Raw genomic sequence first — 72,089 nt, forward strand, 5'->3', positions numbered from 1 at the left:
CTTGTATTATTTGATGATTAGAATGTAGATCCAAATACAAGATTCACACACAACACACACTCTTTTCTCTCTCTCTCTAGGCCGTACACTCTTTTTCTGTTCATCAATCTACTCCTCACCCCTTACACCTATATTTATACATGAGAAACATGGGCTTGGTGAACATAGGCCGTGAATGGGTTTATGTCCGTAAACCTGTTTACGGCCATAAACACAACCGTAAACACGTATACGACAATAAACATCAAGCTGTTTACGGTCCAAGACACAAAAATACATTTTCTTAGAAAAGCAAAGTATAAACCATATTTTTGACCCAACATGTGTTCAATTAAGCTCTATGTCAAACAAATCGGAAATCGGGAAACAAACTCTTGGACAATAAGTAAGACATTGTTCCATGTATTTGTCCGATTGATATCTAGAACAGAGGATTATATGATCACTTATCTTAAATGACGTATCATCATCATCTTAGTTCCGCAAGACCTTGAAAGAGCTACGATTGCAGATCAGTTCCTGAAGTCATTCTTGCAGTTAGAGTTATTAGACTTATCCAAGTGGGAGACTATTGGATTAGGTGTCTAAGTTCATAACTATTTCTGAAATGTACTTGACCCGGTTAGCATGGTCCATTTGGGTTGCATGGCATTACAAAATATGGATAGACTAAATGAGAGAAAGGACACTTAAGGATTATTAATATATTATAAGTTCTAATACATTAATAATATTATTTAATTAGTATTGCTCAAAGAATTAATTTGGAATTAATTAAGTGATCAAAAAGAGACTAATTAAATATATAGGATTGATTGTGTAAATCATCTATTCTTGTATAGTGGGCTAATGATCCATGGTTTGTATGGATTGGGTTAAAACCCATAAGGTGCTCCATGGATAGTCCATGGAGGTTACAAACCCATGGATCATGGAATATGGAAAGCCATGGCAATTAGGGTTTACATGGTGTAACCCTACTTGTACCACAACTATATAAAGACCCCTAGTCTAGCAAAAATCAGCATTTATACAAGCAAGAAAGAGGGCTAGCCGATTTTGAGGTGTTAGTGAACTTCTCTCAAGGTTATTCCAAGTGTTGTGGTGTTGTGTGAGATATTTGAGGCATCACACTTGAGGTGCTAGGCTCACAAGGTTCTCAAGGAATCCAAACAACAAAAAGGTATGTCTTCTTCTAGCATTTATGTTTAATAGTTCCCCATGCTATGCTAGATAGGTTAAGAACCTTGGAAAACAATTTTGCATGTATCTTAGTAAAACATACATCCAAGGTTTCTAGGGTTGCATGTACACCTTAGGAGTGTTAGAATGCTCAAAACCCTTCACATACTCCATCAAGCCATATTATCCTCTTATCAGAATCCATACTAGCATGCAATTCTAAAGCTCATACAATCAGGAATAACCTAAACATGTCATCCTACCACTGACTAATCACTACTAGCATGCAGTTCAATAAGCACATACAATAGGCATCCTTCCTAGATCATGCATTTCACATATTCTCACTTTATATCATAATATAACATGTATGTGTATCTTGGGGAAAACTTACTTGAGCCCGGCCGATTGCACGCATCACACTCCTTGTTCTTTATAAAAAAAACCCTTAATTTTAAATTTTAGAAAAAAATATGTTTTTCTTGTAAAAACCTCTCAAACCCTCGATTTAAGTCAAAACACCCCTGAAAGTGTGTCTGAATCCCTCAAACCAAGGCTCTGATACCAACTTGTAACATCCCAAAATTTTGAGCCAAAAATTTCATTTTTGAATAAGTAATTATAAAAACCACAAGTATGAAACATCAATAGTATCAACTCATTTCATAATCAAAAACCAGTATTTCAAATAACCCAAAACATGTCAGAAAAAATGATATAGAGTACAACTCCCAAAAATCTCATAATGCGGAAAACATAGTGTGATACGTTGCGATCATGCCAACTCCTTTCCTTTTGAAGAGGAAGTACCTTAAATCAAAACTAAAAACCATAAGCATGAAGCTTAGTGAGTTCCTCCATCATACCACATACCATACAATAAACATATTGCCTAGCATATCCGGGTCCTGGCCTACACCTTCGGTCTCTTTCAACCGGTACTACCTAGCATATCAGGGTGTTGGCCTACCCTTTCAGTCTCGTTAAAACCAGTAACCTCCTAGCATATCAGGGTGTTGTCATACCCCTTCGGTCTCTATCAACCGGTAACTGCCTAGCATATTTAGGTGCTGGCCTACCCCTTTGGTCTCTTTCAACCGGTTACGGGGTCTATTCACCCCTATCACTACCACATAATATCCTAGCATATAAGCACATAAATCACCTACTGTCTAGCATATTTAGTTGTTGGCCTACCCATTCGGTCTCTTTCGACCGGTTATGGGGTCTAGTTCACCCCCTACCACTACCACGTAATAGCATAGCATACAAGCACATAAATCTCAACAGATAGTGGCAAACCAGAAAATTATCACAAAGACAATAATATCTTTTGTTAACAACTACTAATAGGTCGGAATTGGTGCATTCGACCCACTTATACCGGGAAGGTAACTCACCTACACTGCTAGAGTTCACTGTAATAAATCCTTAGTTGTTCCCTGGCAACTCCTCAAACCAAAATATCACCCAATTAGCAATTGGGTCCCAAAACATGATCCATAATCCATACTTGGGGTAAAATGGCCATTTTACCCTTGGCCCAACAAGATTCATAACTAATGCCCAAGCCTAAAACCAAACAAGTCTAAAACTCCAAAATCCATATAAGCCCATTCCAAAATCCAAAACGGGCCCAACTCCTCAAATGGGCCTTCCCTTTTAGTCCAACATATTCTTAGCCCAAAATATCTTATTTCTGATGGCCCAAAAAGGCCCAAAGTAGAGAAGTCCAATGAATGGCCCAAACTGAGTCCTACTTGTGCGAAACCCACTCTGACTGAGTACGCGGGGCATACTCAGTTGTACGCAGCGCGTACTAGGTTCGTGACATGTACACTGCGCGTACCAGCTTGTATGCCCAACGTACTCCTCTATTAAGTCCTTTTTGCTATTAAGCACTTAATGCTTTAAACCAAGGTCCAAATCACATATTTCAGCTCTACTTAACGTCTAAACCCATAAAGTCACTGACTTGGTGACTTTTCATGCCCCAAATAAACCCAAAATCCAAAAATGGCATTCTACTTCCATGAAAATGGTCTTATCTCATGCATGAACACATCAAGACCTTCGAGATGGCAATTTTATGTCTTAGGGACTCAAAGAGCACCAAGGATGGCAACCTTAAGCCGAGGAAACATATATGAACCATAAAGCTTCATCCTTTGGACCAAAAAGGTCCAAAAACCCATCACAAGAGATCTAAGGAAATAACCACCAAGTTTAAGACTTTATACCTCAAATGAGAGTCAAAAGCTAATAAGGTTCTGGATCTAAGAGCTCTATCTTCTTCAATGAGTCTTCAAGTGTGAACACCTTCTCCAAAAGCACCAAAATACTCTTCTAACTGCCTTCCAAGCTCCAAGAACACACAGGGAGGGATTAGGGTTTTGTGAAAGCTGTATAAGGGTGAGAAGGTGATTGATCTTTAAGGCATAATGTTCCTTATATAGTGCCAAACCTTAAAATCTAGGGTTTTTGGTCTGAAGGGAGTACGCCCCGCGTATGTCTTACTACGCTCGACATTCTCACAAACCACCCGTGACCAAATGACCTTATACGTTGGGCGTAACCCAGCTTACATTGGTCATTACCATCCACGGACGTGCATTCATCCTTGCATGCATAAGACTAATCTGCCAAACATCCCCATTAGAGGCAAATTCTGCCAAAACCTTCAAAGTGCCATAACTTTCCCATCCAACGTCCGTTTCCGACGAACCTTATATCCACAAAAAGGTGGCAAGAATCCTTATGCTCCTAATAACTAACCCAAGCCTTAAAACCTTCCAAACAAAACCCAAGACCCATAAAAGACTGAATCATCAGGTTACGGTTATACCTTTGACCTCCGAAGACCCAATTGTATGCTCAGATCACTCATGTCATGACTCCCACTTCTGAACTGGGACAAATCCTTCTTTTTACAAGGCCCTAAACCCTATGACAATGATAATTGGGTCGTGACCCCGAGCAACGAAACACTTTCCAAACCGGGTGTTACACAACGCTTCCGTTTCCTCCAACAACTCCTTCTCGCTCTTAAACATTTGTGCGAGGATCATGTTCGATGGTTCCAATTTCAATGATTGGATCCAGAACATTCGAATGCCCTTGAATTACGAGGACAAAGAATATATGCTCGACAAACTGTTGAATGAGATTGATGAGTCCAAAGCTACTCCCGAAGAAATAGTTGAGTATGGGGCTCACTACAAGGATGCTACTAAGGTGTCCTGTATTACGGTAGCCACCATGACTCCTGAGCTACAACAGTTCTATGAGGACTATTGGCCTTACGAGATGTGACAGGATTTGATGGAAAAGTACCATCAAAGAGCGTGTCAAGAGAGGTATGAAATAGTCACCTTGTTCATCACCACGAAGATGAGGGGTGGAGAGTCGATCATGACCCACCTGTAACATATGCAGAGATATGTGGCTAGTCTCTTGAAGGTAAATGTGAGCTTTGATGAAGAGTTGGCTATTGACATAGTCCTACACTCTTTGCTTACTTGTTATGATTAGTTCAAGATGACTTATCGTATGAGCAATGAGGAAGTCATATTGAGCACGCTTCAAGGCCTGCTAAGAGCTGTTGAAAGTGGATTAAAAGGGAAAAGTGTCGAATCCACTCCCACTCCTGTTGCTTCCCAAGTCCTAGCTATTGGACATGGAAAGGGGAAAAATAGGAAAGCTCCCTCGAAGAACTAGAAGGGAAAGTCTCATGATGGATCTTCTTCTAGTGGATCCAAAGCTAAAATCGGTTTTGCCCCTCCCTCCTCCAATCCTAAAGAAACAACGTGCTTCTACTGCCATGATAAGGGGCATTGCAAGAGAAGTTACCCGAAATACTTGCAGCACATCAAGGATGGGAAGATAAAGCCAACCTTCGTAGGTATTTATATTATTCTGTCTAATAACTCATCACATGCTCGTTCTTGGGTCCTTGATACAAGAAGTGGTTTTCACATTTGTTATGATTTGCAGGGACTAAGAAGAAATAGGGATGTTGAGCATGGGAAGATGAACCTGATAATGGACAATAGGAAGTCGTCTCCTATTACCAATATTAGAGTTTACTCTTTAGTGCTTAGTAGTGGGTTACGTTTAGATTTTAATGATTGTTGCTACTCTTCAGAGATGACGAGGAATATTATTTCTTTTCATTGTTTGTACAGACAAGGATTTAGATATTCATTTAATAATGAAAGTGGTTTTATAAATGCTACCTTTTATTTTGAAGCATTTCCTTGTAATGGTGTATATGAAATTGTGATGGTTGTAGATAACTTAGGAAATAATGTGTTGCATATTGATTTGTCTAATGGTATAGACAAGGCATGCTTGTGGCATTGTCGTCTTCAACATGTCAACAAGAAGTGCATTGTCCAACTCCAAAAAGGATGGAGTGTTGGAGTCATTTGACCTTAGGTCAGATGACACGTGCGAGTCTTGTTTTCTTGGAAAGATGACTAAATCACATTTCACTGGTACTTGTGAAAGAGGTGAGGGATTATTCGATCTCATCCACACATATGTGTGTGGGCCCTTCAGATCCACCACAAGGGATTCAAACTGCTTCTATGTGACTTTTACTGATGATTATAGCAGATATGGATATATCTACTTAATCAAGCATAAGTCATAAACTTTTGAAAAGTTCAAAGAGTTTAAGCAAGAAGTGGAGAATTAATTGGGCAAGAAGATAAAGATGCTCAGATCTGATAGAGGTGGTGAGTATCTTAGTATCGAGTTCCACAACTATCTTAAGGAATGTGGAATTGTTTCACAATTAATGTCTCCTAGGACACCAAAACTTAATGGTGTGGATGAAAGGCATAATCGAACCTTGTTGGACATGATTCGTTCCATGATGAGTCGAGCTTCACTACCAATCTCATTTTGGGGGTATGCCTTAGAGACTGCCGTCCATATCCTTAATCTAGTCCCAACTAAGAAGGTTGCCAAAACACAGTTGAGTTTTGAGCATTCTAACACTCCTAAATGTACATGCAACCCTAAATACCTTGGATATATGTTTTCTCTATTATACATGCAAATATGAACTTTCCAAGGTATTCATCCTAACTAGCATAATAACATTGATTCATATGAATATCTCAAGTTAGAATTACATACCTCTTTGATGTAGAATGTCTTCATGAAGCTTAAGTGCCTAGTGCCCCAAGTGTGACACCTCAAATGGTTCACACAACACCAAATACACTTGGAATAACTTGAGAGAATATACACACTTCATGAAAATCGGCTAGCCCTTTCACACATACTCTAGTGACCGATTTTGTCAACAATAAGATGCTTATATAGTTAGTGACAATTAGGGTGAACCCTAATTGTCATGGCTTTCCATTTCCTTGGATCCATGGGTTCAAATATACCATGAAGCATCCATGGAGCATCTTATGGGCTTTAGCCCAACATGACAATCCATGAAGCATTAGCCCACTATAAAAGTATGGATGATTTACACAATCAACCCATATATTTAATTAGTCTTCTTTTGATCACTTAATTAATCATAGATTATTTCTTGATCAATACTAATTAAATAATCTTATTAATATATTAGAACTTATAATATATTAACCAACCTTAAGTGTTATCTCTCTCATTTTAGTCCATCCAAATGCATGATACCATGCAACCCAAATGGACCATGCCGGGTCGGGTCAAGTCTTACCAATTATAGTTATGGACTTAGACATTAATCCAACAAACACCTCATGAAATATGGACATGGAAGGTTCCCTCATTGGCACATATCAAGGTTTAGGGTTGTGAAGCTTTCATAAGACGAGTGACTCACGACAAGCTTGAACCTCGAAGTGAGCGATGTATTTTCATCAGCTACCCATAGAAATCCTTTGGATATCTCTTCTACAGACCTAGTGATAACGTGGTCTTTGTGGCAAGGAGATGAGTTTTCTGCGAGAGGGAACTCATATGCCAAGATGACAGTGGGAGGAAAACTGATCTTGAAGAGATTCAAGAATCAAGCGGTGAATGAACCTCTAAAACTAGCGCTCAACCTGAGGAAGAGATTCCTGTTGAACCAATTGATGAGTCCTTACCTCTTAGACGTCCACTCGAGTTAGAATGGCACCAAAGTTTTATGGTTTTCATATTACTACGGATGGTGATACGTTTATCAGTGATAGTACACTGGTAAATTTGGATGAGCCTTCTAGCTACAAGGAAGCCATGGTGAGCCCTGAGTCTGCAAAATGGAAAGAGGCAATGGACAGCAAAATCCCATCCATGTATGACAATCAAGTTTGGAACTTGGTTGACAATGTACCAAGTCTTAAGACAGTTGAGTGCAAATGGATCTTCAAGAAGAAGACCGACATGGATGGAAAGGTGCACACATTCAAGGCACGACTGGTTGCGAAGGGCTTTACTCAAACCCCGAGGGTTAACTATGATGAAACCTTCTCATCAATGGCCAAGATCAAGTCTATTAGGGTTATGTTAGCCATCGCTGCGTTTCATGTTTATGAAATCTGGCAGATGGATGTCAAAACCGCTTTCCTTAGTGGGAAGCTGCATGAAGATGTTTACATGTGTCAGCCAGTAGGTTTTGTGGATGGTTGAATGCTAAATACCCCAATATAGTGTGCAAGCTTGAGAAATCTATTTACGGATTGAAACAAGCGTCTCGCAGATGGAATCTTTGTTTCAATGAGAAAGTCAAAGAATTCGGTTTCTCTAGAAGTGAGGATGAGTCTTGTGTATATGTCAAAGCTAGTGGGAGTATAGTTAGCTTTCTAGTATTGTATGTTGATGACATACTACTCATAGGAAACGACGTTCCAACCTTGCAGGAGGTTAAGTCCTGGCTTGGGAAATGTTTCGCTATGAAGGATCTATGGGAAGCTGCTTATATTCTGGGGATAAGGATCCAATAAATAGGAGTAAAAGACTAATTGGACTTAGTTGAAGTACATACTTGGACAAGGTGCTAAAACGTTTTAGCATGGATAATTCCAAGAAAGAGAGTTACCTATCCAGAGAAATACCAAAATGAGTAAGACTTAGATTCTGAGTGTCGATGCAGAGATTGCGGAAATGAGTCAAGTACCATAGGCTTCCGCCGTTGGCTCGATCATGTATGCTATGACATGTACTCGCCCTGATGTGTCTTTTGCGTTGAGCATGGTAAGCCGATATCAACGGAACCCGGGTAGAGTTCACTGGACAGCAATTAAGAACATTCTTACATATCTGCGAAGGACTAAGGACCGGATCCTTGTACTTGGTGGTAGTGAAGACTTGAGAGTGACATGGTATAGTGATACCAGCTTTCAGACTGACAGAGATAACTTCTGCTCTCAGTCAGGCTGGGTGTTTACCCTAAATGGAGGAGCAGTGACTTAGAAGAGTTCCAAGCAGGAGACCGTGGTTGATTCAACGTGTGAATTAGAGTACATAGTTGCGAGCGAAGTGTCAAAGGAGGCTATATGGTTGAAGAAATTCATTGGAGACCTCGGAGTTGTACCAGCCATAAAGGAGCCCATGGAGATTTTCTACGATAATGAAGGAGTGGTTGTCTTAACAAAGGAACCAAGGGATCATGGAAGATCCATACATTTAGACAGAAAATACCACTTCATCAGACATCGGGTAGAAGAGGGACTCCTCGTCGTTAAGAGGGTAACTTCGGAAGAAAATCCTACAGATCCTCTCACAAAGGGTCTGAGTAGGATTAAGCACATTCAACATGCGAGGAGCATTGGTCTGAAGGACGATATTAGTTTTAGTGATTAGGTAGATATTTTAGAAACTTGTAACAGATAAATGTAATTGACATTTGATGATTAAGTAATGGATATTTATTTATGAGTAATGTTTACTGTCTTGTGTCAATTGTTTACTATTGTTTCACTTTTGCATGTTTTACTTCCAGAATAATTGGATTGTTCAAATTATCCACAGTTAAACATACATACTTTGGAAGTAAGTAATGAATGAAGACTATCATGAATTGGTTTGTAGATTGTCTAAGTGCTTAGACATAGCAAAGGTTTGTTGAAACGTTCATGAGTACTCCTGAAATACGATTTGAGTATTGGATTAAACCCACGCTCATTTGAATTACTTTATGGAATTTATCATGAGTAATTGTGAGACGATAATATCGTATAATCTTTAAACCGATATGAGTTTTTGTTTACGAGTTGGTTATGCATTGATAATGTGTAAACGCATCAGTAACTTGATGTTATAAAACGTATTGTTGTGTACGATTTGATGAGTAAATAGTACAAACATATAAGTCAAGGTTTATATGTTCCTTTTTTCCCAAGGGGTAAAAGCGATATCTTGGGCCTCTCGATGATTTTGTGTTGACTTATGTGTCGGGCCCGGTCAGGACTGAATTGATGTGCTCAATTAAGTTCGTTATCAAACAAATCTGAAATTGGGAAACAAATTGTTAGACATTGATAATGATTATGTTCCATGTATTTGTCCACATGATATCTTGCATAACGGAGGATTATATGATCACTTATCTAAAGGACACGTCATTGACTAGGTTAGAGTTCGACAACGGCTTTTGAAAGCTACGATTGCTAATCAGATTCGGAAGTCATACTTGCAATTTTAGTTATTAGACTTATCCAAGTGGGAGATTGTTGGATTAGGTGTCTAAGCCCATAAATATAATTGGTATGTACTTGATTTGATGGTAGCATGGTCCTTTTGTGTTGCCTTTACCATAGCAACTTGACAGGATGACTTTTGGAGAAAGAGGTTAATAAATGATTTATTAATATATCATAAGAATAATATATTAATTAGAATTCATATTATTTAATTAGTATTTAATCAGAAATTAATTTGGTATTAATTTTAGGATTAAAGGAACTGATTGAAAGTACGGGGACTGGTTTTGCAAATTAATGATAGCTGCAGAGTTGGGCTGATGGACTCCTTTAGAAGGGAGTGGACGAAATCTATAGGAGGCCCTATAGAATTTCATCCACGGCTTCTAGGAAGGAGGTCCATGGACTGCTTAAGGCCTAAGCAATCAGATTAGGGTTTCCACCTGAAAACCCAAGCAGCCTCAGCTATATAAAGACCCCATTGGCATGTGATTTTCGGGCTATGCATTTTAAGAGAAACCCTAGCCGATTTTCATAGCGTTCTACGCTCTCTCTCACTCATCCTTTACTATTAGTGTTTGTGACTCCATTAGAGGTGCAACACTTAAGCCACTAAATCTTTTAAGAGTCAAGATCATACGTGGAATTCTTGTTATTACGAGATAACAAGCAAGGTGGTTTTCTAACCCTAGCTTTCATATAGATCTCGAAAATTGTATGCTAGTATTAGATTTGTTGCTTTGGAATTTCTATTTGCATGTATAACTAGAGAAAAAATTAGATCCAAAGCAATTATGGTTGCATGATCACATAGGAATGTTGTTATGCTCAAAACCCATCATAAGGTTTGAAGGATTCCTAATCCATCTTATTGCTGACAACCTGTGCTTAACCATGCTAATGCTCCAATACAAGCCAAACCCAAAAACTGCACAACCCCTTGAAGACCATATGAGCACTCCTTGAAATCCCAACATATCTATATTGATGATTGCACCCAAAACTTTAGCAATAGACCATTTCCCTTGGCACTACCAGTGACCAATCAAGCATAAAAGATAATACCATGGAACCTTAACAATATCGAAGAACTAACCCGCTGAGCCTGACCAAGACCTTTTACATAGATGCCGACTAAGAACCAGAATAACAATCAAACATACTGAAACCCCTTCAACAAGATGCAACCCCTTCTAACCCACTAATGATTCACGACATGAGAATGACATACAACAATTCTTGAAGATATAACCCAAACATAAACAGAGAATTAAACCAAAGATAACGCGTACACAAACCGATGCAAGATTCCAAACAACATAAATACTGATAATAACCGAAAAGAATGCAAAAGATAACATACCCATAATATTGCCTACTGGAGTCCTGGCCTCCCATGTCTAACATTGCGATTCCCGACTCCTCTATATTGGGGCTCCATCCCTACCCTCACGTCCATCAGTAATCCTCAAAGTAGCCGAAGCAGGTGCACTCACTGCTCATTCCCTCAACATTGGACAGTCGGCCTTGTTGTGGCCCACCTAGTTGCAGTGAAAACATAACGGGCTTACCCCTGAGGGCAATCCCTGCTGACATGACCAGCCATGCCACAGTTGTAGCAGCCCAAACCCCTGGAACGACAAACCCCATCTTGCAGTTTCCCACATGTGATGCACTGACTCCGACACTACTAGCCTCTCAATCGCTGATCTGAAGTCTTGGGTCTCTTCTCGGGACCCTCCACTACCTGCACCTGATACTAGTGTCTTCCCTCAAACCCTAATTCATTCTGAAGGCCATAACTTCCTCGATACAACTTTGATTCCGACCATCCTTATATCCATGAAAAGGTATCGAAAAGCTCAACACCACTGCCAACTCATACTTGACTTAAAGTTCCCCGAACACAAAATCCAATTTCCATAAAAGCCCGATGCCAATTTACCAAAATGCCCCTTGGCACCAAAACCAATTCTGAATGCCCGAACCATCTACATTTCATGATCCACGCCTAAATAGGCAACGATCCGAAACAGGGCATTACAACAAATCTCCACACTTTATTGTGTTGTAATGCCCTTCAGTTAGTAACAAAGTAAGATTTTGTATGTATGCTTCATGCCCATTTTTTTAAATAATGTAAATATTATATACCCTTTTAAATTTTATATAAAATTAATTTCTCTTAACAGGATACCCAAAAAGGATTTTGTTAGATTAGATCAAGATATATTGTCACCACTTGATGGAAAGAAGCAATTATACACTTATGAAACAATCGGTTTTTGGGAACATAATAACTACACCATCTTTTTTGGTATAATGGAATCAATGAAGGAATGGAGCTGATCGTTCCGTTTCCAGATGGACTGCAATAGACCATTCCATTCTTCCAATGTTCATTAGAAAAGTCACAAGCAAAATACATTGCTATTATGTAACTTTTTAATGTTTTTTATATTGTCAAATCTGTAAAAAAAAAACATCATTATCTATTTCAAATGTTACAAAAACGATTTGTCTCCTTTATCTTACATCATTCAATCGAAAAAAACCTTGACAAAAGCCATCCAAAGCAGTGCCAACGACGCGATGAACCTTCCTCTAGTTTAGATTTAAATATTAAAATGGATGTCACCACTCCTCTGATATCGGTAAAGATAACAAACTTTGGTGTGGATCATTGCTAGCAGGAGAAAATAGATGACAAAAAAGGTGTCATGCCCTTCAACCTAAAATGTGACATCTTTTTTTTTTACTTATATATAACTACATAGCTCGTTAAAAAATTTGGGCCTTTTAGGGTGGACGAAGTTGAGATGGTGACAGGGTAGATGGTCGGCAGTACCACCATGGAAATGAATTTGGCAAAGCATGCTACCGTTAGTTGAAGACAAATGCGGGCTATCTAACCCTATAATTTTCCCTCTATATTCTCTCATTGCTTTGGTTAGTTGTATTCTATGCATAAAAAGTCGTACTAAAACGTGTTTGTATGTTTGTAATTAATTGATGAATTAATTTTGTATGTTTTTAATATTTTGTGAAATAGTTTTGTATGTTTTTAGTTAATTTGTATTTGTTTTAAAATAAAATATTAAATAGGTCAGAAGGGATGAAAAATATGAGTTTCCGTATGTTTTGTGATGGGAGAGGTGGAAGCTAGAGCATAGATAAAAAGTTAATATAAAATAGGGATGCGAAAAATGGATACAAACTACCCTTAAAAATATGGCTCTGGACAATCATCCTCGCTAGAGATGCACTTTAAAATCATTTTTTAACCGTAGAAAAAAAACAAATCGGTTTTTCCAAAATCGGTTAGATTAAAAACATGTTGTCTGTTAGAAATAAGTTTTAATAAAAATGGTAACCAGTTTTATTCCCGTTTTTTTTTACCGAACTGGTTTTAACCGAAAATAACCATTCTTTTACCTCACTTCCACTTCAAAAAAACCCGACAAAAACTAGTTAGATTTTAACTAAATTGAAAATGAAAAAAAATAGAACCAATTTTAATCGGCTTTTGTGCATCTTTTTCGCCCACCGTCAAAACCAACCAAACCTGGTAGTTGTACAAAAATAAACATTTCGGTTACCATAGTCATTATTTGTAAGATCATTTTTGTGAGTAACGTGTTTTTAACCCAGTTAAGGCCATGTTTGATTTCTTATTCTTACTGACCTAACCTGAACATACCTTTTTGGCTGACTCAGTTCGGTCAGTGCGTTTGATACCTCTATATTATGCATCTTACTTGGTTCTTGAACGTCTTACCCGGTCATCTCAACAAAACTCGCTGACTGAAACTGATGAGAATCGTTCCCTTTTTTGCCCTTTTTCCTTCTCATGCGTTTCTTCACCTTGCCCAACTCCGACGTCTGCAAAGGCAAACAGATATCAAAAAATGACATTTTCCAATATGCCTCTCCATAACATGTCTTCAACCTCTACTTCACTCTTCCTCCCGCCGCCTACGCTCATCGCCTCCGGCTCAAGCAGCGCCGCCGACCTCCGCCCCAAGCCAGCCATTCAGGCAATTGTTGTGATATTTTATGAAGAGACCTAATATTTGGAACCAATTTTCTGGACCGTCGATATTGTTGCTCTTCATCGTGGATGAATATATTTTGAAATGGATTTTCTAGTTTAGGTGAATCGATGGTGTTGATATTTTGAAGATGTCGAATCAAAATTGAAAACTTCCTTAAGTATTTAGAATTGATTTTTGAATTTTTTTTGATGACCTAGAATTTGATTTTGAAGGTGGATCGAAATTTTGTTTTTATGAAAATTTTGTAGTATAATTTCATTAGATTTCCCCGAAAACAGATTGAGTTATTTGGGTGTTTGAGCTGAATAATTCAAATGGAATGCTGATTTGGTGTTTTTTGGATGCTACAACCCAAATGATTTATCCAATGATTGCTTAAATGCATCCGTGAAATGCAATAATAATGGTAAGGATGTTATGGATTATGGGTGGTGTGAGGGTAACACTTCTACAGCCATCGTTGAAATAAAGATAAAGACTTTGGATTCTCAAACATACACTCTAAAAGTAGACAACCATGTAAACACTATTTTCTTGCCTTGTTTGTGTTTCAAAGTTGCTACATTGTTGGATGCTACAACCGAAAGGATTTATCCAAGGATTTATCCAATGATTACTTCAATGCATCTGTGAAGTGCAATAATGATGGTTAAGGATGTTATGGATTATGGGTGCTGTGAAGGTAACACTTCTACAACCACCGTTGAAATAAAGATAAAGACTTTGGATTCACAAACATACACTCTTAAAGTAGACAACCGTGTAAACATTATTTTCTTGTCTTGTTTGTATATATTTCCTATGTCGAGTAGAATTTAGTTCTTATGAAAATGTGAACATTTGGTGTATTTTCTTTTTATTATACTAGAAGAAAAATGGAAGCATGATTATTATGGTTGACAATGAAAATGGGTTCTTAGGGAGGAGGGAGTCATTCCCTCCCAACTCACTCAACTCACTACAACATCATTTTTTCTCTTTCGTTTTTCTTCATCTTTCTCAACCCACAACACACGATACTCTATCTTTTTTAACTCATTCCATTAAAAAAATACAAAACAATCAAGGTAAAATCTTAATTAGCAATAGAGTTACTGTCGGTACCACTCCCTTTTCAGCGGGTTATTTAATTGGTTTCACTAACCCCCTTCATCCTCTCTCTCTCTCTACTTTCTCTCTTATTTTCTCTTGTATCATGTGTTTTAAGACTTGTACCTTAATTGTTTTATATGTTTTTTAATTGAATGGGTTGAGAAAGATAGGATTTTCGTATGTTGTTAGTTGAGAAAGATGAAGAAAAAAGAGAGACAAAAACGAATGTGACGGTGGGTTCAGTGGGTTGGGAGAGAATAACTCCTTCCTCCCTTATGAAAATGTTGGGTGAGGATAATGTAGTCATTTTGCATGGTAAGCAAAATCAAACGACAATGTTCAAATTCTGGCACTACTCAGCTCTTGTGGCCATGGAGGTTCACCTGCAGTAACTCCAGGGCATGAAGCAAAGTCTCATGTTTGCAGCGGGGGATTAGTCGGTGCGCGTAAGCTGGCCTGGAAACCCTCGTTAGGGAAGTTCCCTTTCCAAAGAAAAAAAATCAAACGACAATGAAATATGAACATGATTAAGAAAAAAAAAAGATAATTATGTTTTCCAACCTAATATTCTTTATGAAAGTATCAAATGAAATCGCTCACATTACTTTATTAAACCCCCGCCTGGTCAAGCACAATGAAGTATGAACATGATTTAAAAAAAAAAAAAAAAAAAAAAAAAAAAAAAAAAAAAAAAAAAGATGAATTATGAATTTATGATTGTCTTTGTGATAAAAGTAAAACGTCCACAAATGTCTAAAATTTCCATAAATGTATAGTTAATTCAAATTGGGTTTCATCATCCCTTAAAAAATAAACCCCCACGAAGCTCCCACTCTTCTGCACATCATGCACCAAACGCTATAGACACATGTCAATTTGATGCTCATGGTCATGGTGGCCAGATTCAGATTTTCAATTCAGACAGGGTGGAACCATTTGACTTTTGGTGTCGCTGCCTACTACGTTCAACTGCTCTAATTCTTCGATACATCACAGGAACATAGAAACAACTCGGAAAAACCCTACACCGATCATCAACATCTCTGATTTCTTCAAAAGTTGACATTTTATTTCTGCTGTATTGGCATTATGCCGATCAAATCCAGGATTTAGGGTTCTTTATTAAACCCCCGATAATCAAGCAATGGGTTGGAAAAATCCATTTAAAGATGTGGCGAACTCAAAGCCATTGTTCTTGACGGTTTATGGTACTGTATTGATCGGAATCGTCTTCTCTGCTATTTATGTCTTCTCCGCCGTTTACTCTCCTGAGTCCGCCTTCTCATGGAGCCTATCACAACGTACATCTCTTCCTTTCTCTCTGTGAATACACTTCTACTGATCTATGTCTGTATTATATCGATGACATGAGAACTATGCATTTCTTTAACTCTTTAAATGCTCCTTTACTTGAAATTCATCTGTCTTCCAAATTGGGATTAAAGTCAACTACCTTGGGTTGATTTCTAGCCTTCCCTTAGCATGTATGACCACCAAAATCTTTTTGAATTAGGCATTCAAGACCAAGTATTTAGCTTTTCTGCTATGGTTTTCTTGTGAATGTTGCCTGTTAATCGGTGCTTTAGAACTGCAATTGAAGATCATTCACTTCAAATCTTGAACTAATTTCAATCCAATTCTACTTCCATAGTTCCATGCCAGTAAATTGTTAAAAAAACAATATACCATTTTAACATGTCTTCTCGTTTTATGTGTCATGATAGATGTGGCACCTTCTTCCCCAAATCAAACATTTGATTCATCTTCTTCACTGAGAGTGGGTGGTGGTGTAATGGCACCGATGCCTCAGCCTCAAAACGGGAAACTAAACCCTATTTGGAAACCTCCCCCATCGGATTCAAAGATGCCCCCATTGGAGACATTTCGTTTAACAAAAGAATTGGTTCAAGAAAGAGTGAAAGATAACGTTATAATAGCAACATTTGGTAACTATGCCTTCATGGATTTCATCCTCACATGGGTTAAACACTTGACAGATTTGGGCGTTGAGAATCTTCTTGTTGGTAAGTTTTTTTCTTTCAAATACATCTACAAACCAATGAAAAATTACTAAAACCCATTTTCCAAATTGAATTTATTTTCAAGGTGCAATGGACACAAAACTATTGGAGGCTTTGTATTGGAAAGGTGTCCCGGTTTTTGACATGGGAAGTCATATGAGCACAATAGATGTTGGATGGGGTTCACCAACATTTCATAAAATGGGAAGAGAAAAAGTCATTCTCATTGATTCAATGTTACCTTTTGGTTATGAATTACTCATGTGTGACACCGACATGGTTTGGTTGAAGGTAAAATTTGTGGCAAAATAGCAACATACTTTCACTTTATTTCCAATTTGGTCACTAAAAATTTAAAAAAATATATATCATTATTTTCACAGAATCCACTTCCGTATCTTGCACGTTATCCTGAAGCAGATGTGTTGACTTCAACCGATCAAGTCACACCAACGGTTTCTGATGACCGATTAGACATCTGGCAACAAGGTTAAAATTGTAATTTCAAATCGGATTAAGGAGTTGTTTCTTTTTTCTTTTTTCCCATAAGTCCTATAACGTTAAAAGTGGTTGAATTGGTATTTGATAAGATAAAGTGATATATACATAAGGTTTGTTTGGATAAAGTGTTGTATACATAAGGTCTGTTTGTTTCTTTTTTCTAGACTAAATGACCATTTTTCCCTTACATTCAGAGAAAAAAAAAAAACATCCCCTAACATAGAATCTTTCTTGAACTTTTGGGGGTGGACAGTTGGGGGTGCATACAATATAGGTATCTTCCATTGGAGACCAACAGAATCTGCAAAAAAATTGGCAAAAGAATGGAAAGAGATGCTTTTAGCAGATGATAAAATATGGGATCAAAATGGTTTCAATGATCTTGTGCATAGGCAATTAGGGCCTTCTGTTGATGATGAAAGTGGACTTGTTTATGCTTATGATGGAAGTTTAAAGCTTGGACTTCTTCCTGCAACTATATTTTGTAGTGGGCATACTTATTTTGTTCAAGTAAGAGCTTATAACAAATACTAGAATAAATCTTTTTTGAAACTTGTTCATTTGATTATTTGATTATTTATCATTTTTGCATTTGTGTAGGCTATGTATCAACAACTGAGGTTGGAGGCGTATGCTGTGCATACCACATTTCAATATGCAGGAACTGAAGGAAAGCGTCATAGGTTACGTGAAGCTATGGTGTTCTATGATCCACCAGAATATTTTGACTCACCAGGTACTTATTTTGTAGATTTTGTATACTTTAAATTTGCTAAATATATGTTCACTTGTGACTTAAATAGGGTGCAAAGGTGAAATTGTTATGATTAAAAATACAAGTTCTATTTGTTGTGTTGATATACAGGAGGGTTTTTGGCATTCAAACCATCCATTCCAAAAAGCTTGTTACTTGATGGGGAACATAATCTTGAAACTCATTTCACTCTTGTTAATTATCAAGTATGGATATATGAACATATTTCTTCATCTTGCCACTTCTTTACACAATGTCATGATTCAGAGTAATTTGATTTTGAATTGATTTATGTGAGTGAATTGCAGATGAAGCAAATAAGGAATGCCCTTGCCATAGCATCAATTTTAAATCGTACACTGGTGAGAAACTAGTACAGTTTACTAAGTATCATGTTAATTTGATAGCATCAATGTTTTACTTTTTTATGTCAAATTTTTAGTTTGATTTTGAGCTAAATGGAAGAAATAGCAAAACACTTTCATTGATGTTTTTTGCATTTAACCTTTGGATTTTTAAATTCTAATTTGAAATTTTGGAATTTTAGGTTATGCCTCCATTATGGTGTAGGTTGGATAGATTATGGTTTCCACATCCTGGAGTTCTCATAGGGTCAATGACAAGACAACCCTTCATCTGCCCTTTGGATCATGTATTTGAGGTACATTTTTTTGCAAATACATTTCTGAAAAAACCAAAAAATAAAAAACAACTTGAATTACTTGTTTTATAAGTACAATAAACTATAAATTTATTAGTTAACAAAAAAAGGTGATCTGTTCAGGTTAACACCATGTTAAAGGCAATGCCTGAAGAGGAATTTGGGCCTGGAATCAACATAAGAGAGTATTCTTTCTTAGATAATCCATTGATGCCTGCAAAGGTATGGATATAGCGAGAAAATGGTAATTTCACTTCAGATTCAGACATCATTTTTCCTAAATTTCGTGCTTTCAGGTGAAGGATTCATGGCTCAATGTACAACTATGCCAACAAGGATCGGAAAATTGCCAATCAAACATTACAAACACAGCAGGAGTACTCAGATTTCCCAGACACAGTAACGAAGAAACTGTATGCAAGATTAAATTTTTGTCTGTAAATGCATCATAACTGGTAAGAAATTTGAGCCTGATTGTGACCTAATAATTGTATAAAAATATTGAACAGTTGAAAACGGTGTTCTCGCCATTGAAGGATGTGAAAGTAATCCAGTTTTCATCGATGCAAGATGCCTTCGAAGGATTCACTGACAAGGCAAGCAATCAATTTAGGGTTTTTAGTTTTGACGTGATGAGATTACTGAAATTGATGAAATTTTTTGATGTAATCAGATTAGGGAAGAAAAATTCAGGAAGCGAGTGAAGCGATATGTTGGAATCTGGTGTTGTGTTGACAGTCATACGCCGGGTCACATATATTACGACATGTATTGGGATGAGAAACCCGATTGGAAGCCTCTCCCTCCTCAAACCCCAGAAGACGATCATCCTCATTGGTGAATGGTGATCCATCCATGTTTATAGATAGAGAACTTTCATGTATACACAGAGGGAAGGGTGATCGTGATCGAATGATTGATTGATTATTGGGGATCGGTTTTGAACAGTAATGTTATAGTAATTTGTAGCCTTCTGGATTTGATCTTCTATATTGTCCGATAATTTAAGGGATATTCATAATCATATCATAACCATGGTTTCTTAAGATAACATAAATGACAATGAGCAAGGTTTTAACTTGGGCCCACTTGTAACCTGGGTCGAACTAGTTTACCTAATAACCCTCAGTTGTGGATTAACATCGGGTTTCATTAGTAACTCATGCATAGACAATGTCACAATGTGTTGCTATAAATAGAAATCTAACAAAAACCAAACATATATACAAGAGATCCTATAAATTCGTCCCAATAACATGTCAACCACAAAACATTTCACGTTAAAAATATTAGTGGTTTGTTTATCTTATACACAAAGTTAAATGGCAATAAATGAAAATTAAGACCTCATTTGTTCTTATTGCAATAAGGTATTAGACTCCCTTTTTCCTCTTAATTATTCATGTTTGAGAACTCAATGATTCTTCAGATGGTTTTATAATTTTCAAAGTAGACGTCTCGTATGATCTTTGTAATCCTTTTCAAAAAATCGTGTTTGTATCATTAAGGCCAATATGTACTTGATTAGGAGGTTGTATGCATGTTTTCCTATAAATATGTGAATGTTATCTTGTCTGATGTTTTTTCTCCTTTATACCTCTAATATTGTGAGCATGTTATGTGCTAATTTGCAGGGTCCTTGTTTCTAAATATATATCGATTTGTTTTACTTGGTAACGGGAGGCTTTGTGAGCGGACTACGATAATGGCCAATCAACCTAACTCAAGTGGGGCGGGTGGTAGTGGTAATCCCCCATCATCGACACAACCTTCACCAGGGGGATATCCTCCACCCGGAGAACATCCTGCACAAGGGTATCCACCCGGAGGAAATCCTCCATCATCTGGGCAACCTTCACCTGGCGGATATCCTCCACCCGGAGAACATTCTCCACACGGATATCCACCTGGGGGATACCCTAAACACGGAGAACATCCTCCACAAGGAGGGTATCCACCGCCCGGAGAACATCCTTCACAAGGATATCCACCAACCGGATATCCTCCGCAAGATTACTCACCACAAGGGTATCCACAAGGATATCCTCCCCACCAAGGGTATCCTCCTCAACAAGGGTATCCACCACAAGGATATCCTCCTCAACAAGGTTATCCTCCACATGGATATCCTCAACAAGGCTACTCGCCTTATGGGTATCCCCAAGGAGGTCATCCTGGTGCTTATCCACCTGCAGGTTATCCTGGTGCCCCTTCTGCGGGTGGATACCCACCAGCAGGCTATCCTCATAGTGGATATCCTCAAGGTGCTCCTCCCGGTCAACATGGAGGCACTCCTTCCGGTCAACATGGAGGTAAGTGTATCGAGTTTACTTGTAGAGGAAAATAATTCATTTACCTTAGATACAATGAGCAAAATAAAACAATATATCTAATTCTTTAATATGTCATTCCCTTACGCTTTTAGCACAAAAAGGAGACAAGCTCCCCGGTGGCGTAATGGGAGTGCTTGCTGGTGGAGCGGCAGCATACATGGCTCATGGTCATTATGGGCATGGTGGTCATGGTCATGGTTATGGCCATGGAAAATTTAAGCATGGAAAACACCATCATGGAAAATACAAGCGTGGGAAGTTTGGTAAGCACAAGGGTCATGGAAAATTCAAGCTCTGGAAGTAAATTATGGAAAATCTTGGATATGGTGAAATTCTATACATGACATGAGTTACGTAAATTAGCATAGACACGCATATTTTCTTTTGATTTATAAGCTTATTTTTTCATATTATCATTGTATATAAACCGACTACATGTTGTGAAATATTCGATGATAAAGAATGCAACATCCAATATATATATCAAATTCAAAATTACAACATACATACCATGATGGACTTCAAATCGTTTACTATGGTACATATATGTTCAAAATGTTTTAGCGTTGTTGTATTATGAAAATATTGATAACCTAACTAACCGAAGTCTAACCATGCCTAAGAAAATGACTTAAATGAGACATTTTTAATCTAAAAGTATAATTACTAGATATGTATGGAAAAGAGAATGACTTAAATAAGACAGCTCAAAAATATATGTTATAATGTAGTGATCTTATTCCTAACATAATAAAGAATCTTTGTGTTTTCTAATTTAATAGGTACCAATGCAAAGTCCTTAATTATAATTAATAACCAATCTGTACACGAAAAAAGAAAAAACAACATACTTAGAGGGTGTTTGGGTTAGCTTTTTAAATGACTTTTGATTTTATCTTTTAGAAAAAGTCCCAAAAAATGTTTGGCAAAGTGAAAAGGACTTTTGTAAATGACTTTTCCCATAGAGTAATTTGAGTCTTTTTGAAAAGTCACGATTACCTGACTTTTTCCAACTTTTCACCAGCTAAAAATATTAAATTACCAATATATCCCTCATCTACCCAAAACATGTCTTTTTTTTTTGTCATTTTACATGTAAAAATTAAACCAAACACTTTAATTTTTGACTTTTTCCTTTCAAAACCTAATCCAAACACATTTTAAAAAATAATCTTTGTAAAAAGTTCATTTACAAAAAGTCCTTTTATAAAAAAGACTTTTGCCCCACAAAAACTAAGCCAAACACACTCTTAATACCCAAATGTCAAAATACATCAAGTCCAAGGATCAGACTCACGGAGTTAGATAAGTTGTCTAGAAAAATATAAACTATGAATAAATAATAATATTTTCTAAATTTAACAGCAATCCGTTGTAGTCTAGTTGGTTAGGATACTCGGCTCTCACCCGAGAGACCCGGGTTCAAGTCCCGGCAACGGAATTTTAGTTTTTCTTTCGAATTTATTTTGTCTCTCTCTCTCTCTCTCTCTCTCTCTATATATATATATATATATATATATATATATATATATATATATAAAATGAAATCAACAATAACAATAAGAAAAAAAACAATAATTGAAATAGATTATTATTAGGATGACAATAAGTTAGGTTTCTATGGCTTTGAAAATCTCAACATATAACTTGTTTAAGTAAAGGGGTTACTTAATAGATGAGTTGAAATGGAATTGACCATTTTATTTTTCCTAAACAAACCTACTAAATAAATGGATTGAACCATTTAAATTAAAAAAATAATTAAATAAAAACTTACACCTATTAATAAATTTGTTGAAATCGGGTCCCCATCCACAAGTCTCTTACCCATCCGAAATTAATTTTTTTTGTCCTACGAAAATTGGACATATTATAAGTTAACAAGACAATATATGTAATTTTCCATTTAGATTTTTGTGCATGATATTCATCAACAAAAAAAAAATCTAGTTCATGGGTGTAGTGGTTTCACAACGAAAGTACTTGAGTTCCATTTTCATGTCAAATCTAGAATTTTGCTTTTAGCCAAGATGCTACGAAACGTTTGGTAACTTCAAAATAAAAAAAAAATGATTATATATAACAAAATCATACATAATACATGTTTTGTAAATAAGAGGACTAGACAGGTTAGAGAATAAAATACCCGATCTCAGCCCCTCCCTTGGATTTCACCTTGTTGGGATCCCATCTCATGTCCCTAAGCAGGACCTGGTTTGACAGATAATATCCAACATCGATTTGGACGGATCAAACTAGTTCCAAGTCCCAACAGATTAGGCAAAAATTTCATCCATGCATACTCCAATCTTTATTCATATAAGACAAAACCTCATAAATGGTCCATGTGGTTTTATAAAATGTGAAATTTCGTCCCTAACTTTAAAAAACCTTATGATGGTCCATGTGAGTTCAAAACTTTTAATGTGTAGTACTTATATCTCACTTCGTCAGTATTTGTTTGTTAAGTAAATGATATTTTTCGTCATTTCATTACCCATGGACCATTATAAGACTTTTTATATTATTTTTAAAAAAATGAAATTTAATATGCAAGGGGTCCCACCCCATCTCTCTCCCTCCCTCTCTCTCTCTCTCTCACACATACACACACACACACACAACACACACATATATATATATATATATATATATATATATATATATATATATATATATATATATATTCTTAGTCAAGGTCTTTCTTAGTGCTTTTAATTTTAAAGTTCAATGTTTTTATTTCTCTTGATGTGTGTCTTTTTCAAACTGATGAGCAATGCGGGTTTTTTTTTTATGATCTTGTTGTTTGTGTGTTATGCTCTATTTTTCTTTTCTCTTTCTCTTCCAATTTGATTTTTTCAGGTCATAAATATGATGAAGACGGTAGGGTTGAGATATGTTTAATTTTCAGTATATGACTATGTATAAGTGTGTGTGTGTGTTAGAGAAAAAGTAGTCACATTCCCTTCCTTAATCTCATCGTTGAAAGTATGCCCCTTTCTCCCCCTTTCAAAATAAGAACCGATGTGCACCTTTGTTTCCCATTTATGTAGGTAATTGAGGTAATTGATTGGGGAATAACTAAGAGTTCCTCAAATTGATATTGTATGTGATAGAGATAGACATAGAGACCATAAGGACTTGGACACCTCTTCGTCATCTTTAGGGAGAGAAAAAAAAGATATATAATAGGGGCGGGAGAGTAAAAGCATAGTTGTTTGCGTTTATGTTCTCCAGCAAAGCAATATCTTGGATCAGTTAGTTGGATGATCGAATCGTAGTTATTTTCCAGCAAGCATGAGGCTTGGATCTTGTTTGGCTTTTCTAGTGGTATTGGGTTTTAATTTTATAGATATAATGGATTAACATCCATGGGCATGGATTAACATCAAATATGCAGGTTACGATGAAGCCAGGGTCTACCTATGTGTAATGTTGGAAACGAAAATTGTAACGCTCGTAGATCCGGCCTAGTCAATTTAGAGATAGTAGGGGTCGAAAATGACTTTCGACAAAAGATTATTTAGAAAAAATAATCTTAACCAAGTTATAGAATATGTCTCAAGGGTTCCGTACATATAAAGAGCGCCGAAATCCGAGTTATAACGAAGAAGTTATGACCCGTCGAAGTTTAGCGACGGAACCGACATGGCAACGCGAAGACGTAAATAGTGAATTTATGATAGAGCTTCTTTTAGCCTTAGTAATCTAAATGATAGTCGTATAATATGTTAACCTGAGAGCGTCCATAAAAAGAACGCCCAAATCTGACTTATTATGAGGAAGTTATGATTTTTCGAAGTTTCGGCTTAGCGGTGTACAGCCCGAAGTTCGAGTATTAGATCGAGCGGTTTTTAGCCGACACAACCTAAAAGAGAATCGAAGATCTCGTTATTAGTAGCGTAACGATAAAAAGACAGACGATAATGGACATCGGATGAAGAAGTTATGAGATTTTAACAGACCAATCTTGTCCCGGCCTGTTAAAAATATATCTTTAAAAATAAAGTCAAAATTAGCCGACGGAGTCTAAACGAAAGTTGTAGAGTACGTCTCCACCTACGCATGGATAAAAATAACGTCAAAAACGGAGTTCGTATGAACGAGCTACAAATTATAATAGCATATTTACGTATTAAAATAAAGTATAAATCATATATACGTACACATATATATACATATGTATATATCATTAGAAAGGTATCGACGATGCGGTCATTATAAGACTAATGTTGAGTTCTTTCGACATTATTTTAGTACAAATATCATTAAATCCATTTTAAATAGTATTATAGAGGGGTGTTTAATTGTTTATATAACTAAAAGGTCATTAAGTAATTATGGATGGTAGTTTTTGAAAATTCATTTAGTATAAATAAGAGCCTTGGACTCTCATATTTCTTTCACCATTCTCTTGATTCAAGATTCTTTCTCTTCTTATTCCCCGAGCATTTCGGTCCCTCGTGATTCGACTTCTCTTTCTCTAGTTTTTAATATAGTAAGGTGAGCGCTGAAGCGCTGCACGAATCTTTCTTAGAAAGATTCAACGACGAAGTTCTGCCCCTGTAGAGCCCGACTTCTAGCTAAAATCCTCTTGTAAGTAAGTTATGCTTACCCTATTTTAATATAGCTTATATTTAAATTTAATATTGTTATTATGAACTTATAATAAATATTTGAGCTATTATTATTGCTTATATAAGTGTCGTTATAATATATTTTTAACTACTCGCGGTACGGAGAATCTGGTTTAAAGGGCCGCATAGGGTTGTTGGATTTCAGAAGCGCTATACGACAAAATGGTCATGCCCTCCGATGTTTTATGTCTGACCCCTTTCTGTATATAGTGGTTGGAAAGTATTGTTTAAACGCTTATATAATAATAATAAGACTAATAATTAGTCACGGTAAATATTAGACTAAAATCTAGTGGTAATAATAATAGGTTTCGTCGAAGGAAATTATTTTAAAGTAAACGAAGCGCTGTCTGAGTACCGAGTCACCACCTTCTCAGGTGAGTGCATAGTTACTTTCATCTTACACATAGATATGAAGTATTTAATATAAATTACGTGATATGTGTGCATCTTATCTGTATACTTGCTTTCTTTGTTGGATGAACAATTTTATACATGTTTTAAATGATTTAAACTGTATATGTATTTTTATATCTACAAAATATGTTGGGTAAAACATGGGTAGATGAAATATGAGTCGGATGATGAGATGAGAGGTGATATAGACCATGAGATAAGGGTGAGAGGTGAACAATGAGAGAAGCCTTTTAACCAGATGATGGATCCGTCATCTAGCAGGATATGGATGACAACCACAGACTATTCTAGACAGTCCAGTGGAACACTAGCAGGCTCGCAACCTGTAGGTGTTGTGAACGATGTGTTCACCCGGTGTACTCTAAACCTTGGCGATCATGCAGACTTGATGCCTAAACCCTGGTGACTATGCAGACTTAGTGCCTAAACCTTGGCGATCATGCAAACTTGATGCCTAAACCCTGGTGACTATGCAGACTTAGGGCCTAAACCTTGGTGATCATGCAGACTTGATGCCTTAACCCTAGCGACTATGTAGACTTAGTGCCTAAGCCCTGGTGACTATGCAGACTTAGTGCCCGTTGTGTAAACCGTGGCAACGATGGACTTTGTGATGATTCCTTAGGATGATCCTTAGGAATGAATGAACGAGGAATAGCTGATTCTTAGGGTAGATCCTTAAGACTAAAGAAGATAATGAGGATGGGTAATTGGGTTGATTGTTTGATTGTTTAAACATAATAATTATATTATTGTGGGTTGAAAACCCTATGTACTCACCAGGTTTCCCAACCTGACCCACTCAGTTTATTTATATCACAGGTGTCGATATGAAGTGACATTACACTGAGAAATTAAGGAGATATAGATCACTAATGTAAATGAATGTAAGTTCTGTTTATGCTTATGTTTTTGTATTGACGATGACATCCCAAATGTTTTAAAATGAATAAAATATGTTTCTTCGGAAATGCTTTGATAACGTATTTATCGTGTTTTTCTGGGAATAAATTCTGCAACATTTTTATTAAAAGATGTACTCTGATTTTTATAAAACATAAACAAAATCGGTTTTTCTGGCCGCGAAAATGGGGATGTCATAGTTGGTATCAGAGCATTAGTTTAAAAGAACTAGGAATAAGGATTTATTTCTAAACTTAAACTTAGAATGCCAAGCGATGATTGTGAGATGAGTTTCTGCTATAATTTAGACACGAGCACTAGTTTATTTTAGGAAAATGCCTAAAATGTTTCATGTTTTAAATGATTTATGTTATAGCTACAAAAATGCCTTATATGCTGTTATTTATTCGGATCTATGGCCTGTTGCCGACTGGATCTGGAAACCTTATGTGTTCAGGATTCTAAGCGTATGATTACGATATTAGAACTAGTATGTAACGTTTCAGAGTAATAAGGAGATTTATACGTCTATCGTAAATAAGATCTTTCCTATCTTAAATTCTCGTCTCGGTACACCGAACATCTGCTTGGGTGTACAAAACAAGAGGAAGATGACAACCTGAGCCTAAGAATGTGATAGGTCATGCATCGGTCGTTGCGCCTGCACCCGAACCTGTCACAATGACAGAAGTTCAGGAAGTGATGCGAACCATGATAAACTAAGAAAATAGAGGAAAAGAGACGGCTTACGATACTGAATAATACCTATCAGAAGATATAATAAGAGAGGTATCTTGCCTTTAGAATACGTCTGATAAAATAGCAGTACGTCTATAGAAGTAGGGTACATATGAATGTACACATTTGATTGGCGGGATGATAGAACGATTAATGTAATTTCTAAAGTTTTCCTATCATCTGGAATGTCCATCACCAACCGAGTTGAAGCAGAATTGATGATTGAAGATATGCATGGAAGAAGTCATAGTAGAGTCTAGGGAAATTTTTATGATTATTTGGACACACTCATATGTGTTAAATTGTTTCGTGATTTTAGGACTTGGGGAGTGCGAGACAATACTTGCGACGAGTATGAGTAGGTGTGAAAGGTAGTAGATGCATATACTATAACGCCCGGGTTTCAGGGCTAAGCATTTTTGTCAATGTAATAGTCTAGGTCAACTCTTGTAACTCTTTTTGAAGTAATAAAGATGAAATATTTGAGTATTATGTGAATTATATGTGTTTATTATTTAATTATAAATGTATAATTAATAAAGAATAAAAATGAGCGTCAAAAATTAAAGTGTGAGATAATCCTGATATCTCTACATAAAGTTGTAGAATATGTCTCAAGGTTTTCGTGCATATAAGGAACGCCGAAATCCGAGTTATAACGAAGAAGTTATGACCCGTCGAAGTTTCACGACAGAACCGACACGATACCGGGAAGCGTGAATAGTGAATTTACGATAGAGCGAGATTTAGCCTTAGTGATCTAAACGAAAGTCGTAGAATATGTTAAACTAAGAACATCGATAAAAAGAACGCCCAAATCTGACTTCGTATGAAGAAGTTATGAGATTTTAAACAGACCAATCCTGTCCCGGCTTGTTAAAAATATAACTTTAAAAATGAAGTCAAAATTAGCCGACGGAGTCTAAACAAAAGTTGTAGAGTACGTCTTCACCTACGCGTGGATATAAAGAACGTCAAAAACAGAGTTCGTATGAACGAGTTACAAATTATAATAGCATATTTACGTATTAAAATAAAGTATAAATCATGTATACGTACACATATATATACATATGTATATATCATTAGAAAGGTATCGACGATGCGGTCATTATAAGACTAATGTTGAGTTCTTTCGACATTATTTTAGTACAAATATCATTAAATCCATTTATAATAGTATTATAGAGGGGTGTTTAGTTGTTTATATAACTAAAAGGTCATTAAGTAATTATGGAGGGTAGTTTTTGAAAATTCAATTAGTATAAATAAGAGCCTTGGGCTCTCATATTTCTTGCACCATTCTCTTGATTCAAGAGTCTTTCTCTCCTTATCCCCCGAGCATTTCGGTCCCTCGTGATTCGACTTCTCTTTCTGTAGCTTAGTATAATAAGGTGAGCGCTGAAGCGCTGCACGAATCTTTCTTAGAAAGATTCAGCGACGAAGTTCTGCCCCTGCAGAGCCCAACTCCTAGCTAAAACCCCCTTGTAAGTAAGTTATGCTTACCTTATTTTAATACAGCTTATATTTAAAATTAGTATTGTTATTATGAACTTATAATAAATATTTGAGCTATTATTATAACTTATATAAGTGTCGTTATAATATTTTTTTTTAACTACTCGCGGTACGGGGAATCTGGTTTAAAGGGCCGCATAGGGTTGTTGGATTTCAGAAGTGCTATATGCCAAAATGGTCCTGCCCTCCGATGTTTTATGTATGGCCCCTGTCTGTACATAGTGGTTGGAAAATATTGTTTAACGCTTATATAATAATAATAATACTAAGACTAATAGTTGGTCACGGTAAATATTAGACTAAAATTTAGCGATAATAATGCTAGGTTTCGTCGAAGGAAAATAGAATCGTTAGAAGCAAGCGCTGCCCGATTTTGGAATCATCACCTTAACAAGTGAGTGCATAGTTACTTTCAACTTACCCATAGATATGAAGTATTTTATATAAATTACGTGCTATGTGTGCATATTATCTGAATACTTGCTATCTATGCTAGATGAACGTTGTTATACATGTTTTCAATGATTTAAACTGTATATGTATTTTATATCTATGAAAATGTTGGGGTAAAACATGGGTAGATGCAATAGGTGATGTGTGATAAAATGATGAGAGTCCTCGATGTTGATGTTGTTGATTCTGTCATCTAGCGGAGTATGGATGACGACCACGGACTCTTCTAGACAGTCCAGTGGAACACTAGCAGGCTCGCAACCTGTAGGTGTTTGTGAACGATATGTTCACCGGTGTACTCCATCCCCCACATGGTTGCCTTTAGGACATTTATTGCTGAGGAATCCCCTTAGCAGTAGTGTCCGTCCCGATGATGATCCTTAGGCTAGGTCCCTTATGATAGGTGTTTAGGGACGTAAAGTGAGGATAACGGGAACGGGTAATCGGGTTATTGTTGATCGATGAAATTAATAAACTTATTTATTGTGGGTTGAAAACCCTATGTGCTCACCAGGCTCCCAAGCCTGACCCACTCAGTTTTATGTATTACAGGTAGTGGCGAATGAGCATAGGTGTGATGTTTTGGACGAGGGATTACGGATATAGGCCTGTAGATATGAAATAATGTAGTAAGGCTTATATTGTACTGTTTATGCTTTTGATCTGTACGAACATGACATCCCGAGTCTTTTAATGAAATACATTTCTATGGAAATGCTTTTGATAAATCTTTATCATATTTTTGTTTTGGGACAAATTCCGCAACACTTTCATTTAAAATGTAACTCTGATTTTTAAACAAAGCATAAACAAACCGGTCTTTTCTGGCCGTGAATTTGGGGATGTCACATATACTACCGGAAGCACAGGACTCATGCTTGGATCAGGGAAAGTCACAAGGTTACCAAGAAGCTAGTAAATGATTTCGTTTTATTCAAGTATGTCATTACCATCGTTTCGGTAATGACTAAGAAGATGATTGTTATTCCGACCCTAGTGGTCATATCAAATTGAGTCCGATTACGTTAAGTATGTTATATGGTTTAGAGAATTAAGTTCGATGTAGCGTCTGACTTAAGAAGAAAGATTGAAATAAAAAGCGATCAATAGAGGTATCACGAAAGGTTGCTTGTAGCTAGAAATGCTACCTTTTAAGATGTGGTTAGAACATGAAGGAAGGTATAGTCTGTTCTGGAATTTGACCCGTAAAGACATGAGTCCAAGCGATGCATCATGCGATGGGAGGTCATTAGAACATGACCCATCGGTCTATTATGATAATCAAAGGAAGAAACTTATCTCAAGTTTGTTAAAGAAAGAGTCTCCAATAAAGATCGAGATCGCGCCATGAAGATAATGATTTGGAAGTCTAACATGAGATAGAGAGCGGGTCCAAGATCGGGCACCGCCTGCAGTCAGGAAGTCTTAGAGTTAGATAATCATTCGAAGAAACATCAAAGTTAAGATTATTACTTAGGATGAAGAGATAAAGTATGGAGTCATCATGTGAGTCCTGTTTCGTTGATGATTCCGGGACGTAATCATCCTAAGGGGGATATACTTGTAACGGCCGTAGATCCGGCCTAGTCAATTTAGAGATAGTAGGGGTCGAAAATGACTTTCGACAAAAGATTATTTAGAAAAAATAATCTTAACCAAGTTATAGAATATGTCTCAAGGGTTCCGTACATATAAAGAGCGCCGAAATCCGAGTTATAACGAAGAAGTTATGACCCGTCGAAGTTTAGCGACGGAACCGGCATGGCAACGCGAAGACGTAAATAGTGAATTTATGATAGAGCTTCTTTTAGCCTTAGTAATCTAAATGATAGTCGTATAATATGTTAACCTGAGAGCGTCCATAAAAAGAACGCCCAAATCTGACTTATTATGAGGAAGTTATGATTTTTCGAAGTTTCGGCTTAGCGGTGTACAGCCCGAAGTTCGAGTATTAGATCGAGCGGTTTTTAGCCGACACAACCTAAAAGAGAATCGAAGATCTCGTTATTAGTAGCGTAACGATAAAAAGACAGACGATAATGGACATCGGATGAAGAAGTTATGAGATTTTAACAGACCAATCTTGTCCCGGCCTGTTAAAAATATATCTTTAAAAATAAAGTCAAAATTAGCCGACGGAGTCTAAACGAAAGTTGTAGAGTACGTCTCCACCTACGCATGGATAAAAATAACGTCAAAAACGGAGTTCGTATGAACGAGCTACAAATTATAATAGCATATTTACGTATTAAAATAAAGTATAAATCATATATACGTACACATATATATACATATGTATATATCATTAGAAAGGTATCGACGATGCGGTCATTATAAGACTAATGTTGAGTTCTTTCGACATTATTTTAGTACAAATATCATTAAATCCATTTTAAATAGTATTATAGAGGGGTGTTTAATTGTTTATATAACTAAAAGGTCATTAAGTAATTATGGATGGTAGTTTTTGAAAATTCATTTAGTATAAATAAGAGCCTTGGACTCTCATATTTCTTTCACCATTCTCTTGATTCAAGATTCTTTCTCTTCTTATTCCCCGAGCATTTCGGTCCCTCGTGATTCGACTTCTCTTTCTCTAGTTTTTAATATAGTAAGGTGAGCGCTGAAGCGCTGCACGAATCTTTCTTAGAAAGATTCAACGACGAAGTTCTGCCCCTGTAGAGCCCGACTTCTAGCTAAAATCCTCTTGTAAGTAAGTTATGCTTACCCTATTTTAATATAGCTTATATTTAAATTTAATATTGTTATTATGAACTTATAATAAATATTTGAGCTATTATTATTGCTTATATAAGTGTCGTTATAATATATTTTTAACTACTCGCGGTACGGAGAATCTGGTTTAAAGGGCCGCATAGGGTTGTTGGATTTCAGAAGCGCTATACGACAAAATGGTCATGCCCTCCGATGTTTTATGTCTGACCCCTTTCTGTATATAGTGGTTGGAAAGTATTGTTTAAACGCTTATATAATAATAATAAGACTAATAATTAGTCACGGTAAATATTAGACTAAAATCTAGTGGTAATAATAATAGGTTTCGTCGAAGGAAATTATTTTAAAGTAAACGAAGCGCTGTCTGAGTACCGAGTCACCACCTTCTCAGGTGAGTGCATAGTTACTTTCATCTTACACATAGATATGAAGTATTTAATATAAATTACGTGATATGTGTGCATCTTATCTGTATACTTGCTTTCTTTGTTGGATGAACAATTTTATACATGTTTTAAATGATTTAAACTGTATATGTATTTTTATATCTACAAAATATGTTGGGTAAAACATGGGTAGATGAAATATGAGTCGGATGATGAGATGAGAGGTGATATAGACCATGAGATAAGGGTGAGAGGTGAACAATGAGAGAAGCCTTTTAACCAGATGATGGATCCGTCATCTAGCAGGATATGGATGACAACCACAGACTATTCTAGACAGTCCAGTGGAACACTAGCAGGCTCGCAACCTGTAGGTGTTGTGAACGATGTGTTCACCCGGTGTACTCTAAACCTTGGCGATCATGCAGACTTGATGCCTAAACCCTGGTGACTATGCAGACTTAGTGCCTAAACCTTGGCGATCATGCAAACTTGATGCCTAAACCCTGGTGACTATGCAGACTTAGGGCCTAAACCTTGGTGATCATGCAGACTTGATGCCTTAACCCTAGCGACTATGTAGACTTAGTGCCTAAGCCCTGGTGACTATGCAGACTTAGTGCCCGTTGTGTAAACCGTGGCAACGATGGACTTTGTGATGATTCCTTAGGATGATCCTTAGGAATGAATGAACGAGGAATAGCTGATTCTTAGGGTAGATCCTTAAGACTAAAGAAGATAATGAGGATGGGTAATTGGGTTGATTGTTTGATTGTTTAAACATAATAATTATATTATTGTGGGTTGAAAACCCTATGTACTCACCAGGTTTCCCAACCTGACCCACTCAGTTTATTTATATCACAGGTGTCGATATGAAGTGACATTACACTGAGAGATTAAGGAGATATAGATCACTAATGTAAATGAATGTAAGTTCTGTTTATGCTTATGTTTTTGTATTGACGATGACATCCCAAATGTTTTAAAATGAATAAAATATGTTTCTTCGGAAATGCTTTGATAACGTATTTATCGTGTTTTTCTGGGAATAAATTCTGCAACATTTTTATTAAAAGATGTACTCTGATTTTTATAAAACATAAACAAAATCGGTTTTTCTGGCCGCGAAAATGGGGATGTCACAAAAATATATTCCAAACCATACCTGGTTCGAGCATTTTTCTTGTAACTTGGATTAACCCACAGACTTCAAAATAATGCATGTCCGTAGGATGAACCAATCACCCCCACATCTCTATCCTCTTTAAACAATTCCAAAACTCGGTTCATGTGTATTTGGATTTGTGTGTGTATTCTAAACCACCGAACTCTCTTTATTTCTTTTCCCATCTCTAGTTGAGCCTAATCTGCATCTTTATCAAAACGTGATATCAGAAAAACAAATCGATGTCCAGATTTTGTTTATGGATTCAATGGTAGATGAAGAAAAAATATGAGAGGAATTCGTGAGGAGGCCATCAAAACCCTAAAAACCATACAGGTTATGGTGGATTCAAAACCAAAATCGAACCCTTGAGTCAAAGGGCGATGACTAAACTCTGTTGGAGGAGGCTCTGATCCACAAGAATGTAGCTGTAAAGGTTGATATGGGTTTGTTTCAGTCTAGGCTTGATTTTGAAGTTGCGGAACCTAATAAACCCAAACCAAGAAAAAGGTAAGTTCTTTTTAGGAAGAAGACGTATAGGGAGGAGAGAAAGAGAGAGAGAGAGAGAGAGAGAGAGAGAGAGAGAGAGATGGTGGGACCCTTTTATATTAAATAATTATATTTTCGTTATCTTTTTTTTAAATAAGGCAAAACTTCATAAATGGTCCCTGGGGTAGTGAAATGATAAAAATACTCTTCACTTAACATTAGAAAGCTAACGAAATTAGGCATAAGGACCAAACATTAAAAGTTTTGAAACCATATGAACCATCTATGAAGTTTTTTTATACTTAGGGACTAAACTTTAGATTTCGAAATATCACCGGAACCGTTTATGAAGTTTTGTCTTCAAATAAAATCAAAAAAGTTGCAGATTTTTAATATATATATTTTTTTTCATTTGAAAAAAGTACAAACATAAACACAAATAAAAGTCTTCATATAACTTTAACAATCTCAAACACTAGAAATATTTAATGTTTAATAAATATAAATATAATTGTTAAATAGGTTGGTAGGTTGAAATGTTTGTTGATTTGGTTTGGTTATGTAGGGTTCATTTGAAGTTCCATTTCTCTACAATAATGTTAATGTTCATATCCAAGTGGAAACAATCACAACTGGTAAGCATTCTAAATGATTTTTTTCACTTACATTAATCAAAACTATTATTTTAAGTGACGCGTTCTCATGGATGCCACACCGGTTGTCACTATATAGACCTTCTAGCGGTCTATAAAAGAATTCTAGCGACTTTATGAAGAATTTTGTTGTGTTTTCAATGAAGTATCACTCTGTCAACATTCTTCTCTATAATTTTTTCTCTTATTTTCGATATAGATGCGTGTCACAACAATAAGATAGAAAGAGGTGTTAGTGACCATTAAAGATGAAAAGATAATACATAATTTAAGAATAATATATAAAGTGTAAATTATAGATTTATGATATTTATGTCAATGAAAAATATGTTGTTGGATTGTTAGGCTACATCTCTCTCTCTCTCTCTCTCTCTCTCTCTCTCTCTCTTTTGATCTAAATTTGATAATTGAAGTAGGTAGGAAAGATATGTGCTAACGATTTTGAATTTGTATTGTCCTATAGAAACCAACCGTAGCCTCACAGACCATTCCCTCATATCTCAGTAGGTCTTAACATTTCCCAAAATTAAGCTACAAGAAGTCATGGATGCAATTCTTGAATTAATCATCTAAACCGAATTTCATTTGTTAGTTGGATGTAGTGACCAAAATGCAAGATTTGTGAAATTTCATTATTATTTCTTAGTGTTAACCTTTAGCAAATTATGAGACTAATATTATATTTTTGTTCATAACATTTTTTTTAACAGAATATATGTATATGTGATTGAGTATAACATGAAAAATCATATTTTAATTTTTATAAGGAAAAAAATACTTTGAAATCGACCAAATTACAATGTCTGAATTTGATGTTTATGGTTATGACAATTCATTTTATTTGTATTGTTTATCGAATTTCTTTGAAAAATTTAATGTTGCTGGTACATGTAACAACTTATTGTTGTTTTTGGTTTTACAGGGCCATATGAAAAAAGTCATATGAACATCCATGGGGGTTGGTACACCGAACAAAGTCAATTCATAAAGCTATTACATAATATGTTTTAATCAATAAGTCGCATTACGTTGTGATAAAACAAGATCACATAGATTATTTATGTTAAAAATTACTGTATTAAAAAACCAAATTGCTCTAATATAAATATTAAATATTTTTATCTAATAAATTTGGTTCAAAAACTATAAAAATGAATCTAACAAATATTTATTTTATTAAAATTCAACTTAAGACAAAACCACTTATTAATGTGATATCTACTACATGTCCTCTTCTTCTTCATTTAGACACATGACATTTTTATAGAATTTTTAAAATTTTCTATTTTCCACTTATCATTTTATTGTATTTTTCATTTTAATATGTAAGGTAATATATATGTAAAATATTTATTAGAAAGAGTTTATATATGTAATGTATTCAATACATTAAAACCTCATTAATTTTAATAATTCAAAAAATTTCTCATTTTTCTTATAAATTTAAAAATTTCAAATTGTTAAAATTTTATATTTATTTTTTTAAAAGAAACTCATGTAATACATGAGTCTTACACCTAATATATTTAATTTATGTTTCTCGCATTCAAAGTTTTTCAAATATTTAGAATTTCCATATTTAATATTTTTCTTACACCTAGTTTTATAAAATTAATAGACTGATTAAAACCAAATTCATAAAAAAACTTGTAAGAAATCACCCTCTCTTGATTTAATTTTTCACTGTTGGGAGTTGGGAGTCGACGCTGGCCGTCCCCAATTCATCGGTCCGAGACTCCGAACCAAAATTTACAGAGCTCGGTTTGTAGCTTCTGGTTACAGAGATAAGTCCATGTCATAATGCCGCTTTCCAACTTTTTCTTTTGTATGTGTAAAGCGAATGAGAGCCGCATGATTCATGTGGAACAAAGACAAAACTCCAGCAGAAAAAATACGTCTGGTCAGCGATCTATGAGAGCCCAAATAAAAATTATTACTCAAACAAATCACTAATCCACGGCATCACTCCCGTAGCCGCCGTTCGATTCTCATAATCCGTCGCCGTTCAACGCCCGATCAGATTTCGTCTATCATCTTCTTTCAGGTCAATATTTACACCCTCTCTCTCTCTCAAGCTGTCGCATTTTGTAGTTTCTATGTTTGCTATTTTTCGTTTTCAGTTCTGTTATCGTAGTTAGATTCGTTATCATATTATTATATAATTCTTAATCCTTGACATATAAACGCACTAACAGATCCATTTCTTGTTTAATTAGTGAATTAATTAATCCCAAAAGGTAACTGAAAAGTTTTGCTTTATGATACAATCTCAGAACTTTTTCCTCTAAAAAAACACCCATATTAGTGTTTTTATAAATTTTACTGATTCAGATCCTTCCATGATCCTTGATTTTGGAGGTTATGACTTATGATTAAGAGGAACTTTTTGTGTTACGTATTTGGTTAATAATTTGGATTTGATTGATTGGTCTTTTTTGCCCTTTTATTGGACAACAAATACCTTTTTCTAGTTGTTATTCATGTGTGCTGCAACTTGATCATGATGGTTGACCACTAACCTAACATAACCTTTTTCCACTTAATGATGTTTTAAAACACTTATTTAGTTATTCATTTGCATGAAACATTTTTGGTATGTGAATAACCTCATGCATTTGCACCTTTCACCAAAATTTTGATTGGAATTTGCAAAAACATTTTTGGTCTGTGAATAAGCTGATGATTCTTTTAATTTTATCTGTTTTATATCCATTAGACTATTTAACTTGTATACATTTACATATGATATCTTCTTGTTTTAGTTTATGATTACTTAATATTTAGACTTTAAATAATTCATCAGGTGACATCACTTGTTATGAAACTTTGTTCTTGTTGTTTTTTATAAGTGGAGTAGTTAACTTGTTCTTGTTTTAATACATGTACATATGACTCCTAATTTAATCTGCATTTGTTTTAAAGTTTTTGAAGTAGGAAAAAGGTTTCAAAAGGCTAATGGATTATGGTCACAATGACTGTGAACCAAGAAGAAGTGGATCTTTTAGTCGAATCAGCAGTACAAATTCTTCATTCAGGAGGCAGTCTTTCAATTTCAACCAATCAGGAGCTAATGATGACAGTGATCACCTATCAGTTTCAGAAGCAGGAGATATTGGAGATAGAGCACTTCATAGTAAAAGACATAGTGGAAATGAAAGTGGAAGACCTGTGTTCCCTTTTGAAGAAAATCTTGTACTTCCCATTCAAGAACATTCTTTTAAAGAATCACACCTCCCAACTCCATCTCCCTCTTCACCAGATGCAATATTACATGATAAAGGCCAGAATCAAGTAAGTTTCTTTATGTCATATCATATCATATCACTGACTCTTTGATTATAACTATAAGTCTATACTCTATAACCAAGTCCATGTTTTATAACATTTACACTTGTTCATATGTAGGATTGTAAAAAAGAGCTTCCATGGTTCATGACATATATCTCATCCCGTGTTCATCTAGCTGTACTTGGCATTCTTGGGGTAATTTTCTAACCTCTAAACCATCTTTTCCAATCATAAATATAAACTTCATTTATTTATTTTTTTAAAAATTTTTATTTTAAATGCAGGTATTGACAAGGTACCTACTAGAAAAACTATTTGGTCCTCAAGTGGTAGGTGCTACAAGTGACAATAGCTATATGTATGTAGACCTTCCTCCCAATATGGTATCTTTCTTTCACTCTCCCAATAAAGAGATATCATACTTTCTAACAAATTACATATCATTCGTATAATTTTTTTTTTTTTTCTGTCATATAATTGAAGATTGGTTCTTTCTTGATGGGTTGGTTTGGTGTTGTTTTCAAAGGAGATATATCCAAATTCTCCCCTGAGCTGGCAGTTGGGTTGACCACAGGTTACTTAGGGAGTCTGACCACATTCAGTGGCTGGAATCAGAAAATGCTCGAGCTTAGTGTCAATGGTCAATGGGTTTTCTCTTTTCTTGGATTTTTTTTAGGTAATTCCACATTTTACATAAATTCAAGCTTTGTTTTTTTTTCATTCATGCTTTGCTTAATTGCTTAATTGGTATTTTTCTTTGCAGGCTTGTTTCTTGTTGCATATTCATTCATATTTGGGGTGGAGACAGCAAAGGGTGTGAAATGGGTTTTTAACAAAACAAATCTAAATTCCAAATGTGGGTTTGAATTAAAGAACAACATTATAAGTGAAAGTATACTGATAGTTTTGATGATTACATTACTGGGGTTGCTATGGGGTGTGAGTATTGCATTATTAAAAAGGGATTTTGAGAGTGACAAAAGTACAAGTCAGTTATGGTTAGGTTGTATAGTTGGACCAATCGGTGTATGGATCAGATTCTATTTAGCAAAATTCAATGGAAAAGGCTTAGGAAGACAACACATCATGAAATGGATGCCTTTTGGGACATTGATTGCAAATGTATCAGCCTCCTGCATCATGGCAACCTTTGCAACATTGAAGAAAGCTGTAAATCTTCTTCTTTTTCTTCTTCTTTGCATGTTATGAATGGTATTATGGTTGTTAAAACATTTTTTTTTTTGACATTGATAAATATATAGGTGAAGGATGAACATTTTGATATTGTGGCAACAGGGATCCAGTTTGGGTTATGTGGTTGTTTGAGTACAGTTTCAACTTTCATTGCTGAATTTGGAGCAATGAGAGAGAGTGTGGATCCTTGGAAAGCGTATGTGTATGCATTCACAACTATGATTGTATCATTTGTTTTTGGGACCTTCATTTACTCGGTTCCTGTGTGGGCTAAAAGTTGGTCATAGTCACAGATTCATCACACAACCAAATTAATCGACCTAACCATAGTTGGAAGTTGAAGCTTGTAAGTATGATGACTAATTATTATAAGTGATTGTACTAACATTCTATGAATGTGGATGCATATTAATTAAACATTTTTTTTAATGAATCTTGAAGCGGTTTTCAGGTGTTTAAAGTAGTTTTTTAGTAGACATGTGTGGTGTGCATTTCATGTTGAAGAAATGACTCGGTGGTTGATCTAGAGGAAGTGAAGACATATATGACCTATGTCAGTCTTGATCCTCGAACCCTAAAGGAGTTGGTTGAGGGGTATCTTTCCAACAAATCTTGATACCGTTAGGTTATAGGCTATTTGGTAGAAGAATTGTATTGGGTATTTGACATTTGTATAGTAAAAGCTATTTAATAACCTTTTTGAGTAGTAATAAGTCTTGCAAATAAATCTCATTGGGATGCTCTTGGAAAAAAAAAAAAGGTGGAGTACTCTACGACAAGAATATATCGGAGTTAAAACCCAACTTTTGAAATAACGAGTAACAAACAGGTTAAAGAATAGTATGTAAACACTTAAAATGACATCGCTTTAGCAAGGAACACAAATGTTATTTACTATGCGGTAATATGTAAAATGGGTAACAAATCATTTATAGTTTTCTACCATTAAAAAAACATTCATGACAAAAAGATTGTTATCGAAAAGTGAGTTATTATTACTTCTATTCAGAAAATATGATGATGACCTCGTATAATTTGTTTAAGGAGTTTAAGGATTAATGTCATAGATGAACAATGAACTATTATAACTCTTAAAAAACATGAGACTATTTAATAGTTAGTTGATATTGTTTAAACAATTTAATTACTTTATTGCTATTAAAATATTTTTTTGAACAAAGTAAAAGTATCTTATATAGTTTCATATTACATTTTTTAGTTTAATGATATTTTTTGAACAATTTAAATAGTTTACTTGTTAACCAACATTAAGCCGCTGAGGTTTTGAAAACCGGAATCGGTGGCTTTATCAATTCGATTAACTCAAAATAATTGACTATTTGAGAACACGTCAAAACCATCCGGTTTTGGCTAAGAACCGATCCAAACTGGTTTCACCTTGAAGTGTTGGAACCTTTCAATGTTCTTTAATTCTCTTAGAGCAAATTGCAGCTTTGGTCTTGTGGTTGGCACTGTTTAGCACTTTTAGTCCAAGTTTTGAAAGAGAAAAAAAGAAATTAAGAAGGGTAACATAGTCTTTTTAGATGGATCAAGAACTAATCTTGCCAGATTTAGCAACCATGAGGACCAACAATGTCAAATTTTCAAAACTTAGACTAAAAGCATGGAACTCTGCCAACCTCAGGGACCAAAACTATAGCGTAAAATTAGGAAGGATAACATAGTCGTTTCATTCATCATTTAGTTTCTCTTTACACATTGTTCTTAACCTGGTTTTTTTAAGGAGAGAAATAGGAAATGAGAGTATTGAGAGGAAAATGGTATTTTCAAGGGTTTTTTTTGGAGGGTAAACGAAGGAAAGAAAAAGGGAATGAATAAATAAGACTAATCGGTGTGGGTAATTACGTACACCATGATGGATGACATAACAAGTGCAATGTGCCGTGAACATCATACCCTTTGGTTGATGGGTACTGCCCTAAGGCCACCGTAAAAAGAGACTATACAACACATTTTTTTTAATTATTATTAAATCATATATATATATATATATATATATATATATATATATATATATATATATATATATATATATATATATATATATATATAAATTGTAAAAAATATATCAAAATTCATGGTTTTTGATCCCTTATAAATAGAGTATGACATTGATATATTATTTATACATATTTAAATATTAGAAATATGAGGGGGTGAGAGGTAGTGAGAGGTGACCATTCCTATAAGTTTTTGTTGGAGAAATTAGAGTTTATGTTGGAGATCTGGATACCCCTTGGATCGTGTGAACACTTTTCAAACTATATATTTTTACCCTATGCCTATTTTGCAAGAAATTCAGCATGGGATAATCCAAGATGACACTTACGAATCTAAGCACAGAAATCGTAAGCCATATTGCTAGAAGAATTCTATGTTTGTCTGAAGAAAAATAGAGCTAATAATTTTCGTGTGTATCTTCTCAAAGAGAAGAACCGTTTATTTATAATAAACGAGATTAGGGTTTGCCTCTTAGGGTTAACCGTCATGGTTTACTTTGGAAGCATGTCAGGAAAATCTGGATTTTAATGAGGATTTTGGGTTTCCAAAACTAACGAATTTCGTTAGTTTTATCATAACCACCCTCAAGAATTTGATTTTTCTATTATGTTCCCATATGTAAAATTCGGAGAGGCAAACCTAGACCCTGCCAGGGGCTCTGCCCCTTGACATCGCCAAAAAGGTGCTGCCCCTTTGGAAACCCTAGACCCAAGGGCACTGCACTCGGACCCCGAACTTGTCGTCGTACCGACTTCTAATTCGATCTTATACATGTGTGTACTCTACACAAACTCATACATATATTAAAGTATAAATTATGAAGCCCCTTAGCTCACAAGTTAGTTCTAATTATATAAAATGACATGGTGACACTAAAATCACCAACAATTTGTGGGGTGAGGGGAGGGTGAGGGAAAAATGATGTGGTGCTAACGTGACAGGCCACAAGTGTGATAAAATGTGATATGACATTCACCAGTCTAGGCATAAACTCTATCCACTCGCATACGGGCGGATTGGGAAGAAAAATAAAAAAGACGTCTTTTACCCTTAGCTCTCTATAGCTGGTTTGTTCTTTCAAGGGTAAATAGTCATTTGAAAGTAAAAGTCCACAATGCCATTTAATCAAGAATCCATAAAAGTATTGTACTAGGAACATGAGGGGCTAATCCGAGGATATCGTGAATATATTTGTTGTTTGAATGTACAAGCTGAAATTTTCTAAAATCATAATATCAAGGTTTATGTAAATAATTAATTTGGTATATAAAAAACACAATACAATTGGAATAGATGTCCTTTTTTTTTTTGCAAAACCATAACACTAAGACCTCTCAAGTATTTTTTTTCTTGCAATAGATGTTATTTTTATATATATAAAGGATTAGTAGACATTAATCGAGTTACAATTATTTTATAAAGTGTATGAATTTAAAGAAAAAAAAGGCATACTAGCTCTGGTATACCAATTGGGGTCATATGGGGTCATATGGGGCAATGGTCCTGTTAAAAACTTGACTTTGACTTAATGTATTAGTAGTTTGATCATGGTAGAATAACTTGAAAACTAATCTAAGTATTATATTGCATTTGCATTTGGTTTTTTATTGCCAACTCTTATATGCTCATATGTAGGGATGTCAACGGGACGAGGATTGCATCCCCCGTCCCCGTCCTTGTCCCCACCTCCGAAATCTCTAGTCTTTCCACCCCCGTCCCCGCCCCCAAATTCCCCTTCTTATTCCCGTCCCTGTTCCCTTACCTCCGATTGATTTTGGGCTACCTTATTTGGGCTAAAAGAAGTCCTTGTTTGGGATAAAAGAAACTATTTTTTGGTAACAAATAGTTATTTATCGCATAATTTCACATGTTACACATAACTTAAAAACATCTTTTTTGTTGAATTTTGGTTCGTAAAAATTATTCTATTGTTTATTATGTTTATATAATTAATATTTGTAAATATATAATTTATTAACCCCCCCCCCCCCCCCAATAGGGGTTTCGGGACGGGACTGCCAACCCCCGCCTCCGCCCTCGAAATTAAAACAAGGGTTAACCTTGCCCCCACCCCCGTTCGTGTCCCCGATTTTTTTTCCAGTAAATACCCCTTACGAGAAGGGGCCCCCACATGATCGAGGTTCTACGAGACTTTTTGACATTCCTACTCATATGTTACTTAATAATTTGAAAACTAACGCAAGTGAATTTAGTTGGTTTTTAAATTTTGGTTTTATACTTTTATTCAATGTTGAATTATTAAACATTATAAGTTTGGTATTTTAATAAGCTGTCGCAGATCTAACCTTTAACTCGTGGTATTTTTTTTGTTATTCTATGGTTTCTTTTGCATTTTTAATAAATTTAAAATCAATTATGAGATCATTTGTGTCACACCCCCGAACCAAGGATGACGAAAATATCCTGGGGTGGAGGACTTCATGTATAGTATCACAACAACGAGTATAATAGTGCTCAAAGTAAATACAACCATCATAAATATAATCGAAAAAGCTACACCATCGTATGTGTTTACATGTTTCAAATCAATTACACTATGATGACAAAATAAAATGTTTGACGATTTTACGTCCCATCCTCAAAAGCTGTTGATTTCCTGTTTCACTGATTTCCTGAGAATACAAGTAGTTTTGAAAGAGTGTCAACAATTAAGTTTGTGAGTTCATAAGCTTTTGGATGCAGAGTTTGAAAACCTTTGTTTGTAATGGTAACGTATGCTTCAAGAAAAATCTTTTATTTTCCTTATAAAAAGTTATGTAGCCTTAAATCCCAAGGCCGAGAGTATGTGCGTGCTTTGTACTTATAATGTTTATAATAGTGATGTGTTTCCAAAGAAAATCCAATATTTTCCTTATGTAGTCTTAAATCCCAAGACCGAGCATATGTGTGTGTTTTGTACTTATAGCGTGTTTGTAGTTTTAAATAGATAAAACCCCTTTTTAAAGTAGAATTTTTCCTGTAAACTTGAAAGATTGTTAACTCCCTATGTGAGTCGTTATAACCATACTACAACGAGAATTAACCTGCAACAACGTTTTTAACACGTCAAGATCCTATGACTCTTGTCACCCGTAAACCTGCAGGTCCGGCTGTAGCTAGTAGCGAGGTGTGGGGTGTCAATCACAATATAGATCTATACACAATTATCACGCTCTCCCTACAAGAGACTCTGGTTATAACTTACATAAATTTGAACCCGTACTCTAAGAGTACGATGGTAGAATTGACTCACAACTTACGTTAACTAGTTTACATATAGTTTAAGTATAAATCCTCTTCCGTAGTGGAATTGAAATCACCCTTTGTGTAATAAATTCGTAATGTGAAATCCATAAACTATTACTATTATAGTTTAACATGTAGTGTATGAAAAACCCGTTTGTATCGAGAGTAAATCGTTTTTCATGTTGTATGCTTGTATTGTAAAATCCATAAACTATACTTATTGTAGTTTATTGTATGTTCGAAATGAATGGAAATCCTTATCATGAATGACTGATTTCTGTTTATGATGATAAACTAACAAGAAATGCATCCAACAATTAGAAACTTATTGTTATGCACTTTGCTCAACATACTACAAAGTGTTGTTAATATTGTAAGCTATGTAAGTAGTCTTTAACGTATCTGCACTGTTTTAGAAAAATCATACGAAGTCGAAAACTGAATCTGTAAACTCTGAGAGTTTATAAAATGTGTCTAGTTTATTCATAATTTTTATTATGATTTTTAGAAGTCCCTAACTTGTGTGAAAATGTTCATATTCATAGACTGGTCCGAATTCGTTTATGAAATGATAGGCAGTTTTGTAAAAATCGCCATAAATTGTAGAAAAATCTTATAGAGATGTGCAAGTAGTCATTTTAAATATATGAACCTGAACTATTTGCATATTAAACAGTTTTGAAATATATTAAGTCTAAGTTGGTCAAAACAGTCTGTGAATAGTAGGGATGAGCATCGGAACCGGGTACCCGCCTTTGGAACCGGAACCGCCTCGGAACTGTCGGTTTTGGTACCGGAACCGCCTTAGGCGGTTCCGGTTCCCGTTCCAAAAATTATGGAACCGCCTTAAGTGGTTCCGGTTCCGGTTCTCATTTTTTCGGAACCGCTACCCGCTGGGTACCCGCCGGAACCGGTTTATTATATATATATATATATATATATATATATATATGTGTGTGTGTGTGTGTGTGTGTGTGTGTTACTTACACCGGTTTAGAATATATTGGTCTGATTTTGTCCGTCTTTGGTCCGAATTGATTTGATTTGGATCGAACTAAATTGCGGTTTTATCGAAAAAAGTTAACGAAATTAATGTAACTGGGTTACCCGCTCCCGGAACCGGAACCGCCGGTTCCGAGACTGGTTTCAAACATTTAAGAACTGCCTAAAGCGGTTCCGGTTCCGGTTCCGGTTCTAACTTTCTAGGAACCGCCGGTTCCGGTTCCGGTTCTCGACAAATGAAGCGGGTACCCGCCTATGCTCATCCCTAGTGAATAGGACTCAACTTTTTTGATGAAAGCTGTTATTTGAATTTAGTTAAGTTTTTGGTGTATTAACTTGTATTCCCCCCCCCCCCCTAAAACTTGAAGAAAACATGTAGCACCTGGTTCCTGGTACGTAAAATTTATCTAAGTATTTTGCATTTTTGGCCTTGGACTCGGCGAGTTGTAGGCTCGACTCGCCGAGTGTAGACGGGTTTGGGAGCACGTTTAAGTTGGCGACTCGTCGAGTCCACATTTGGGACTCGTCGAGTCCACATTTGGGACTCTCCGAGTCCCCGCTGTCTGAGGAAACCCTAAATTTCAAGGGTTTGCACCCTATTTAAACCAACCTTATGCGCCCCAACCTCGCCCCCTTCACCCTCAGAGCTCCCAATATCGTCCAAACCCTTATTCCTTGTGAGATTGAAGTGCTTTGGTGTGTTTTCTGAAGATTTTGAGAGAAAAGAAGAGTAGATCAAGAAGAGAAGAAGGAGGCCAGGCATCCTTGTGTTATCTCAGTGATTTCCTTGAGGTATAACTCAGTTTCCCTCTGTTTTCATGCTTATATTCCTTTGTAGCTCCATTAAAGTCCTTCTTGAGCCATTTCCAAGCTTGATGACGAATTAGGGTTTGTAATAAGTTTATTAACCCTTAGATCTAGGCATGATTGAGCTCCAGGAGCTCAGGTCTACTGCCTTTATGGAGCCATATTGCATGAAAGCCCTAGATCTACTCTTTTAGTGCATTTTGAGCCCTAAAACCTTCATTGGTGTTTATTTACACGTAAAGTTGGAAACTTTACGTGTTAACCAGGCCCTAGAAACCTAGATCTATGTATTGCATGAGATGGATTCAAGCAAAATTGAATATTTAGTGTTTGCATGCGAAAGACTCGGCGAGTCGTTCATCGGACTCGGCGAGTTGAGTCGCGAGTCCCCGAGTTTTCCCCTTTTTGTGTTTGCGGAGTGGAATGGTGAGTCATGGGTGTGACTCAGTGAGTCGGAAGCCAGACTCACCCAGGAACGAACTCGGCGAGTCAATGCCCTGACTCGGCGAGTTCAAGGCAATCTTCTTGCCTCAAGAACAGACTCGGCGAGTTGTTCATACAACTCAGCGAGTCTCAGCATAGCATGTTCTTCGGATGAAGATGAACTCGGCGAGTTGTTCATAGAACTCGACAAGTAGGATGAAGGACTATTGGACCTTGGATTAAAAGGAAAACTCGTCGAGTCAATGCCTAACTCGACGAGTAGAGACAGCGTTATGGTCAGACAAAGGGATAGGGACTCCGCGAGTTGGCAGGCCAACTCGGCGAGTCGGGTCAACTGGAAGTTGAATTTGACTTTGACTCTTGGCTTGGTTAGAAGTAAATGGTCATTTTACCCTAAGGTCAATTAGCAGTATTTTGACTGGGTGTTTTGTGGGGATTTTAGCCAGAGGACTTCCGGGACAGCAGCAGCAGAAGACAGTCAGTTCCCACGCAGATCAACAGCTACCTTGAGGTGAGTTACCTTCCAGTAGCGGTGGATCTACGGCCACAATACCGGCCCACCAGTAGGAGTTGTATGTTAGATGATTGTCTTTGTGATATCATCTAGGTTTGCTACTACCTGATATGTTTATATGCTGGCATGATATATATATATATATATATATATATATATATATATATATATATATATATATATATGTGTGTGTGTGTGTGTGTGTGTGTGAGATAGTAGTAGAGTTCGGCTGTTAGGACCGAAGGGTAGGTCAGACACCCCAGATATGTCTGACAGTATGTGATGATATGTTTATATGCTGGCATGATATGTTATATGTGATAGTGGTAGTAGGAGGGGAATAGTCCCCAATCCCGGTCATTAGGACCGAAGGGTAGATCGGACACCCCAGATATGTCTGATAATATGTTATGTTATGATATATGTGATAGTAGCAGTAGGGGATGAAATAGTACCCGAGGATCGGTTGTTAGGACCGATGGGTAGTCAGCACCCCAGAATGGCTTGACATGGGTAGTCAGCACCCCAGAACGGCTTAACATGGGAAGGTCGGGCACCCCAGAATTGCTCGACAGTATGTATGATATGTGATTGTATGGTATGTGGTATGATGGGCGAACTCACTAAGCTTCGTGCTTACAGTTTTCAGTTTTGGTTTCAGGTACCTCTTCTTCGAAGGGGAAGGAGCCGGCATAGTAGCGGCACATCACACACCCGCTTTGTATTCCGCACTATGAGACCTTCATGGGGATTTGTACTCTGACATTATTATGTTTTATAAAATGGTTTCCGGACAAGCAACATCTTTTATGAAATGATATGATCCGTGAATGTTTTATTCCTAAGGTTTTGCAAAGTGTATGTTTTAATAATGAAATTTTTGGCTCGTATTTTTGGGACGTTACAAAACATGAAAATGTAAGGGGTATGAACTCACCTTGAGTGATTCCTTAGGATGGATGTTGAAGAGAAGAAGTTTCCAAGTCAAGAACAATTAGGAGAAACTTGAAGATTTGAAGATCTAGTAACAAATTTGTTGATTATTGTGTAAGAAATCCATGATTTGGATGAAGGATTGTAGAATATTTAAATGTAGGATGAAGATACTTACCAAAAGTGGAGGAAAAGCTCAAGATCTTCCTGGGAATTTCAAATTCTGGAGAGAGAAAGTGAGAGAGAAATGTGTTATCTTTTGGTGTAAGAAAGGGCTTCTTGGAGGTGAGATAAAGAATTCCCAACCTTTGTTCAAGATAACTTGATAGAGAAGGGTGTGAGGGGACAAGGAAGAGATTAGGGATGATGGGATTGGTGACATAAATCATGAATAATGACATGGAGTGGGTTTGGGAGGTTGCGTGTGTCATAGATTTATGGAAAAGTCAACACCCCACCTCAATATCGTATCCAATAGATTTAATTCTTAGACAAAGATTTCCCTCAAAATGTGTTTAAATTATGAATATTTAGGGTCTTGTATGTCAAAATATGAGTTTGGGTGAAAATCTAGCGTTAAAATCACGAAAAACGAGCTTAAAACGAAGTCGGTGTCGAAAACCGGGTCTTAGAAGCGAATCTGCGAAGGGTTCGGTTCATGCTGCTGGGTTCGGTCCAAGAGGCTTACTGGTGAAAGTGTCACATGGGAGGAGAAGGCGAAGCGAGCAGATGGAGCTTCGGTCCGAAGGGTCCGATCCGAACCGAAGGTATGTTCGGTCTGAGGAGACTCGCGTGCGAAATAGACCAAAACTAGCAAGAAGCGAAATAGTCCGAACCCGAAGGTGACTGCGGTCCTTTAAGAGGCTTCGATTCCTTAAGGGCAGTTCGGTTCTTATTAGGGTTTCAGTTCTTATGGGAGGTTTCGGTCCTTAAGGGCTGTTTTTCCAGTTATCTTCCCGTTTTGAGTGATTTTTGACCAAGTTAAGGGCCAGGATGCCCCGAATGATTATAAAAAGTTGAGGGAGGTTATGAGAGAGATTTAGGAGAGATTTGAGAGAGAGAGAGAGATAGTGTGAGAGAGATTTAGAGGGACTTTGTTTGTGACCTGTGACATCCCCAATTTCACGGCCAGAAAAGACCGATTTGTTTATGCTTTGTTTTTAAAATCAGAGTAATCGTTTAAAGAAAACTGTTGCAGAATTTGTTCCCAAAACAAAATATGATAAAAATTTATTAAAGCATTTCTTAAAGAAAAGTATTTTCATTATATAACAAAATCTACAGATGTCATGTTCCGATAAAGACACATAAGCATAAACAGAACTTACATTTATTTACACTAATGAGTTACATCTCCTTTAATCCCTCAGTAAAATATGTCTTCATATTGATACCTGTGATACAAAGAACACTGAGTGGGTCAGGCTTGGGAGTCTGGTGAACATATAAGGTTTTCAACCCACAATAATATAATAATTATATTTAATCAGCAAACAATCAACCCAATTACTCATCCCCATTATTGTCTTTATTTCTTAAGGTTTTACCCTAAGAGCCAACTATCCTTCATTCATTCATTCCTAAGCATTTATCTAAGGAATTGGCACGAAGTCCATTGCTACCAAAGTTTATCTATCAGGTACTAAATCCATAGCTATCAGGCGCTAACTCCATAGTCACCAACGTTCACTTAACAAGCGCTAACTCCATAGTCGCCAAGGTTTACTCAACAAGCGCTAACTCCATAGTCGCCAAGGTTTACTCAACGTGCGCTAACTCCATAGTCGCCAAGGTTCATCAAATAGGCACGAATTCACATCGTCACCAAGGTTTATACAATAGGCGCTAACTCCATAGTCACCAACTATCTCATCTACCCATGTTCTACCCAACATTTTTGTCACAACTAGGAATTTTGATACTTTGTAAACCCTTAACAAGGATAACATTGTAACTAAAACTTGAAAGCATGTATGGTGCTTATTCAATGACAACAAAATTTCCATCTAACACTCTATACAAACATTCAAATAGTCAACAAAAGATTGGAAACCTTAAAAATCTCAGTTTAAGTCCATTTTGGACTAGGACTTCCTTATTGGGCCTAATGGGCCAATATGTTTCCAATTTGACTATTTTGGGCTTAGAACTCTTATATGGGATCTAATTGGACCCACTTCCATGAAACTTAACCTTTTGGGCCTTATAAGCCTAAAATGGACTAGTTAATCTTTAATGGGCCTTATTGGGCCACAACAAATCCAATTAGCTTTAATGGACTCAAATCCATTCCTTTATGCTAGATTTGGGCTGTAAACACCTCTAAGGGCCCAATGGGCCGAAAACCATCAAAATTGGCCTCCTATTATTGGAACCAAGCATTAAAGGCCCACTCCATCTCTTTTCTCTCTCTTTCTATGTCCAAGAGGAAAACAAAAAAAGGGAATAATAAGGGTTGACTTTTATGTGCCACCTTCCTATTATACACCAAATAAACATGCATGGTCCAACATACATCCAAGACCAATCTCATGTTCCTATGCACTCATCTCTCTCTTCTCATTTCTCCTCTTATTTCGGCCGAGACCATCACACACACCCACACTCTTCCAAATTCTCTCAAACACTCACAAAAACACTCTTACATCTTCTCTATAATTTTCAAGAAGTAGAAGCATTCCAAGGAGGTTATTCCACAAAAATCATCATCTTAGGTAAGTTGATGCTTGGATCCATAATCTAGACTCTTTGTTTTATCAAAAATATCTTCTTAACTCATATAAGATCATGATCATCCTCCTAGAAACCTCTAAGATCGAAATCAACCCAAGAAAGTTTGTTATGGCCAGATATAGCATCAAACTCTCCTATCTCTTCTTCAAATCGAAATCAACAAGCAAAGGTGAGTTCATACCCCTCTATTTTCAGTTTTCATATGTTTTATGAGGGAGAATACAAGTAAAATGTGTAGATCTATGTGTATGTGCGATTTCATGTGTTTATGTGGTAAATGTGTAACAAAAAGAATATAAATTCGAGATCTATGGCTCTAAGAGGAAGATAAACATGATCTAAGATGTATTACCCCAAAACAAGTCAAGAAAAATTACCCTCTAAGATTAAAGTATACATATTGCAACATAAAACTCACTTTTGGGCTAAAATTGTCAAACAAACAAAGTTGGGTTGAAAAATTGCTATTCACGGTTTTATCAAGGATTAAGAGAGTCAAAACAGTAAAAGTAAGTGTTTTTATGAATATCATACTCTTTTAAAGGTTAGAAATAAAATTTTTGGCTTAATGGGCCAAATTTTGGGCTTTCCGGCCCAATGAGCCAAAACTTGCGAACGTTACAACTTTCAAGGGGTTGAAATGATAAACTTTTCAAAATAGGGGGTAAAAGGGTGAATAAAAACTGATTCAGGGGTTAAAATGATGTATTTTCCAAACAAGGATCAAAATTGTAAACTTTTTGGATTTTGGGCCAAAATTGTAAAAATTGCGAAAAGTTTGGGCTTAAACTGAAAGATTATTTTCTGGAGGGGCTGAAACTTCCAAAGAGTAAATTTTGAACCAAAAACATCATTTAAACAAGTCTAGGGGTCAAAATGTCAAGAAAATGGTTTAAGGGCCCAAAATGTCTTTTTTTGTATAAAGGACAAAAATTGTCAATTGTACTACAGAATGGCAAAGGGTTCAAACCAATATTTTTGAGTCAATTATTTTATTTTTAAGATATTTGCGTTAAAATAAAAATACCAAACTACAATTCATGAAAATGGAAAGATGAAAATACGTATAATTTCAAACATCGTTATAAATAACCGACCGGCTTTGTTGTAACGCATGTGTTTCTGGGCTTGTCATTAATAGCAATGTAATAGTCTAGGTTAACCTTTGTAACCCATTTTTAAATAATAAGAATGTATTATTTGAGTATTATATGTTTTGTGTTTAGTTGTGTGGCTTAAATGAATTAAGAATAAAAATAAGCGTCAAAATGAAATATTAGATAAGCTCGATATCTTTGGATGATGTTGTAGTAGTTGAAACGAGGTTTCTGAATATATATAGAACGCCAAAATCCGAGTTATAACGAAGAAGTTATGATATGTCGAAGTTTCGTGACAGAACCGTCACGACGTTCAATGACGTAAAAAGCGAAATTTACGTTAGAGCGATATTTATCCTTTGTGATATAAACGAAAGTCGTAGAGTTCGTTAAACAAAGAGCGTGCATAAAAAGAACGTCCAAATCTGACTTCGTATGAGGAAGTTATGATTTTTCTAAGTTTCGACTTAGCAGTATGCAGCCCGAATACTCGATTTGAGACCGAACAGTTTTTAGCCGAAACAATCTAAACGAGAATCGAAGATCTCGTTAATAGTAGTGAAACGATAAAAAGATAGGCGAAAACGGACGACGGATGAAGAAGTTATGAATCTATAACGGAGTTTTCCTGTCCCGGCCTACTAAAAATAAATAATAAAAATAAAGTCAAAATTAGCCGATGGAGTCTAAACGAAAATTGTAGAGCGTAGTCTCACCTACGCGGGGATATAAAGAACGTCGAAAACATAGTTCGTATGAGGAAGATATGAATTTTTGAAGTTTATTAAATAATTTCTGTATTTAATTTAAATATAAAATATCCGATATTATCCAAAAGGGGGGAGTCAGCGATCTTATCTGGGTTACGCCCAGCGTAACTAGGATTTACGCCCAACGTAAATCGAGGATCTAGCCCCTATAAAAGGAATTCGAGTGCAACCGATTCTTTTGCTCAATTTCTTTTCTCTCTCTCTCTCTCTCTCTCTCTCTCCCGTTTTGAATCGTTTTACGTGCAACCTATACCTCGAAGCCCCGATATCATTCCCGAGCCCCGAAGCAAGTCCCGAAGCCCCGAAGATCTCAGGAAGTAGAGTTCCCGAGCCGAAGCTCTGCCCGCGAGGAGCCCGGTTTTTGTGAAGATCTTCTAGATCTACCGAAGAATACTACTTCTACAAGTCGTAGTGCTGTCCGATCATCTTCTAATCAAGTGAGTGTGTAGTTACTTTCTTCTAGCGCATAATTATGAAGTATTTGGTACGAAATACGTGTTATGTGTATATTTTGTTGATTATATGTGTGAATGTATATTCACTTTCTTCTATCTCATAGATATGATTTATTCTCTATGAAATACGTATTATGTGTGTGTGCCTCATCTGTTATGTGGAATATGTATTGATTGAACATGCTATACAGGTTTTAAACTATGTATAAAAATATATATTTTTATCTACTAATATGTTGGGTAGAACATGGGTAGATAGTTGATGTGTGATAAACAGATGAGAGACGTCGTTGTTGTTGTTGTTGATCTAGTTATTCAGCAGAGTATGGATAACGACCACAGACTCTTTCTAGACAGTCCTGTGGAACGCTAGCAGGCTCATAACCTGTAGGTGTTGTGAACGATGTGTTCACCGGTGTACTCTATCTCCTCATGGTTGCCTTTAGGACATTTATTGCTAAGGAAACCCATTTGCAATAATGTTCGTCCCAATGAAAATCCTAGATTAGGTCCCTTGTAATAGATGTTGTTTTAGGGACGTAAAGTGAGGATAACGGGAATGGGTAATAGGGTTATTGTTGGTTGGTGAATTAAATATAATTATTTATAGTGGGTTGAAAACCCTATATGCTCACCAGGCTCCCAAGCCTGACCCACTTGGTTTATTTGTATTATAGGAAGTGGCGCAAGGGCATAAGATGGATGAATCATCAAGTTGTTTTGTTTACAAGTTCGTATATGTATATATTTGTTGAATGACTTGTAATGTTATCGTTTATGCTTTATGGTCTGTATCGGAACATGACATCCTGATTTTTGATTATGAAATGAAATTATATTTCTTTCTAAAATGTTTTGATAAAAGTCTATTTTATCATGTTTTGTTTTTGGGAACAAATTCCGCAACTCTTTTAAATCAAAAGGATTTACTCTGAAATTATTTTAAAAGCATAAATGAAACCGGTCTTTTCTGGCCGTGATTTTGGGGATGTCACACTTTTCACCGGTACGAAATTAATGATCACTCAATCAAACTTTCCAACAATTATACTATACCTAAAACAAGTAAACATTCAAATCTTTGGGCTTGAAAGTTCCAATCATGCTTGTTGGGCCTTTGTGACCCATTAACATGATTTTTGGGCCCAAGGGATAATAACAAATGTTATTGGGCCTTCTATGACCCAATTTCATATTTAAGGGACCCTCAATGGCTTTTAAGTGCTATTGGGCCTTAGTGGCCTATTAGCATTGCTAGTAAGGTCCAATTAAATTAAATGCGAAATGGGCCAACGTGTCCTTCGTATACCCAATAGCCATAAATAATACGTGGGATTAGTAAGACCTTGTAATCCTCTTCTCCTCATTTATTTGGCCTACCTTCAATTCAGTAAACATATACAAGTCGTTAATCAATGGTAATCAAATTCATGTTAGATTTAGTGAGTAATAGCGGTCGGCACCTCTATGGGTCGTCTGTAGTCTGTAGTTATAATCAAAGTCTCATGGAGGGATAGCGAGAGTTTGTGTATAGATCTATACGGGGGTGACTCCCCCACACCTCAGCTGTTCGCTACAGTTAGACTCGGCCAGTCTAGGGTGACAAAATCTTAAGATCAATTCCGGAGTTCGTTAGAATGTCAAGACAGACGAACTAGTCATTATCATGTATGGTTATAACGACTCACATAAACAAATCTAACACTATCCGAATAATCAGGGAAAAATCATAATCATTCGTCGTGACGGTATAACAATTTGATACAATTATATTTATTTTTATCAGAAAACATCGGGTTTTTCGAGGAAATCAACACCATTCATTTGTATTTTTTCATTAACTATAATACAAAACTTTTCATTTATACACGCTTTGAAATCATTCCTGCATAAACCGATGGATCTTCACACTTTGGTATGAACAATTGTTTTTCTCGGAAAATAGCAAATTTTCTGGATTTTATAAACTATACACACATTTTCGAAACAACCATGCTTATGAACTCACCAACATTTCATATGTTGATGTTTTTCAAAATAACTTGTGTTCTCTGGTAACAGGTAAGTTGAGGAGTAACACCGAGTATGTTAGGGTATTATGCTTTCGAAAAAACTATCAAACAATTTATATTATGGATATGTAATGATTAAACAATGTACTTGATGTGAACAATGTCAGTTATAATGTATTGATGCATGGTGATGTTTATGTTATGATTCATGTATATTCATTGTGATGATATTCAATTTAAGTCACGCAAGCCCTCAGACGTTTCCGTCGTCTGGTTCGAGGGTGTGACAATTTTCGTAGATACAAATACTTACATAGTTTAAATCATTTAACACCTGTATAAAACATCAATTCTATGCCCATCTCAAATAGACAAACAATATATAAACACATAGCACATATTTCATAGCAAATACTTCGTATTTTTGTGTTAGAAGAAAGTGACTATACAGTCACATATATAAACAACAATATACTTAATACATTCAAACAATACTTGTATTATTATCGTGTTTATGAAAGAGACTATACACTCACTTGATCAAAAGATGATCGGACAACACTATAGCTTGTAGAAGTAGTATTCTTCGGTAGATCTTGAAAATCTTCACAAAAATTGGCTTCTCGTGGGCAGAGCTTCGGCTCGTGAATCTCACTTCTCTGGATCCTCGGGGCTTCGGAACTTGTTTCGGGGCTCGGGAATGATACCGGGGCTTCGAGATATTTCTTACACGCAAAACGATGCAAAAATGAAAGAGAGAGAAGAGTTTGAGAAAAAGAAATCAGCTGCCTTCGCATGTTATTTATAGGGGCTGAACTTCGGGGTTACGCTCGGCGTAATTTCGGAGTACGTTGGGCGTACTAAGCCTTGCACTGGGCGTACGCTTCGGATAAGACCGCTACGTGGCAAAGTCTTGGTGGAGCGACGTGGACGAAGTTGGACCGAGCAAGGCAGCTGTACGCGGGGCGTACTCTTTGGATAAGACCAGCCTCGTCACTCCTTCGGATATTATCCGAATAAAAATAAATATATTTTAATTATTAAAAAATTCAGAAATTCATATCTTTCTCATACGAGCTCCGTTTTCGACGTTCTTTATATCCACGCGTAGGTGAGACTAAGCTCTACAAATTTTGTTTAGACTTCGTCGGCTGATTTCGACTTTATTTTTTTATTATTTATTTTTAGTAGGCCGGAATAGGAAAACTCCGTTATAAATTCATAACTTCTTAATCTGACGTCCGTTTTCGTCTGTCTTTTCACCATTGCACTACTATCAACGAGATCTTCGATTCTCGTTTAGATTGTTTCGACTAAAAACCGCTCGATTTCAAATCGAGTATTCGAGCTGCACACCGCTAAGTAGAAACTTAAAAAAATCATAACTTCCTCATACGAAGTCAGATTTGGACGTTCTTTTTATGCACGCTCATGGTTTAATGAAATCTACGAATTTCGTTTAGATCTCTAAGGCTAAATATCGATCCAATGTAAGTTTACTTTTTACGTCGCGTTGTGTTGTGCCGGTTCTGTCGCGAAACTTCGACATGTCATAACTTCTTCGTTATAACTCGGATTTCGGCGTTCTTTATATGTACAAAATCCTTGTAACATATACTACATCTTAGTTAAGATTATTCCTTCAAAATAATCTTCCATCAAAAAGTCATTTTTGACGCTTATTGTCCTTAAATTGACTAGCCCTAATCCACGGGCGTTATATGACCTTTGCGAGTGTTTAACTTCGAAATGCAAGGTTTGTAAACCCCGTTTTGCCTTGCCATGAGCATTATATGCCCCCAAAGGGTATGTATTAATATTTTTATCGAGTAGTTCCATCACTTACCATGATTAGGGTTTGATTTTCTGAACATGTGAAAACTCAAAGTGATACTTTGCAGTAAGATAATGTGTTATACAATACTAAGCACAATGTAAACCCTAATATACAAGGGTTAAATGAGTTGACCGGTTTGACTTGTTGACTTTATTTGATTTTGACTTGACTAGAAATTGACGGTTGTCACAATTTGTAACACCGTAAATTTTCAATCAAAATTTTTATTTTTAAATCACATAATTCTCATTAACACATTTCACAAAACCCCAAAGTGTCAAATTATCAAAAACACAAATCCATAATTGTTTGAATATAAATCCAGGATCCTCAAAACATAACTCCATCTCGTGTGTACAATCATGCCGGCGCCTTCCTGCGATCATGAGAAGTACCTGAAACACATATCACATAACACGGTAAGCACGAAGTTTAGGTAAGCACGAAGTTTAGTGAGTTCCCCAAAATACCGCACACATCTCATTAGCCTCTCATGGCTATATCTCAATAAAGACCCTCTGGTCAATGTGTCTCAGTGGAGACCCTCTGGTCCCACACTCGGGTTGGACCCTCCGGTCCTAACTCAATGAAGCTCAAAATAATACACAACATAAATCACAAAGACATAATGCAAGATATCGCAATACTCAATAATAGCATACAAGACCCTCCGGTCACACAAAGTTACCACTCATGGCAAGTATAGTGAGAAGACTCACCTCGTAAGCAAGCAAGTAAACCTCATACCCCTTGAACGGTCTAATCTCTGCTTACATGTCATAATCATCTCTAATTAACACTTATAACCACACCGCTAAATAAATCCGGTCAACGTCTCTCTCTCTAAACCTTGGAATGGGTAAAAGACCATTTTACCCCTCCATGGTCTCCATAATCCAAGTCTTGACCAAACCCTAAAAGTCAACAAAAAGTCAACACTCGATTCAACAGTCCCTGTTGACTAAACTCGGAGAGTGCACCTATGTGAATCGTTGAGTTCCTCATGTCCTCAGAAAAATTGGGAAAACTCCAACTCAACTCGTTGAGTTGTCTCATTAACTCGACGAGTTGTAGCGCATTCAGCCTATCAAGGAAAACCCTAACTGACTCGTCGAGTTGGCTCATGCACTCGTCGATCCCCTCTTGACCAATTCTCATTCAGTCGATTCTAAGCAGAAATAATTTCCCAAACTCTATATCTAACTTCCCAATGCTGAAATACCACGTAAAGCTGCAAGCTTTACGTCCATGCATGGAACCTAGGGCTCGAAATGCTAAAACAAGCTCTATTATAGGGTTTAATGCATAAAGGCTTGCCTGTAGCTTGATAAAGCTTGGATATTTGGGCTCAAGGGACCTCCTACAGTCCAAATTTGATGTTTATGTGACAACCCAAAGTTATTCTGTTACATTACCCCGTTTCCGTTAACGGAATATTCCACGTTATAAAAGTTCCGTTAATTTGAGGTCGTAAAATAAATAAAGGTTTTATTTAGTTATATTCTATGTTGTTATTCGTCGTAATAAAATAAATAAAAACACTTAGATTACATTTCCATATTAATTTGGAAAAGTTAAATTTTATTACGACCACTAAATCGGGTGCGACCAAAAGCCCCGTCTAACGGTAGTATCGGGTAGAATACCACTGAGCTCCAACACCAACCCATATATAAGGGGGAATGGACTTCATTCCACCCCTTTTTCACTCTCTCTCTATACTCTCTCTCATAAAGCCCGATTTCGTCTCAAATCCGCAACCAAACGCCTCTAAATCGTAAGTCTCCTTACCCTAACTTATTCTAAACATCTTGGCTTGTGATTATACCCCAAAAATCGACCTTATAAGCTGTTAAATTGGAGTTTACGGCCTAAGAGCCTCCTTAGGCCGTAAACCCCTAAAAAGAGGCCAAAATGACCCAAATTTGTCCCTAAAAGCTTGGAAACTAATTGGGGATTTAGCCTAGGAGTGTTTGCACCTTAAAACAATCAATTTGGGGGCATAAAAGAGGTTTTACGGCCCAAGCACATGCTTAGGCCGTAAACACCCTCTAAACTTGTAAAATCAAGTTCCAAACACTCCTAAACCACCCTTAGGCTTAATACATAAATTAGGGGCTTGCTATTTCGGGTTTGGAACATTTAAACACATAGATTTAAGGGGTGAAATGGAGTTTACGGCCCAAGCATATACTTAGGCCGTAAACACCTCCAAACCATGTCAAATGGTAGTTTTAATCCCCCCAAATGGCCTTATACTTCATTATAAATTACTAGGATTGAAATAAGGGCCTTAAACTTCCATAAAATCAAGGGATAGGAGTTCATGACCGTGAACTCCCATAGGGGTGGTTCATGGGCCGTAAACTCCCATATGGTCCCTTTAAACACCTTAAATCCACTCATACAATTTAGATTTGGACCTAGCAAAATTCCACGATCAAGATAAAAGCCTTTAAACATCCTAGAAACCCCTCACCATGAGTTTACGGCCGTAAACTCATGGGGAGTTGTCCCATGGCCGTAAACACTATAAGGAGAGTTTACTCTTGGAGAGTAAACTCCATTCCTAAGCCATTCAAGCCCTTAAATGTTACCCGGGACACCCCTAACCCTTAACCAAAGTGTTTTCCGCTCTTAGGGTGCGTATACTTGTTTAATTAGTATTCATGTACTAATTGTATGTGAACATATGTTATCATATGTTAAATAGGTCACTAAGTGTGTCCAAGTCTTTACTTGACACCGAGCACCCAACCGACACCTTTGTCGGATCCACTTACACCAGGTGAGTTCATACCCCTGAATGAACCTTTTAAATGTTTTTACATGTTTTATAGGGGGGGAATACAAGTTAAACATGCCAGTTATCATATCAATCACATGTGATTGATAACCCGCATGCACAAGGATTTACCACACTATAAACTGTTTTACCGAGTAGGAAACTATAAATGGTTTTCTAAAATGTTTTCACTTGTTCAAAAACTCTTACTTATATTGTTTTATCAAAGTTCATTTTAAACTGGTTTATGAAAGGTTTCCAAAGAATTTCTAAAGGTTTTCAAACTTATTTTACCAAAGAATACCAAGTTGTGATTTTCTTAAGTATAAAGGTTTTTCCAAGGTTTTCATCAAAGTTCTCTTTCATGCCGTATACTCTTACTTGTTAGGTACCGCTGCTTCGCTTTTACTTAGTTTACACTTATATTTGGTAACGCTTATACTTTACGATTCGGTTATTCACACTGTTCGCTTATACTTTACGATTCGGTTATTCACACTGTTCGTTTACACTTCATGATTCGGTTATTCCACACTGCTCGTTTACACTTCACAATTCGATTATTCCACATTGTTCGTTCATACTTCACGATTCGGTTATTCCACACTATTCGGTTATACCTCACAATTCGCTTATACATCACGATTCGGTTATACTTCACGATACGTTTCCACTTGTTAAACACTCAGACGTAGTTAGATGTATGTCTATGCTTGTATAGATGCATATAAATAATGATTGAAGGACTTAGGGAGGCTTGTCCGCCCTATTTCCTTTTCTTCGTTGAGATGTGGCCTGGTGGGATCGGATGGCCGTCCGAAGGTCATTTGATTCATTAGTTATATATTATGTATGCAAGCATAGACATATAGGTTTACATTAGTCAGTTCAGTTATGAGTCTCTACCTCTAGTTCAGCACTTATATTGGAAACCCACTACCCACTATTTGGGATGCATCTTCGGGACACGGCCTTCTTCGTCGTCTAGTTGGTAACCAGAGTCTTCTGTAGGGAGAGCGGACATTGTGTGTATAGATCTATACGGGATTGACACCCCCGCACCCTGACTGCTAGCTACAGTCCACGACCTACCAAGCCAAGGGGTGACAAATGTCATATTTTATATAGCCGCTTGCAGGGCGTCAGGTACTCCAGTGTCGGTTAGTATGGTTACGAGTATCCCAGGTTACCTTATAATTCATGGCCTTAAGGTAACGGTATTTTACACTGTATGCTGGAAACCCACTCTCAGAGTCACACTGTTTTTAGACCTTGCTAGCTGTATCTTTCATTTGATACTGTCTGGGGTCTGTACTATCTGTTTTTAGAGCTTACTAGCTGTATCTTTCATTTGATACTGTCTGGGGTCTGTATTCTCTGTTTAGACCTTTCCAGCTGTACCTTTCATTTGGTACCGTCTGGGGTCAGTGTCTCCCTTTGTTAGACTGAGCCAGGCGTGTCGTTCGTCTGATACTTTCCTGGAGTCTATGATTCCTTTTGCCTTAGTCAACAGTCTTCACTGCTGAGGCACATGTTATTTCCCTGAGTTCTCTTGCTTTCTTTAATAATCAAATTCTGTATTTTGATAATGATAGCGATTAAGGGAAAGCTACTTTTTACCACATAACTCCCTCCAGTCTTGGTAGAAGACTGCTTTTATTAAAGAAAATATAGGATTTTCTGGAAAAGACACTAATTTAATAGATACTCTAAAACTACCACTTTTATTAAAGTTATTTGAATAAAATGACACTAAATACTTATGAACTCACCAGCATTTGTAAAAATGCTGATACTCGCTTTTCAAATAACTTGTATTCTCAGGTCAGCATTAGACAGGTACATCCCCGGAGCTTCTGACGAAGACAGTTTAGTACCAAGCTGCACCTATTATTATTACCTGTATTACTTTGATGTATTGTAATGTAAACCATGTAAAACTATTACTATTAATGCAATGGTTGTTGTACTTTGATTACTATAATGCATGTGTTGTGATACTTGACATGACGTCATCCACCCCAGAACGTTTCCGCCGTTCTGGTTTTGGGGTGTGACAATTTAAATCTCATAACATGCTCAAATGACCCAATAACCAAAAGATGGATGAGAGAAAACCCTAAAACTCCCTAGAATGAGATCTAACAAAAGAAATGGTCAAGATAACAACTTTTACCTCCGAACAGAAGCTAACCACCGAAGAACACCAGATCCAAAAGCTCATTATCGTCCAAGGTCTCTTGCTCTTCAACTCTCCTCCAAGAATGCACTAAAACCCACAATATTAGCCTCTCTTTCTCTCACACAAGGTTACAACTCGATTAGGGTTTCTCACAGTGTAGTAGGGTGACAAGGGTGGCAGAAATGAGGGCTTAAGGTCCTTTAAATAGGACACAAACCCAAAAAATTTAGGGTTTCCTCACACAGCTCATACTCGTCGAGTAGACTCTAAAAATCCCGCGACCATAATAGTCTCTACTCGGCGAGTTGGTGCTCCACAACTCGTCGAGTTGCCCTGTCAAAAATAAACAAAATAATCAAATGTCATACCTGGGAGTCGGGATGTTACATCATTCGGTTTTTCTAGTTTTTAAAACCGGTCAAAACAACTGAACCATCAAACCAATTAAATGATTAAAACTTTACATTAATGATTAAATCTTTAATTTTCTTGTGTAATGGCTAACTTGGAAATATTTACCATGTAAAAAGTTTGGTAGCCTTTTTGAACATTAAACATATTTCCTATTTAAAATATTATTTATTGTTTTTCAAATATAAATTAAAATAAGAGGTTGTTTAGTAGTTTCTCAATGACTCCGTGAAGAGGTTATCAAGACTATGAAAAAAATCTTAATTTTCCGTCTTGTTGGGTCGAATATTAAGTTGAGAAAATTATAAATTTAGCAGAAAATATTAATTATTTTGTGGAAAATATATAAAAAAACCAAAATTGTATTTTTAACCATCAATTTCACAGATGGACTGCCTATGTTCGTAGATGAACTAGTCCATCTGCGAACGTACAAGCCGCTAAAGCACAACCCGTGCTTCAGCGACTTGTACATTTGCAGATGGACTAGTTCATCTGCGAACATATCAGTCCATCTGCGAAAATAAACCTAGCCTACTATAAAAACATAATTTTTTTGTTCATTTTCACTCTTTTTGTTGGAAAACTCTCTGGGAAACGATTTTCTTAACCCATATGCGATTATGGACGATTTCATAAACAATCCCGATAATATGGTAACAATTAAATTGAAAATTTTTTAGAGAGGTTTTAAAAAAAATTCCAAAGAAATAACAACTAAATTAATAATTTTTGTAAAAGTTTATATATAATAAGGTTGTTTTGCAGTTGAAAAGGAGAGGATATTGGCTTTAGTCCATATGTGATTTTATGGGGGAAATAAAGTTTTTATATAGCGAAAGAAAAAGCCATCTACGAACGTATAAGTGGCTAAAACACATTTATACTTTAACCACTTGTGTTCACAATAGCTTGCCAAAATTGCAATAAGCATAATTCATCTACGATTTTAATGGCTAAAAATGAATTTTGATTTTTCTTTTTGCCGGTAAATAATTAACATTTCTCTAAACTTGTAATTTTCTATGTTAATTACATGTGAATGAAAGAAACCTTACCGACCGCGTCCTTTCTTTTCCTCTCGCAGCCATCCAAGAAAACACAAAGTGTCCATCTCTTCTCTCCGTCATCGAACTCCTTGAGCGAACCCCAACTCCACTCACAGCCATTCCAGTGCTTTCCTCCGCCAGCGCCGCCACTCCAACGCCTTCCTCCGCCAGCGCCACCGGTAAGCTTTTCTTTTCAAGCTTTGAAATCGACTTCCATGGAACCATCTTAGAATGAACGTTTTCCATGGAACCATATCTGAATGAACCTTTTTTTTTTCTCCATCTCCGAAGTCGATTTCCATGGAACCATCTTGGAAATCGATTTCCAAACTGCCCCTGTAATATTTATGCTGATTTTTCGATGGGGTCTTTATACTGATTTCCAAACAGCCCGTGATGCTTTGATTTCAAAATCTTTTTTTGTTAATTTGATGTTGGGGATTAGTGGAAAGAATGTTTTACAGTACATTTACATGGATGATGGAGCCTTTTGATGATGAAGGTTTACCTTTTATTACATTACATCTACTGCAACCCCTAAAGTCGACCATGGTTTAGATATTTGTATGAAAAAGTCGATGGTAGTTTATCAGCTCTCGCTTCTTTCCCTTCAATTTTTGTTCTTTCTTTATCTAATTTCAAGTCCGTTGTAGTTTATCAGTACAAGAGCTATTTTTTCAACATGTTTGTACTTTACTTGCATATGAACCATTTGATGAAATGCTTAAATGAAATCCTCTTTTGATAAAACTCATAAAAGTAATAAAGGATCAGGCTCTAATGATCTCTCGTTAAAGTGATGTATGTGCACCTCTTATTGGCACATTTGAAGAGTTGAATATGTATTAATCTTTCGTTGTAATATGGATTATTCACACCTATAGATAAGTTGATTTTTTTTTGCCATATCTTAATTTGGTTAGAAGCTAAATGGATAAAGATAGACTCACGGAAGAAAAAATAAAAAGATTTGAGGAATTTGTTGATCGCCGCTTGAAACCTGACCTTGTTCGAGCCATTGGTGAAAGGTACAAAGTTTCTGATTTCAAGCCTTCTTAATAATACACACATTCAGGAGTTAGTATGATAAACCCTAATTTGATTTCTATTGATATTGCAGGGACAAAGTTTTTGAGCAACAAAAAGTCTTGTATCCTTCACTTTCTTGCTTCTAAAACAACTGAATTCACTTTCTCTAAAATCATTGCACAAGCACGTGATAATTTATCTAATTTGTGAGATTTCACTTGACACCATTTATTTGTATAGCTCAGATCTTAGAAGAAATCTGGAGAGTCTTGAAAAGAATAGTGTAACAAGTCTCAGGTCAATGGTCAATCTTGGGTCTGAAGTATACGCACAAGCTGATGTGTACGTATTCCATAACTTATTAAATCTGATTTTAGTTGATAGTTGATAGACATTACTTCAAGTTTATGCTAAAAACTGTTGATGTATGCAGACCTGATACACGCCACATATTTGTAGATGTTGGCCTTGGATTTCATGTAGAGCTCACTTGGTCTGAGGCTTTAAAGATCATCCCAGCTAGAGAAGAAAAGTTTGCTAGGTTTTATTTTTAAAAAAAAAAAAACAAAAAAAAAAGAAAATTCAATTTTGTGTTTTTATCTTCTCTAATGTATTGCGATTTTAGAGAAATTAAATATCCTCCTTTTTTTGTTCCTACATATCCTCCTAACCAATGAAATGGTGACATGTGTAATATTTAATGAGATTTAAGGATATTTTAGGATACTAATAGGACACATGTCATCATTTAAATGTGTAGGAGGATTGGTAGGATCAATAGGTAGGAGGATATTTAATTTCTTGCGATTTTATGTAGGCAAATTGAGGAATACACTCGTCTCATTGCACAAATCAAAGCTCAAATTAAGATGGTAAGTTTTTCTTGTGAACCCATTTAAGCTCCAAAAAAAGTTTACTGTTAAGCACAACCTAACCCTAAAACAAGGGTCACTATAATTACAATTATGCCATTCCAGTAGAAATATTTGAACCATTTTGTTGAATGATACTTGTTTTGGTTACTGTAGGTTTCACAAGGTATACGAGAGTTGCTACAACTGCCAGCTGAATGACTTCACAAAGTTAAGAAATTAATCTGTAATATATTATTAGTGTCAAAGAGAAGGCATAAAAAAAATTCCAAATTGTTTTAAATCAGAATTGCTTATTTTTTCTAGAGAGAATGAAAGTTAAAGGTTAGGGGTTACATAGCTTTTGTAAGAGTTGTTGAAACTTGAAAATGCGTGTGAAGTTGTGATTTTGTGATTGCCAAATTTGAATCTAATTTAAGATGTTATGAGGATGTTACGGGAGTGGTCCCTGTGGTTTCAAAATCAAGTACGGTTGGCCCCGTCTTTGCTAAATCTATTTTTTGGCGTGTGAAACTTTTTAATATGACAAATCTACCCTTGGATCAAAACTGAAAAAGAAGTTACACCAAATGGACCATCTATTGTTAATAAATGAAAAATCCATTTTGCTACATGTTAATTTCTTATGAGTTTTTACACTTGTATTTTATGATATTAAGTGTAAAAAACATGTATCACATGAGTTTATTTAAAAGAAAAATTAAATATGAAATTCTAAACATTTAAAAGTTTAAATTTATAAGAAAATTAGAAAATATTGAATTATTAAAATTAATGTGTATTTTTTTTTAAAATTTAAACAAATAATTTAGATAAATAAACAAAGGAAACCAATATGGTTTTAATTTATAGATTCTAAAATTAAAAAGAAAGTCAATTAATAAAATTGATATGTATTTATTATTACATTTATTATAATTATTACATTAAATATTATGTGGAATTTGATAAAATGAAAAAAATCACAAAATGTCATGTGAAAAAAATTTAATTGAAAATAACCACAAAATGACATGTGACTAAATCATTGAGAGTGTAACATGTGGTAAAACGATTTTCATTTATTAGAGTAGATTAGTTTATAATCCGTGGAAACCACGGTTACAAAATTAAATGTTTATAGTATAAACTCAAAATTATTAATTAATTATTTTAAATAAATTATTAATTAAGAGAACTTTTTTAGTTATATAAATTTTAATCATTGATTTAAATAAATATGTGAAATTATATCATTTTATAATTTGTATTAATTTTATTTTAAATTTTATTCTAATGTTATTAAATTATTGTAATTGGAATGGAAAATTTAAAATTTGAAATTTGAAATGGAGTTAACAAGTAACATGCATTAATTAAGAGACATCATAGTGTGACCCGTGACAAAAGGAGAATAAAATATGCATTAATTAGGAGGCCTAACACAATGACACATGTCAAAAAAAAATAAAACTATTATTTTATTAGAATAGGGAGATTTTTAAAATAAATAATATCCACATGTTAATTTCTGATTTTTTCAATTTTTAAAATTAAAAAATCACATAATAGTTATACTTATATATGTAAACTATTAAATGTAATAAATATGATAGTAAATTGCAATTAATAACTTTCTTACTTCTTATTTCGAAATTTTATTTTAAAAATACTTATTGTTTATATTTTGTTATTTAATATCTTTTTATTCAATCTATGTAATACACGGGTTTTACACCTAGTTTTGTGTAATATATCAATAACATTAGAAAAAAGAGTAATTGCAGAAACGGTCCTTGTGGTTTAGTCGGTTTCGCATGTTTACTCAAACCTTTGAAAAATTGATAGATTATGTCTTTGTGGTTTCTAAAACTTGTATTATTGGTCTGTGGTCCGTTAAATCCAACTGTTGGCCAGTTAACTTTTATAACTTGACTATTTTGCCCTTTTACATGTATTATTTCACATAAATAATTAAATTAGAATACAAACAAAACCCATTTCATTACCTCCATAACACTTGGCCTACCCTGCCCATCCATTACCTACCACTCCTTTGCCTCCCTCCAGTTTTAAGTTACCATCAAACTTCGATCAATCTTCTCTGGTAGAATGAAAAACTGATAGAAACTAGATATATCTGCTCAAATTTTTCTCATGGTCCATGTGACAGTATCGATTCATGAACGGGTAACCAAAGTGGTGACCTTTATAAAACTATCATGAATAAACAGTATCGATTCAAGAACGGGTAACCAAAGTGGTGACCTTTATAAAACTATCATGAATAAACACAAGAAACATGAGTAAATGAGTATCAAACTGACGGCATGTGTAAAACATTCATTCAGTAAGAAATTTTGCTTACTATAAGAAAAAAGACCTCGTGATGTATTGGTGTTAATATGAACTTCAAATTCATAGCCTAAAAATTGAAATATGAGAAAAGAAAGTTGAAAATTACATAAGAACATTGAAGTAATTTAACTCCGATTCTGACTATGCATAAACATCGTCCAATTATCAATCTCATCTCCTTGTTCATTTTACACCTGATAACATGCCCTAGCCAGCACGAAATTGCCGTGCCTAGCTCAGAAGGTTGGCGCGCTCGACGGACCAAGCCCGGTGGGCTTAACGCCCTCCAGCGCCCCTAAGAGCAGGGCACTCTAGCAAAAGAATAAGCGTCCACAAGAGATGTCCTCGTGAGAGGCTCACGCCCGCTAATGACGCCCTCAACTCCAAGACAAATGATACGGTCAGGCGACAAAGCAAGGGATCAGGGCATTATCGACAGGACCAATGGCAACGTTCTGACAGATAAAGGAGCACGACCATCCAATCAGCGCCCCAGATCTTGTCGGCCCAGGTGATTCTGTCTCGTACGGACGAGCATGATCGCTGAGTATAAAAAGGGAACGTTCACGACCAAGGAAGGTAAGTCGTCTTCACCAAGTAACACCTAAATACACTCACTCAACTCTACTGACTTGACCGTCAGAGCGTCTTTCCAGGAGCCTCCTCCCGGGAACGGCTGACAGCCTTCTTTCTCTGTGATCTTGCAGGAGCAGCTCAAGAACTGTTGCCAGAATTTAGCGAGCACCAGGACAAGGTCGCATCAACACCCATTACACTTTCATCCAAAACTTTTCCCTACTCACTTCATCTCTCCTCTAAAACTCTCAAAGTCTCTACCACTATCAAAATCCATATTACTTTGATATGAGAGATTTTGGAAATCGTCATTCGGATTTGATAGAACTAGAATCCATCGTGCATCCTTATCGATGGAATCAATTTATGCTTTGAGAAAGAATCTTGGAGTTTTTGTAAAAGAAACCCTATAAACTTGAGTCATCCATAATCAAACTAAAACAATTGATCTTGCAAAAGAACTTGCAAATTAGAGTCGTCCAGGTTCTCACAAACCATTCTCCATTGCACCCATCCTTTACAGATACAAAACAAACCCTTATTTGAGGCAAAATCCAAATCAGATGACAATTTTGGCTCATCAACAATGAGGATATGATATCCATAGATGGTTTAGGGTTGATTTTATTATTTGGTTCTTCTAGTGGGATGAAACATGACGGGGACAGAGGAGGATGGAAAATGATGTCGATGGTGTTAATGATGATGCTCACATGATAGCGATGAGGTCTAGGCGAAGTGATGAAATTGGTTTTATTTGTATTATAATTTAATTATTTATATGAAATAATACATGAATAAAAAAATCAGATAATGGAAAAAGAGTCAAGTTAGAGAAGTTAATTAGCCAATAGTGCAAGAAAACGCAGAGACATAATCTATCAACTTTTCAAAGGTTGGCCGAACATGTGAATCTGACTAAATCAAAATGACAATTTCTGTAATTTACTCTTAAAAATATGTTTTTTTATAAAAGAAATTTTCGAAAAACCCACTGCTTTTTTTGTATATCAGTATGGATGTCTATGAGAAAAGAATAAAAATTATAACGTTGTATTTAGTTTTTTTTTTTCGATAAAAGATTAGTTATAAAAATTAAAAAACCGAAAAACGAAAGCCAGTTTTTTGTTATTATTGTGCATGCTTACAAACCATAAGTTATAAAATTATATGAATAAGATTGTTTCCTTAGTTTTTTGGTTTAAAATGGGTCATTGTTGAATCTTTGCGCAAACACAAACAAATATATATATATATATATATATATATATATATATATATATATATATATATATATATATATATATATATATATATACACACCCGGTTAAGTTATTGAAAGAGTTTATAGATTTGCAAGAACTCTTAATCCGATTAACATTTTTCAAAACTAACACGACCATTGGACTCCTAGAGCTACTTATAAGCTAGATTTGTGCTCAAAAAACATTTGAAAATGCCAAAAAACACAAAATATTATAAATGTGCATGCATGCACATTTAGATGTGCATATATGCATATTTAAAAAAAAAGTTCGTCAAATTTTATTTGGAGTCCGGATCTGGCTTAGACGCAGCTCTAGAAGTCTAATGGTGGTGCTGGTTTCAAAAAATATTGACCAAATTAAGAGTTATCGTGTTATCACAAATATTTAAGTTCTTAAAAACTCTCTCTCTCTCTCTCTCTCTCTTTGTGTGTGTGTGTATATATATATATATATATATATATATATATATATATATATATATATATATATATATATATATATATATATATGAGAAAAGTGAATATACATTACAGACCCACCTAAGTTTAGGTACTAAACCTCATGAAACTACGTTGTTTTATTAGCTAAACATTGTGATTAGAGAATTCACATTTACCGCTTGAAGAGTAGATTCAGGACTGAAGTAACAACTTTGATAGGAAAATAAAAAATATTGATTATCTTCGACCTCCGTGATTGTGGAAAACAATAGTGTTTACTAGGGTGAAGTAATAAATGATAATTGAAAAAAAAAACATGGATGGTTAACCAATAATAGATGAAATAAATGTGATGGGATGGTATATTTAGCAAATGAAAATTGAACATGGTATATTTACTATGTTAAAATGACATATTAAAATGACATATTTTAGAGATTTCGTACCTAAGTTTAGTTCGGGCTCTAATATATATATATATATATATATATATATATATATATATATATATATATATATATATATATATATATATATATATATATATATATATATATAAAATCTTATAGCACTCAAAATAAAGAAGTCAAAGGTTCTCTTTCACTTTAGTTTATATATTTCTTTCCTCCAAAAAGCCCCTAAGGTGGCCTGTTTATGACTGTTTTCATTTCCGGGTCATGGCATGAATATTACATAAAATCCATTATTTACCCAGAATTATAATCGACTTTGCTTTATATTAGTAAATTACGATATATATAAAAAAACACAATGATATATATATATATATATATATATATATATATATATATATATATATATATATATATATATATATATATATATATATATATCGAAAAACTTGTATAACAATATTTACTATTTAAATAAAACCAAAATACCGATAGACAAGCTAAAATTGAGGTTGCATACATTTTTGTTTTCTAATATTAACTTAATTGGGATAAAAGAGGGAAAAATCAACTCTATAGTTCCATAAAAAATAAAATCAAATAAAAGTAATCGAAATAGATTAAGTCTACATCTTTTTACATACAATTAAGGAAATATAGGGGATATGTATGTAATATCATATTTTTAGCGCACCATTTTTTCTTAAAAAATGCAATTTGATTTTATTTGAAACGTAAATTATAATATAAAGATTTTTTAAACATAAAAATAACATAAAATTTTTCTGCATATGCATATATAATTGAGTTTGTTTTTCTGCATATTAAGTTATTGCTCGTCTAAAAATACAAAATTATCCGCTATATCCAAAAAAATTCGAATGTTATATACATGAAAAGGATGAAGAAGAATGTTAGTCGATCATTTTACGTTAACATAGAAAACATCCATTAAGAGAATAATTATGGATAGTTTTAACAAACTTGCCATTTTCTAGATGACAAAATGCATACAATAACAATCATTTTTTTACAAACCT

The 72,089-nt window shown here is 35.6% G+C and overlaps 4 protein-coding genes and 1 non-coding gene across 8 annotated transcripts; all 5 read left to right on the forward strand.

Annotated features, from left to right (window-relative positions):
- Positions 1-15,745: 15,745 nt before the first annotated feature.
- LOC111915603 (arabinosyltransferase XEG113) lies at positions 15,746-19,931 on the forward strand. Its single transcript, XM_023911249.3, has 13 exons — positions 15,746-16,263; positions 16,687-16,986; positions 17,069-17,274; positions 17,367-17,472; positions 17,738-17,994; positions 18,085-18,220; positions 18,350-18,444; positions 18,547-18,600; positions 18,786-18,899; positions 19,023-19,121; positions 19,196-19,312; positions 19,409-19,495; positions 19,573-19,931. The coding sequence occupies exons 1-13, from the start codon at positions 16,107-16,109 to the stop codon at positions 19,738-19,740; spliced, it is 1,896 nt and encodes a 631-aa protein (XP_023767017.1). The 5' UTR covers positions 15,746-16,106; the 3' UTR covers positions 19,741-19,931.
- Positions 19,932-20,082: 151 nt separating this feature from the next.
- On the forward strand, positions 20,083-21,700 carry LOC111915652 (uncharacterized). Its single transcript, XM_023911299.3, has 2 exons — positions 20,083-21,211; positions 21,325-21,700. The coding sequence occupies exons 1-2, from the start codon at positions 20,605-20,607 to the stop codon at positions 21,534-21,536; spliced, it is 819 nt and encodes a 272-aa protein (XP_023767067.1). The 5' UTR covers positions 20,083-20,604; the 3' UTR covers positions 21,537-21,700.
- Positions 21,701-22,600: 900 nt separating this feature from the next.
- On the forward strand, positions 22,601-22,673 carry TRNAE-CUC (transfer RNA glutamic acid (anticodon CUC)). The gene has a single exon. It is a non-coding gene; the product is annotated as a tRNA-Glu (tRNA).
- A 14,351-nt stretch (positions 22,674-37,024) lies between these two features.
- On the forward strand, positions 37,025-40,525 carry LOC111915611 (fluoride export protein 1). Of its 3 annotated transcripts, none has more exons than XR_002858215.3 (8): positions 37,026-37,374; positions 38,253-38,621; positions 38,736-38,813; positions 38,903-39,001; positions 39,102-39,294; positions 39,382-39,788; positions 39,881-40,158; positions 40,254-40,525. XR_002858215.3 is itself a non-coding variant. In XM_023911259.3 (7 exons), the coding sequence occupies exons 2-7, from the start codon at positions 38,286-38,288 to the stop codon at positions 40,097-40,099; spliced, it is 1,332 nt and encodes a 443-aa protein (XP_023767027.1). In that variant the 5' UTR covers positions 37,025-37,374; positions 38,253-38,285; the 3' UTR covers positions 40,100-40,245. The 3 variants fall into 3 exon arrangements, 1 of the variants encoding a protein (XP_023767027.1); XR_002858216.3 differs by having other exon boundaries at positions 40,264-40,525; XM_023911259.3 differs by lacking the exon at positions 40,254-40,525 and having other exon boundaries at positions 37,025-37,374; positions 39,881-40,245.
- A 23,592-nt stretch (positions 40,526-64,117) lies between these two features.
- LOC111915625 (uncharacterized) lies at positions 64,118-66,446 on the forward strand. Of its 2 annotated transcripts, none has more exons than XM_023911275.3 (7): positions 64,118-64,293; positions 65,041-65,142; positions 65,235-65,264; positions 65,384-65,485; positions 65,577-65,684; positions 65,961-66,015; positions 66,172-66,446. In XM_023911275.3, exons 2-7 carry the CDS (start codon positions 65,045-65,047, stop codon positions 66,214-66,216), a joined length of 438 nt encoding a protein of 145 aa, XP_023767043.1. In that variant the 5' UTR covers positions 64,118-64,293; positions 65,041-65,044; the 3' UTR covers positions 66,217-66,446. The 2 variants fall into 2 exon arrangements, with proteins under 2 accessions (XP_023767043.1, XP_023767035.1); XM_023911267.3 differs by having other exon boundaries at positions 64,119-64,293; positions 65,038-65,142.
- Positions 66,447-72,089: the final 5,643 nt, after the last annotated feature.

This window comes from Lactuca sativa, chromosome 3 (assembly GCF_002870075.4).
Source record: "Lactuca sativa cultivar Salinas chromosome 3, Lsat_Salinas_v11, whole genome shotgun sequence".
In the NCBI taxonomy this organism is placed as follows: Eukaryota; Viridiplantae; Streptophyta; class Magnoliopsida; order Asterales; family Asteraceae; genus Lactuca; species Lactuca sativa.

What these genes read in the sequence shown, in the direction of transcription:
- LOC111915625 (XM_023911275.3), top strand. Translation starts at nt 65,045, where the DNA reads ATGGATAAAGATAGACTCACGGAAGAAAAAATAAAAAGATTTGAGGAA. An exon ending in GTATACGCACAAGCTGATGT is followed by an intron (nt 65,486 to 65,576) that starts GTACGTATTCCA and finishes TGATGTATGCAG; the next exon opens with ACCTGATACACGCCACATAT. An exon ending in AGAGAAGAAAAGTTTGCTAG is followed by an intron (nt 65,685 to 65,960) that starts GTTTTATTTTTA and finishes GATTTTATGTAG; the next exon opens with GCAAATTGAGGAATACACTC.
- LOC111915652 (XM_023911299.3), top strand. Translation starts at nt 20,605, where the DNA reads ATGGCCAATCAACCTAACTCAAGTGGGGCGGGTGGTAGTGGTAATCCC. An exon ending in TCCTTCCGGTCAACATGGAG is followed by an intron (nt 21,212 to 21,324) that starts GTAAGTGTATCG and finishes TTACGCTTTTAG; the next exon opens with CACAAAAAGGAGACAAGCTC.
- LOC111915611 (XM_023911259.3), top strand. Translation starts at nt 38,286, where the DNA reads ATGGATTATGGTCACAATGACTGTGAACCAAGAAGAAGTGGATCTTTT. An exon ending in CTGTACTTGGCATTCTTGGG is followed by an intron (nt 38,814 to 38,902) that starts GTAATTTTCTAA and finishes TTTTAAATGCAG; the next exon opens with GTATTGACAAGGTACCTACT. An exon ending in TTTTCTTGGATTTTTTTTAG is followed by an intron (nt 39,295 to 39,381) that starts GTAATTCCACAT and finishes TTTTCTTTGCAG; the next exon opens with GCTTGTTTCTTGTTGCATAT.
- LOC111915603 (XM_023911249.3), top strand. Translation starts at nt 16,107, where the DNA reads ATGGGTTGGAAAAATCCATTTAAAGATGTGGCGAACTCAAAGCCATTG. An exon ending in CTCATGGAGCCTATCACAAC is followed by an intron (nt 16,264 to 16,686) that starts GTACATCTCTTC and finishes GTGTCATGATAG; the next exon opens with ATGTGGCACCTTCTTCCCCA. An exon ending in ATCCATTGATGCCTGCAAAG is followed by an intron (nt 19,122 to 19,195) that starts GTATGGATATAG and finishes TCGTGCTTTCAG; the next exon opens with GTGAAGGATTCATGGCTCAA.